This window comes from Eschrichtius robustus, chromosome 5 (genome assembly GCF_028021215.1).
Source record: "Eschrichtius robustus isolate mEscRob2 chromosome 5, mEscRob2.pri, whole genome shotgun sequence".
Lineage (NCBI taxonomy): Eukaryota > Metazoa > Chordata > Mammalia > Artiodactyla > Eschrichtiidae > Eschrichtius > Eschrichtius robustus.
Window position 1 is genome coordinate 36,548,996 of NC_090828.1, and position 72,089 is coordinate 36,621,084.

The 72,089-nt window shown below is 36.4% G+C and overlaps 1 non-coding gene across 1 annotated transcript; it reads right to left on the bottom strand.

Annotated features, from left to right (window-relative positions):
* Positions 1-46,060: 46,060 nt before the first annotated feature.
* On the bottom strand, positions 46,061-46,164 carry LOC137765580 (U6 spliceosomal RNA). Its single transcript, XR_011074226.1, has one exon. It is a non-coding gene; the product is annotated as a U6 spliceosomal RNA (small nuclear RNA).
* Between the last annotated feature and the right edge of the window lie 25,925 nt (positions 46,165-72,089).

The window sequence follows — 72,089 nt, forward strand, 5'->3', positions numbered from 1 at the left end:
TTGCATGTGATAGTCCCTATATAGACTTTATTCTCTTGTTTTCCCAATGGCTAACTAGAGGAAAAGTGAAAAAGATATACTACTTGAATTTATATCATTTTTAAAGACACAACTGCACAGTTGATGAGTAAAAGGTGCAAAAATATAGCCTCAATTTTTAAATATGCAATAAAAGAAGACAGAGTGGCAGAGACAGAAAGAAGGAAGAAAGGGGAAAAAAAAAGACAAAAGAAACAGGGAGAGCGAGAAAGAAAGGAAGAAAAATGTTGAGAGTGAATACTTCATTAAATTCTTATGTTCATTTTCCCATCCTTCACAGAAAACCCTTCTTTGTTTTCAAAAGAGCTTTGTGTTCAAACAGTGCTTTGAGAGTTGTGAAAAGGAATAAGAAATCATCATATCATGTTTTTTTCATAATTTATTACAGACATCTCTTATGATCTTTGCTTTGGTAACACTAGGCTTCATGAGCTCAGTACTACAGTAGAAGGCCAAATGAGAAAAATTAGGTAATAAGAGCTAATGTGCAGCAACAAGGATGCACCTAGAGATTATCATACTAAGTGAAGTAAGCCAGACAGAGAAAGACAAATGTCATCTGATATCGCTTATGTGTGGAATCTAAACAAATAAAACAAATAAACTTATTTACAAAACAGAAATAGACTCATAGACATAGAAACAAACTTATGGTTACCAAAGGAGAAGGGGGAGAGGGATAATTTAGGAGTTTGGGATTAAAATATACACACTACTATATATAAAATAGATAACCAGCAAGGACCTACTGTATAGCACAGGGAACTATACTCAATATTTTGTAATAACTTATAATGAAAGTATAAAAAAAGAACATGTATATTTATATATGTATAACTGAATCACTTTGCTGTACACCTGAAATTAACACATTGTAAATCAATTATATTTCAATAAAAAAATTTTTAAAAAGCTAATGTATACAGTACTTTCTATTTGCCAGACCCTATTCTATGTACTTCTTTTATATTAACTTGTTTAACAGGTATAATGATATAGGCAAGCTTCATTAACAAAAGAAAAAAAAATCAAATACAACACATATATGCTTCCAAAAAAAAAGCAAAAAAGAATGTGAGGAGTACTTAGGACAGCTCCTTATACATCTGATGAACTTCAATGACATTGACAGCTAGAAGGTAACTGTACACAAGGATGCTATAGAAGAACTGAAGGCAAAGTAGTATGAAATGAATTCAAGTGTTTCCAAGCACATTCCAGCAATCTGTTACTAGCATCTCTGACCATAGGTCCCAAGGTAAATGCTGTCTGGCACACTGGACCCCATTGTAAACTCACTCAAATTGTTCACTATATATTTCTACCTCAATGATTCAACAAAGGAATGGATACATTTTTGGAAATATTAAAAGTAAAAGTGTGGTGACCCTCAGAGCAGAGAGTAACTCCTCTCACCTTCTCTTCCTCCTGAACCCCAATACTACATACCATGGCAATTTATTAAGGGTTAAATCCTAGTTATGATACTTCTTCTAATACAAAGGCTTGTGAATAAATCCTACGTCATGTATCTATATGTAGCTATAAAACAAAGCTACAGGTGGGTAAAAATTAAACTGATCAGAGAAAGATTCCATTGTCCTGGATAGTAGGAGTAAGACGGACTGAGGAAGCACTTTGGGCCTTCTTGTAAGCAGTCAAGAAAGGAAATCCATCACAACTTGGGGTTTTCACTTCTCTTTTAATGCAAAGGACAGTAGCACATATTCTCTCTTCAGTAGAGTTAGAGAGGGACATTGAGGGGAGGGGGGAGAGGCATGGAGAGACATTGGCTCTCAAAAGGCGTTTGAAAGGTACCCATGCTAGAGTATGGGGGGAGGGAACATGTGTGCATTGAGAGGCAGATGACAGACAGCACATTGCAGACAGGCTGATTGAAGGGAGGTAGAGAAGAACTAGAAACAGGTCAAAAGCCGGCAGCGCAGCTAGAGGTCCTCTTATCTCTGCTCTCTGGCTTTTTGCTTTCAGTCAGCTGGCAATCTGATTCAGGATTTAAAGAAATGCTGAAAGCCATTTTCCAGGTGTCAATATTCCAGCCATCCTAGAGCGCACTGAGCGCTTAGACAAACATTTCAATTATAAGGCTCTACCTCTAATTTAGAACTGCTTTTTACATATAAAATATGAATTTCTAAGCCAAATTAAAAAAAAAGAGATCCTGCTAAAAAAGCGTATTTGAAAAATTAGCAAATTGTCTCAGAACTCCCACTTTGGGGGTAAAAAGTAATTTCTCACAATTAACATTAATAATGCCTTAGTTGTGAGACCTCAATGCCTGCTCACTTAAAGGAGTCAGACTCTTCCAAATATATAGTCTGTGTGTTACAAATCACAGCTAGAGACTACTTTGCCACCAGTATGTGGGTGGTGGGAGGATGTGGACAAAAAATTCACAATGCCTAATGATTTATTAATGAGTTTCATCTTCTTTTTGGAATGTGGACCACTAATTGCACGTGTGTCTAATTACTCCCCGGTGGATGGAAAGTTTTCAGCTATCAGCTCAAGAGAGACACACTTCATTATTTGCAAAAGGGAAACTTTACAAGTGACACCCCTTTAGCCGTTCTCAAGCCTCCACAGTTGCAGTCTTGCTGGCAAGCAAAGGTTGTCCTTCAGGCTTTCCATCTAGGCCCACTAACTTAGATGAGCAATTCAAAGCAGGGTTGGTTTGTTTGCTTTGTTGTTTTAGAATCTAAGAGCTACTCAGTTTTCTGCTAATGATGATGTATCATTACTTTGCTGGGTAAAAGGGTCCAGAAGAGTCCATTGCTGTATTATCATCATCCCAGAGGAGAAGGAAAACAAAACAAAACCAACCCCACCCCCCGAATTTCTAATTAATTAATTAAAGAATTTATTCATGCAATAAATGTGGAATTAATGAAGGACTGGCTAATTTCAACATTTAAATTTTGTAAGGATCCCCAAGAAGTAATCTCTTCCTCAGACAGGGCCATGCTTTACTGTCTGTGTCAATGGTTACGGACCTCCAAAAGAGGTACTTTAAAAATATGTATATGTATAACTGATTCACTTTGTTATAAAGCAGAAACTAACACACCATTGTAAAGCAATTATACTCCAATAAAGATGTTAAAAAAAAAATACTCGCTCAAAAAACTTACACCAGCTCTTTCTTGATATTTTAAATATCATAACAAACTCCATATCAGGTGCTTCAACCTCCTTCATTTCTCTTCCCTAATTATCTTCATTTTTTCATTACTCTCTAGTGGAATCATTACTTCTACTGTACATTTTTACTTGCCTGTTTACCCAACTTTCAAACCATTCCTCTGGATTGTAGCAAGCCGCCCTCAGCCCCCGCTTACGCCGCCGCCGCCTACGCAGCCCTCGCTTCCGCCGCCCCCGCTTCCTTACTATTTAAGCTACTTTTACGTGCCAGGCATTGCTCTAGGTACTGGGGATATAGTATTGAATAAGTCAAGGCTCTTGCCTTGGGTGTTTAGATTCTATTGTGTGGAGCTTATAGCTTCCTGCTTTTCACCAAAATGGTTTATTGTCTTCAAAATTCTGGTAGCCTTATTCCCACTGAGGTCTTTCAGGATCAAGTCCGAACAGTGGACTACTGGATGGCAGAAGTCGTTTATTGTTGTATCCAGTATGGAAAAAAATTATCGCAACGTGGTAAGTGCTCTATAAATGTTTGTACGAGGAATGAATGATTCTATCCAATCCAGCCACTGCCTGAGATTGTGTATGTGGCAGTACCTTATCTCATTTGACCCTCATTATTCTTCTGATGAAGTAAGTGAAACAGTTAAAACCACCAGATGAAGAAACTGGAGCTCAGCATGACTAAATACTTGCCTAAGCTCACACAGCTATTGAGCAAGGAAGCCAGGATTTTAGAAGGCTCCTTTTTCCACATCACATGTCTTATCTTTGTTAATACTTGTTGTTTCCTTCTCGCCAATCAGTGAGTTTCACATTTTATTCATCAGAATCACCTGGGGACTTGTTATAACAGATTTTGGACCCCAATCCTAGGGTTTCTGATTCAGTAGGCCTGGAGTGGGACCTGATACTTTGCATTTTTAACAAGTTCCAAGCTATCTTTGTGCTTCGAAAACCACTATCTTAGGTGTAAACTCTTTTTTTAAAAAATTAATTAATTAACTAATTTATTTTTGGCTGTGTTGGGTCCTCGTTTCTGTGCGAGGGCTTTCTCTAGTTGTGGCAAGCGGGGGCCACTCTTCATCGCGGTGCGCGGGCCTCTCACCGTCGCGGCCTCTCTGGTTGCGGAGCACAGGCTCCAGACGCGCAGGCTCAGTAGTTGTGGCTCACCGGCCCAGCTGCTCCGCGGCATGTGGGATCTTCCCGGACCAGGGCTCGAACCCGTGTCCCCTGCATTGGCAGGCAGATTCTCACCCACTGGGCCACCAGGGAAGCCCCAGGTGTAAACTCTTTAAGAGCAATCATTGTTTTCTCTTTTTTCAGTCAGTTATCCTTGCTCAGTTAGTCACACAACTGCTTTGTTGTGTCACCTTTAACAACTAACTCACTGTCAGGGAGTTCCGTTTTCATCCTGGAACCAAGTCTCCTGTAGTTTAAATGGATTTCACTTGTTTTATGGCAGAGACTCAGAACAGCTGTGTGGGCTCCTCTTATACTTATTTAGTAAGCTTTTTTCAACTTGTTTTTCAACAAGTGTGGTCCAGGAACCACGTACAATAGCATCATCAGGGTGCTTAACAGAAATATCCATTTTTGGGCCCCAATTCAGAACCACTGAGTCAGATTCTATGGGGTTGGGGCCTGTTAACAAGTGCCCGAGCTGAGTTGCTTCCATACCAGAGCTGCAAACCTCTGCATTATAACCGTTTTAAGATTCTCTTTTCACTTGTGTCTCCTGCTAAATGAAAAACTCAGCCTTCTTTAAGTTTCCCTCCTGAAGTTAATTTTCCAGATTGTCTCTGAACCCCCTCCAACTTGTTTGAGGGGATGAATGTTCAGGGGATGAATTTTTGGGCATGTTTTCAAAGAGTTCTGCATGCCGTTCCCATGTGTGGGTTTCTGCCCAGTATTTACAGAGAAGTTTTTTAATAGGCAGTGTTTGGAAAGTGACTACTGAAGATGTGAAATGGACTAGGCAAGGAAAATGAAAAAGTTGCTTTAACTTTCACATAAGACTTCTTTGAATTTTCTGTTTAATCTTCAGCCTGAAACTTGGTTCTTCATAATTATTATCTTGAATGAACCTGATTTTACAAACACTACTTAAAAATATTTAATTTATTTATTCATTTTAGATCTCAAAGTCCTCCAAATTCCCTTTGTTATTGACTGTGATTCATGAATTTTAATTGGAAAAATAACATTGTTTCAGGGAATTCTTTTTCTTTTTTTAGAGTAGACCATTAGACATTAGGCTAAGTCTATGAGTTTGTTTTATTGTTTATCAAGTCAGTGTTTTCAAAAGAGTGGGAATTGCCTACTCAGTTGAGGAAACTGTTTCTTTAAGGTGTCTTGGGAATTCTGAAGTGAATATGGTAACAAGTCTTTAATTGGTCTGGAGTAGCTGATCTAAACAGTTGCTTCCTAGGGTTTAAGGCCTTGAAAGTAAAATTTTTTTGGCTTGTGTCAACAGTAAATATTGAATTCAACTTAGTAGAGGGTTGGTAGAGGCTGGATATGATCCTCTGCCTCCCTCTTCCACATTTAGGACCCTTGTGATTATATTGGACCCACCTGGATAATCCAGGCTTCTCTCCCTGTCTCAGGGTCAGCTGATTAGCAACTTTTAATTTCTTTTGCAACCTTAATTGCCCTGTACCTTGTAATGTAACGTATTCACAGGTTTCAGGTATTGGGATGTGGCCATCTTTAAGGAATCATTATTCTGCCTGCCATAGATCCCATTGGAGAAACAGCTAATAATTACAATTTAAATTCTCAAAGTGTGGTCCCTGGGCTGGGAGTATCAACATCACCTGGGAACTTGTTAGATATGCAGATCTCAGGTTCTACCCCAGACCTACTGAATCAAAAACCCTAGGACTGGGGCCTCCCAATGTGTAGTTTAACAAGGCCCCCAGGTGATTCTGATGCACACCGATGTTTGAGAATCACTGTTTTAAGTACTGTCCTAAAGAACCAGACTAAAAATTCAAGTGGACTCTTTATTTTGACTTAATACTGTCAATTGATTAAGAACTTTACATTTTACTTGGTATTTTTACTCGGAATGTAAGGTTCCAGGAACCCAAAGGATTCAGGAAGTGACTTGGAGCCTCTGAGGATGCATGCATAACATCTTCATCTTCTCCATACCACATTGATCTGACCAGCTTGATTTTTATGACTATTGACTTTTTTTGGGTGGGGAGGGCAATGATGTGTATAATTTCATTTGGAAAAAGTTAACATTGGTAAAATTTTTTCTGAAAACAACTAAGTGCATTGAATATTATTTACAACTTTATGAATTAGATCCGGCAGAGTTACTCCCACACTTTTGCTGTTGGCTTTTGCTGCAGGTCTAGCCGAGTAAGATAAAATGCAGAAGAACCAAGAACCTTTTATTAACATCCTTAGGTAAGGAAAAAATATTCAAGACTGTCCATTCACTTTTAAAACAAAAAATTCTGTCCGCTTTAGCTCATGCAGACTGAGGCTCTGAGGCAGTGTCTGATTTCTCTAAGTCTTAGGACTAGAAAGTGGAGTTAATATGACATTGTACAGCTTATTGAGGAGCCATTAGCTTATCATTTGTGGCATATTGTGGTATCTGAATGAAAAGATGATCCACTTAAAAAAACAAAAAACAGAACAAACCCCAAAATAAACAAAAGGCTTGTTTAACTGCTGTTTGCCTAAAGCTGGCATCGGAGAATTTCCCCAGGGACAGACAGCACCTGAAATTACCAAGTGTAAATACCATGGGAAGGAATAAGCATGAAAGAAGCTTGAAAAATCCATGGTTTTAGTGTTCGCTTCCTACAGTTTTTCATGAGGGCCTGGTTTCCTCTTTAACCTGCAGAACTCTTCAAAGTACTGATAAAAGCCCTAAGGGGACCTCTCTAGGACTCTTACGCCCTTCTCAGATTTCTTCGCTTCCACCAAGATCTCTCCTGTCCACTCCATACCTGCAAGGTGACTCTCTTAAATTTGTCACGTTCTTTTTCTTCTATCATTTTAAGGCCTCTTTGATTTACATAAAGTCTTCAAAGTCTTTCTCAATTAAGAATCCAAAATTTAAAACTATTAATTCAAACATTATGTGACAGACACCTAGCTAAATCCTGGGGTTATAGGGCTGAGTCAAACAGATATAATTCCTGGTCTCACTAAGCTGAAATAAGGCCATATATTTCCCTGTCATCCACTATTGAATTATGCAAATACCATATATATATATATATATATATATATATATATATATATATATATATATATATATACCATATATATATATATATATATATATATATGTGCTTTCTAGCAGTCCAATTGCTTTGACCACTTTGTGTTGTAACCTATTTGTTATTTTCACATTTATCTCTGATGTACACACATTTTCAAAGCTAACATTATATTGGTCTGAAATTATATGCTATTTTAAGGAAGGTTATTTAGATTATATTTCCAACTGCCCTCAGGCTGTTTCCATTTTTATGTGGGCTGCTTCCTCTCCTTTGTTTTCTGAATCTAATTAGGCTTGAGAGGCATCATGAAATAGGTTAGATGGGTTTGGATTTCAATCTTGGTTCTCTCTCTCTCTCATATATGTATTTATGTTTATATTTTTGCTTATTTATGTTTATATTTATAAAATTGGGAAGTTTAATGTAATATTTGTAAGCCTCAGTTTTCTCAGTTAAAATGGGGATTATATATTACCGTGTAAGGTGGTTGTGAAGATAAAAATATGTGTGTAAAGTACATATATATGCAGAGATATATTATACTTTAAAATGGAGAGAGAGAAATTTAAAACCATGACTTACATATAATGTCATAAGTGTTATTCCCCCACATCCCCACCTCCTCCTAATCAATTATTCTTATGAAATATGAACTCTTTTGGTTCCCTTTCTCCTCAGTCCCATCACCATAAGTCATTTGTAAAGATCCCTACATTGACTTTATATTCTTTTTCTCTCTAATCCTTCACCTGTAATTTTTCTAAAGCATTGTTTTTACTATGTTACTCCCTTGTTTCTGTGTATACTGTAAACACTTACTGCCCCTTGCAGTACTCTGTCTGGTGTTCTTCATGCTTTACTTTCATTTTATCCTTGATAAAACTGCGTTGTCATCTCTATCGCAAAATCTGTTCACCCTGGTGATACTTGTTGCTTTTATTTCCCTTGATGTACCATGCTCAGTTTTACCTCCGAGTCTGCTTATATTATTGTGCTTGGATTTTAAATTGTGAGTCCATCTTAATTTTGAAAGAAAATACTTAAAAGTTCACTTACAGGCTGTGTATGCTTAATATGATTTATTAGGTATCTTTGGTTATAAGCTACAGAATTCAAACTAGCTTAGGCCAGAAAGGTATTATTATTTCATGGAATCCAAGTACAATTTGCACAACTAAACTGTGGGAGGACATGGATTCAGCAGTCATAGGAGCAGCTGGAACCAGAGACCAGAAATGCCTCAGGTCTCGCTCCGTTTCTCATCAATGCTTCTCTTGGCCTTCTGGTTTCCACACACTCTCCCTGCAAGCTTAGTTCTTCCACATTTTTGGCCAATCGCCGAAACCTCTTCCAAAGAGGGCGGCTGACTTTCTTTTAAGGACTCTGATCGGTATAGCTAAGGTCAGGTGTCCACTCATGGATTATTTAATTCTGTCCTGGCAGAAGGGTCATATAGAAGTATGGAAGTTCCCATACACACACATACTGTGTGTGCATGTGTATGCGTATGGTGGGGGGTGGCTGGGAGCAGTTCCCAATTGTAGAGAGCAAAGAATGCTAGATGTCAGTACTGTAGATGTATTATTATTAACAAAACCTCTGGGTACTTGGGATGGATTCATTGTACTCTTTTGAGTTTGTCATCATGGAAGGTAATGTTGTCGTCACACAGTCTCCTTTGATGTTAATGAGAGAGATGTTATACTGATCTTGATGGTCCATTGGCATGACTGAAAAAACATTTATTATGCTATTATACCTCTACTGGCAAGTGCTTTATGTGAGTGAGCTTGGGAATATAATTAATTATTATTTATCTTTTAGATGTAACCACCAGTTATATAATATTCATAGTAGTGTCACACAGTTTAAACTTAAGGTTTTACCTGTTCTGAACATATACTTCTGCAGCAAAATGTCATGTGAAATCATCTGTATTCACTATCAGTTATACCTAGGCCACTGCTGAACACCAAATAGCACAACCAATAACACAGTATTTTAATAACTGACAGTATTTTAATAACTAGATCAGCCTTTATTGTAGATAATGTCTTTTGATACACTGAATATTACAAAGAACAGGAATGGTAATTTGGAACCATTCAAATATTTATTCTCCAAAATGGAATCATATTCATTAGATAAAGAAAGTTGATTCTAGTCACATATCGAACTTCCATTTAGCTTTGCAATATCTTTTTCATTTTGATGAGACCCTTGAAATTTAAGAAAATGTTTAAGTTTGCATCTGTCAAAATTAAAAAGGAAACAAAATAAATGTAGGCATCTAATACAGACTTCAGATTTGTAATGATCCTGTGGTTTTCTCTACCTGTAAATTTAATAACTGAAATGAAATGTTAGTACTTAACGGTTGGAATCCTCTATGATTTTGGTTACCTTACTAAATAAGCTGCTGACACAGCGTGAGAGCTTGTAAAAGATAAAAAAGGATCGTCTCTGGTCTGAACTGAGACAACCTCTCCTACTGCTTTGCCTTACATATGTCTTTATGGGGCTAAACATCTGGTAGACCACTTATTTGTGAGTGAGGGCAATTATCCATGGCACAGGTGTGTTATCCTCTGAAAGATCTTATTTCATTCTAATATATAGACATGTCTGCAAATAATTTATGAGGTGCTCTTATTTTATAGCCATTTTCCCCATGGAGAATAATTGCTAAGCTGCTTTTCTTAACTTTTCCTTTTTTTGTAATGAAGGGTTGGACTATGACATCTTTTAGCTAGGATGGTTATTGTAGCATGTATGATGAACATATAAGTGCTAAGTAAGATGCTGGGTTTTCCATGTAAACCTTCGAGGAGATGCTACAATTTCCAAAATAATCTATTTCAAGGTCACATTACCCTTGCAGTCCATAGGTTCCTGGTAGAAGCTCTTGGTTACACTTTCCTTTAGTTTTGGCCAGTCTCTTTTTAACGGCAATACTGGATATAGAGATCTAGTGCTCAGCGTCGTATTCATTCGCTTCTTTTTTAAGTGTGCAGGTTCTATTAGCTTCCCTTTTGTTCTGCTCCATTGTGCATAGCTTGATTCTGTGAACACTTCCTTGAAAGTCAAGGAGCTTGTGATTCTTTGAAATTCAAAAATTATTATTTGCATTTTACATGTTCGCAAATAATTAATATTGTTCATTAACAGACAGGCAGGACTTTGGACTCTTTCCCTAACAGGCAGCACTCTTCTTAAAGGCCATTCTGAGTTACTTGAAATTAGAAACAATGGAATCTTTCCTCTCTACAGAGTCTGTGTTTTTCTATACAGAGTATCTCCAGTAGATATTTATATATTGAGATATTTATAATATAAACAGAAACAGAAATTATGGATCAAAATCGGTGCTTAGTAGCCAGATTACTCTGGACAAATCATTTAATCTTTCAGAATTCAGCAAACTGGTTAAGCATATGGGCTTTGGAAACACAGACCTGGGTTCAAGTCCTGGCTCTGTCCCATCACTCACTATGTGACCTCTCTTAAACATCAGTCTTCTAAATATAAAATGGGGATAAAAATCATGTTAATGTAAGATTTGCCTAAAATGCTTAGCATAGTGCTTTATAGAGGAAAGTATTAAATTATTACTATTTTAAGTGTCTGTGCATATTAACCATTACCATTAGTAAATATGAAATGAGAATAATACCTGCCCTGCCTCTCAAATGGTAACGTCTGTATAAAGTACTACATAAATGTAAGATACTATTTTAATATTTTGTAAGCTATAACTACCCTCTGTAAAAGAATCCTTGCTTTTAGCAGTGCCAAAATTTTGAAAATTCTTTCTTGTTCACTGTTGTATCCATAGCACTTAGTATGGTGCCAGGCACATTATAGTAGTTCCAGAAATTCTTGTTTAATGAAGTTATTGTGTTGCTTACTTTGCCACTTTTTGAAGCTTGAAACAAATTCTCATCTACTGTTCTTCCAGTGAGGTTTTTAAGTTTCACTTTGTTGGAAATCACTGGGAAAAATTTGAGGTTAAATTCTGGGTTTTTCTATTTGAAGATCTGGAGAAACAATGCAATACAATATCTTTAAAGGTGAAACAATAGCAAATCAAAAGGCAGCTTCATTCTTACCTCCTCCAGTTTATCAATTAGTTTTGAGTGGATTTGCCTGGCAAGGGGAATAAAAGTAGAGAGCCTTCTAGGACTGAATAATCAGCTAGAACAGGAGATGTGGCTGAGGCAGGGTTAGGGTAAAGAGTTAAGCTACTTTGTACTAGAAAACATTAAGAAGAAAGACATAACATTTTAAAGACTATCTTTTCTTTTACTTTAACTTCTCTCTCTCAGAAGAGAGGAATAAATAGAGCACTAAAAAAAAGTTATTACAAAAGCAAATGAAAATAGGTGGAGGGGAAAGAGAGAAACCGTTTTTGAATAGCCAAAGAACAATATGATCTTTAATTTGTTGCAGTAAGTTTAAACATGTTGGGTATTTGGTTTCTTATGGACCTAGAATATTCTTCCAAAAAATATGGTCGCCCATCCTCTGCGTAACTTTTTTTCCCCCTACCAAACCACACTCATGTCCACTATGATATTTATCTGGGGGACTGAAGAGAGAGTGATACAATGTTCATTTTGGCTTTAATTCCAGGCAATGTTTTTGTTGAATGAAGAGATCCCCGGAAGCCTAGAGATTGTCTAATTTAGATTAAATAATGATATTGATTAAGTAATCCAGTGGTTCTCAACCTGAGTTGGGCATCATAATTGAGAAACTTCTTAAAAATAGATTCCTCTTCAGACTCCTTTATTCAGTAAGTTGAGGAGTTGAGGGTGGAAGAGGCTGGGGGCGGGCCTTGTATTTTGAAAAGGTTCTAATGCAGGAGATTTTGATTATGGAAACCACTGAGCTTGTTCAACATAGCTTTTTTTTTTTTTTTTACAAAGGAGGAATTTTGAACCAAGAGAAGGGAAACGATTTCTCTTAAGAATGTGCTGTCCAGCTGTTGAAGAGTTGCCAATGCTCTAAGATAAGGGTTAGGAAAATGCACAGCATAGAGGTCAGTTGAAGAGATTCTGCCTCCTACCAAAGTCCAGAGACACTAGCAGATAATGAGTAAATCCTCAAAACTGAAATTTTTCTCTCTTCATTCAGATTCCCAGCCATTTGTTCCCACACAGCATGTGACAGCATTGCTGGACTAGGTAGGAGCTCAAGCATAGTGAAAAAGAAATTAATGCCTCACCTGCTGGAAACAAATGCAAGAAATGGTGAGACTCTCATGCCTCCTTATGTAACCTGTGTTCTTATTAGTTAGGGTTTTGAGTGCAAACCTAAATATTAGTTATCTGCCTCCCATTAATTATTGTCACACAGATTTAAAGGGTCAGAGACTTGGAAGTTAATGCCTCATTCAGTGTGGGAAAAGTAACACTATGCACTTTGGCTGCTGTTTTTCTTTCTGGCTGACTGCAGACCAATTGTTTCTGCCCCATCTCAGCTGGCTGGCAAAATGCTGATTTGCATAGAGCAGCAATTTCGTGTGGGAAGGAGCAGCACCAAGCTCACTCTTGATTTCAGGTGAGACTGTGGATCTCAGAACTTATACCCAAAGTATCGATCACGTTTTATGCTCGCTCGTTTTCTGTGTGGAAGACATCTCTGGGTGTCCCTTTACTACGACTATTCTGGATTTCTCTTATGGCAAACAATTTTCTTTCCTGCAAACTAATTACAGAAGTCCGAAGTATTTGTGTTGTTTTATTTAGAGGCAAGTGATGCAGCATGGGGTTAGGGGATAAAAAAAACAAAACAAAACACCTAGGCTCTAGTGTTAGCTAGCGGTGAGTTTTGAGCATATTGATTAAGCTTTCAGTGTCTCGGATTCATCATAGAATGAGAATAATAATAGCTACTTGGCTTATCACATAGATTAATGGGGGATTTTGAAGGTGAAATGGTAAAGCAAGCAATTATAATTTGTTGTACTAAAAACTCTGTACTCAATCTTGATCATCCCCATCATTGATTGCTGTTCTCAATAAGGATTGAATTTTGCTATGGATTCCTCAGGGAAATGATACTTCTTCTATGCAACACATTAAAATCAAGTTCAAAGTGAAGCATACACTTGAAAGAGTTGAGGAGTCAGTTCTTAACAGGTGGTAAGATCTTATGAAGATACCACCAAACACGTGGACAGATCAGCAGGAAAGCATCATCTGGAAGTCAGATGGAACAGTGTCTGGATATGCTCACCTGGCAGTGGGCAGGTGGAGAAGCAGCAGGAGAGCAACACCGTTGGCTCCAATGCTTGACATTAATCACATTCCTATGGAAATGCTGTAACTTTTACAGCACACTCGTGGAAGAAAACTGTCAAATTCTATTGGATGTTCACTTACACTTTATTTAAGGATAAAACAAACAAACAAGTTAAACCACCAAATGGTTTTGTCCCAGCAACATCCTGAAACAGAATGGAAGTAATATTAAGTTTATTACGGTAGCCAAACCTTGAGAATTAATTCTTTAATGTTTTGAGGGCATAGGCTTCTCTTTTGTGGTAAGAAAGAGTTTTTGCTAGAAAAATACTAGCTAGTATGCAGCCTATCTCTTTCTTTAAATGCCCCTCTTAGTTGCAGACAGGAGTTTAATTTCCCTCTGGAAGCGCTGGAGGGTGTTGCTTCTAGCCAACAGGATTTTACTTCTTTGCCTGTTGAGGGAGCAGAGTGGTAACCATGAATAGAATGGCAGAATAATTTGCTCAGGCAATGCCATTCCATAGCTTGCTCCTACACCTTTTGGTTCACACTTTTCCATAAAGGAAAGGTAGATTCTGTTGATTATGGAGGTTGGCTGGATACATGTTTAGTAAAAGTTTATTAATGAATAAAGGAATGAATAGTATTTCTATTGCCTGCTTACTAATGCACCCACTGGCTTTAGACTTCAATCCCAATATTCATAACTTTTTGTTAGTGAATGACAAGTCTTTAGCAGGTGGTCCTAGGTTTGCTTTGCAGTTCAGTGACATCACCAAGGATGTGAGCTTCTTCAATCCTACTTGCTTTGTCATACTCAGTAAGTTGATAGTATCTCCCTCTCAAGATGAATTATTGCAGCTCCAAGCATAATTTTAAAGCAGGAAACAGGGTTGGAGGAAGGGAGGCTTTTCTTATCATGGAAGAAAATTGTTCCCAGAAGTCTCCCAAGCTACTTTGACTTAAATCTCATTGACTGCGATGAGATTACCTGTCTGTCTCACGAATCGTTGGCAAAGGGGAATGGGATTCTTATGGTTGCCTTACATTGTCACGATTCATACTGGGGTTAGGCAAATTCTCTCTCCCACAAAAATAAAAGGGGGGTGGTTATTCAAAATGAGGATGTAGGAAATAGCTACCATCACTGTCTGCCATGTTTCTAGATGGCAGAATCTACGTCATATTGTCTAGTTGTTCCTAAGCATCTACCATAGTGCTTAGTCAATAGTAGAGCTTCAAGAAATTAAGTAAATGGTAAATGGATGGATCCAGAGAGCCAATCAATAAAAAATGAGTCCAATAAGATGTTGTATTTATTGCACAACTAACATATTCCAGGTAAGTAATATATATAATTTCTAATTCTTATAGCCATTCTATAAGGTGGGTTTTAAGTTCTCCATTTTATATAGAGAGAAACTAAGACAGAGAGCTTGAATAATTTGCCTAAGGGGCAAGTCTATGTGGTTCTAAAATCCAGTGTTCTTCCATAATATCATAGTGTCTATCTTGGGACATAGTTTTTGGTTTTTGGCCTGCTGATATAATAACTTTATCTCCAGGACTAGAGAATCTCTGATAGAAACTGAAGTCTTTAGCTTACATCTTCTCTTAGCACCCATATCTGTAAATTTATCAAACTGAATGGGAAGGTAGTAGGCAAAAGTGAAATATAGGTAACGTACCAGTTTCTAATGAGTACTTTTCTTCCTGACCTTTCAACACGTTCAACTTAGCTGCTTAGATGAAAAACAAGCTATCTTAGTTAGGAGAGAGAATATATAGAATAAGACTTCTTATTCCTGGTCAATAGAGACACAGGTAATTTGGATTTGGTAATTTGAGACTTCATGAGAAAACAACTCAGTTCTTACCTAGACCACTGCAAGGGCTGTCTAACTGGTGCCATATATCCACTTGGGTCTTTCTCCAAATGGCAGCCTGAGTGATTTTTCAATCACTTTGCCACTCACCAGCTTAAAAGTTTCACTGGCTTCTTATTGAACTTAGAATTAAGACTAATGTAAGTTTAATGCTGTGATGTTCCATTAGAAATGGCCTTCTTTCTACCCCTCCATCCTCACCTTGTGCCACTCCTCCTTCCTTTTTGCCTTCCAACCACTTTGGTCTCATTTTATTCCCCACACTCACCAGACTTCCTCCTACCAAAGAGATTTCACACACTGATCCCTGACTGGAAAGCTCTTCCCTGATGCCAGGTTAACTTACACTCAGCCTTCATGGCTCAAGTGTCAATTCCCTGACAGCCAACCCCTCCACCCCCTAGCCCAAGGTCAGGCTTCTTTATCCTGTGTTCTCTTTGAATCCTGTTTCCTTTCTTTTCTAGCAGTTATCTCACTTTGTGATTACACACTGATTTACATAGCTATTGGACTGATGTTTGCGTCTCCTCACAATGCAGTAAGGGTGAAGAGCATGGATGATGAAGCCAAATGACCTGTGTTCCAAGTGCAGTTCTAGCACTTAACTAGCTGTGTGACATTGAACAAGTTATACTTTCCATGCCTCAGTTTCCTTAACTGTAAGACGGGGACTATAATATCTACTTCTCATAGGGTAGTGAGGATTTAATAGCTTAATACATATATAAAGTACTTAGTGCCTACTATATTTTAAGTACTATTTAACATGATTAGCTCTGTAAGAACAGGACCTTGTCTGCTGAGCTCACCATTGTAACCTTACTATATAACCTCACCAGAAAGCACAGTGCTTGCATATAGTAAATGAACAGCAACCATTTGTTAGGTGAATGGATGAAGATAGGAACAGCTACTTAAACACAAATATCACTTTGTTTCTTTCAGTCGTCCTTACAGCCTTTCCATAGGACATAATAAAGAAGACATGGTTGACTTTTGTAGCTTGGGAACGCCAGACCTTAATATCCATCCAGGCTATTTGGAACCCTAATTAAATCTTTAAGTTTTGCCTTGATACTGAAGGATATTGGTGCTTGAATTGGGGTAGGCTTCCAATCCATGTGGACAGGGTTATCTCTGAACTCCCTTATAGCTCTAAAATAGGGCCCAATTTACTTCTCTATAGTTTAACAGACTTGTCAATTACATTTGACTTTCCTTTCTTTTCTTTTCTTCACTTTCTTTTCTCCTGTTGGACAGCCCCCAAATTTGCACGGTATAATTGGTTGGCCTTCAGAAATTTACCGAATTTTCTGGCAGGACTGTTGATGAAGCAAGATAGATATTTTCAGTATTTTCATTCACTTCCTCTTTGACTTTATTCTTTTCCTCTACAATATGTATGGTCTCTGCCCACGGACCCTTTGAACACCTGTATAAAGGAGATGGGTCACTAATGTCATCGGTTTGCCTATCCGTCAGCAGGTGGAATGGATTGGGCTATTGGTTCATCTGTTGACTTGTTCATTCATTCTTTTATTTTATCCATATGGAATCCTCTATAAGTAGGAATCCTGAGCTGAAGATCATGAACACTATTACAACAGCTGAGATAGGAAAGGCTGTTGATTGAACCTTGATAGGATAAGATTCAGGGAGCCAGGTGGTCAGGTAGGAGGGCAGGGTAGGAAAGAAAAAAATGAGACTGAGAAGAAATGGGCCAGTGAAAGAGTAAACTAAAAAGAATACAAGTAAACCCTTTAGAAACATCCTCTAAAAATGTTAGCCAGTACAGACAAGCTTTTCTTTTACTGGCAATAACGCATCTGAAATGCATTATTCAGGGAAGACAATATTACCGAAGTCAACATGTATGGTGATAACTTTGCCTTGTTTCAGAAGGAGAAAAAATAGTGATGTGGAAGGGCTTCAAGTAAATGAAAATGAATCCAGTTCATAATCAAGTAAAAATGTTATGGGTCCAGAGCCAGAGAATATTCTTATAGTGGGCTTTTTTCAGCACCCTAAATTTAACCAGATGGAATGCTTTTTAAAGCACCACCCTATTCAAACTTTGGAAGTGAAGAATTTGTCTTTTAATGGTAAATTTGCATTCCATCAGAAGATGGAACACATCATCCTCAGCTTACTTTATTACCCAGAAATAAATTATAATTTAATTTATTTTACTTTATGGTCTATGATGAATACCTAGATTTCAGAAAATTTATTTCAGACATGATCCAGTAGAGGTATACAAACAACATGGGTTGAGCATATTAAAAACGCGAACTCCATTCCTGGTATACTGAAAGCCATGTAACCACAAATTCTTGTTGGTTTTAATATGAATATCCTATTTCACAAACCCCAAATAGTGAGGTTAGAGAGAGAATACTACCCTGAATATGGAAAAATTAATGTAGCTGAATTATTAGTAAGGGAGGATCTCGTTGCTGAAATGCAAATGGGTCAACAGCAAGTTAACACAATTCAACAGGGAAGCATGGGGTCTGTCAAAAATTCTTGGTTTGAAAATAGTCCCATATGCTACTGAAATAGCATCTTGATTTTCTGATAGCTACGACAAGGGGAAGCTATAGTGGTGGAATTAGTGCCTGTGTTGCTCTGATTTTTATACAATGGGCTATGCTTTTATTAGTTTAGCAGGTTGATTTAGACATCTGTTGGTACTAAGAATGAAGACGCAATTTTAAGTCAATAAATATTTATTGAATGTCAAATATGTGTTAAGGACTGCGATAGGCCCTGGGAATGTGAGAGGCGATAGATACAAAGGCAGCTAAGACACTTGCTTATTCTTGTGGGATCAACAAACCCAGTGAAGGATCCATACATGGAAACAAGTAGTCTTATTGTGATTCAGGCTTTTCTTGAGATTTGCACACAATGCAAGGGGGCTCAGAAGGCAGCCACTGCCGCTTCTGGGTGAGTGAGGGAAAGTTAGTTGGAGAAGATTACATTTGAACTGGGCCTTTGCAAGTGACTAGGACGTTGCTGTGCCAAGAAGGAGGCAGAATGTGCAGGCAGAAGAGTATTTCCAAAGGCCAGGAGGTTTGATAAGTCATCTGGGAATGGCAAGTGAGCTGATATGGCTGGATCAGAGTCTGTGAGAGGGATAACATTATTACTTTTGAGCCTCAGGACAATCCTGGGAGGTGGATGGACATTATGATATTCAGTTCACAGATGAGGAAGCTGAGGCACAGAGAGGTTGAGTGACTTACCCGACATCACCCAGCTGAGGACCATTTCACAGCTTCAGTTTCATAACCTTGAGAAGTAGTTTTATAGATGGAGCACAACTGAACTTGTTCAATGATATTAAAGTGCTAATGTGGGAGAACATATGATGTCTTAATAAAAATAATGCTAAACAGGGTAAACCCTCAGATACTTGAGAGTGAATTATTCATTACACATAAGCCTGTCTTATGCCACCCAGCACATTTTTGCTTGCCTACTTCGTCAGATAATGATCTTTCTTGGAATGTGTTGAGGTGAGAGACTTCTGAGATTTCCTTGAGATGTAAGTGATCCACTTAAATTCATTTGAATGGTCTACTATAGTGTATTGTTGCACCTTAAAAGGAAATTTAGCCTCTGTGATGGAAGAAAGAGAGAGAGATGGGTAGGGGTTCCTGGTCTGGGGGCATGAAAGATAATTCCTTACAGTTAAGAGGAGAGGAGGAAGGAAGGTTTAGTGTGTGGAAAAAAATAAAAGATAGAGTTTTGATTTATCATCTAGGACATGGAGTCAGAAAATAAAACCTGGGGAAATATAGTCAAAGGAATATGAATTATAATGAACTCTTAAGTGGCTTAATGGAGTCAGGGCAGGAGAGGGGACAAAAAGGAAAAAGCATTAGGAGAATTGGCCTTATTATGTGGTTATTGTAGGAAGAAAGAAATACATGTGGGGAAAGCTGGCCTGTTTAGGAAGAAGAGAGACAAGCAGGCTCAATTCCTGAGATTGTTCACACTAGATTCAAATGGTGTTATTGACCCTTGGAAATCAACATGATAGTCAAATTGTGCTCTGCTACCAATGAGGCCTCCATATTTAGACTATGGAAAATTTAATGAGCTCATATTATGTATCAAAATTATTTAAGCATTCTAAAGTCAGATTGACAAGCTTTTTAGGTTATCTAGTGTTTTGAATTATTTCATTTCATTCTATTTTTATTGATATTTGACAGTTGACTTTGCAATAAATTCCTCTACTGGATAATTAATCAGTTGGATACTTTATTTTTCCACAAAAAAAATATAATCACTAACCTACAGTAGTAGAACTAATGAGAAAATTCAAAAATACTTTAGAAAAGACATAAAATTTTTTGGTGTGTTTCTGGGTCATTAGAAGAGATTTATTAAATAGCAATAACAAACATACTATACTTATATCTAGAAATAAGATATTTAGAAACAATTTACTAGTAAGATTCACATTTATATTATATAGTTATAAAGCACTATCCCAAGAATTATAATTCCATCAAGTTTCTACTTGACATATTGTATAATCAGTAAAATAAGAGCAATACAACAAAAGAGAAAAATTCAATTATTTTAGAAAACAAAAAATTCTTGCTGTGTTTCTGGAGTACTTCAGTAAACTTGTCAGTAGTAAAACATGCGTTAATTATACCACTTACAAACAGAATAAAATGGAAGCAATTAACTTTTAAGATTCATTTAAAAATAATCTACAGTTGTAAAATATTATCTTATAGACTAATGTCTTCCATTTGAGCCATTGTATTATCACTTAATTGCTATTAGCAATAAAACTAGAAGAGTAAAAAGAAAGAAAAATTACTTTAGCAGAGACAACAAAGCATTCTCCCTATGGCTCTGGATTTTCAGAAGTAGACACACTGGAGGGTGGGATCAACTCAAATGGTGATCCACAGTCTGTTTATAGATTGTGTGGCAGAAGACCAAATTCAATAGTTGCTGTAGAGACATTTCCTGTTGGTAGAGAATGTGCTAGCAAGAGAAGTCCCTTGGTGGAGATGATTCCTTAGAGGTTCCTCCTCAGGTATCTCAGAAATTTCCCCCTGGGATCCCTCTGATGGGAGGGTGAGGTGGTGAGGTGGAGGCCTCTGGGCCAGCACTTGTGTGTGTGTGTGTGTGTGTGTGGGGAGGGGCGGAGGGACAGTTGAATCTAAAGACAGTCATAGTATCTGCCAGTGTGAGGAGCTTTAGGAGAAATTGCTACAACAGGGCAAAATTGGCCAGATGGAAGGATCTTGCTTCTGTTGTCCTGACCCTGAGGAGATGGTATCTGGTCCAAACCTGGCACTGGATCCTGGATCTTATAACATCCTGATGTTCCTCCTTCCTCAGGGACCTGGTCGTCCAGAGGATTCCTTGGTAGTCCTCACCAGCCTAATGCCCCAACTGAAACATCAGGCACAGTAAGGGTACTTTTTTGAGGCATTTAAATTCTTCAGTGATTTTTTAATCTCATGCATGCATTTTTTTTCATCGTTAACAAGGTTTCTGTAAGACAGGAAAGCTGGATTTGATAACAGCAAGTGATTCTTTTGATTTTTCTGAATTTTGTAAGTGTCCAGCTCTTTATAAACGTGACTGATTATTTCATCTTCTTTGAAAATATTCTATTTTTTCAGGGTAAATTCTTTCTAAATTACTTAGTGAAAATTCATTTTCTCAAGGCAGTTCAGGAAGGAATTGACATTTCTGCTCTCCTTTTCTATCTGATTGTGGCTAACCTTTCTCAGTTTGATGACTTTTGATGTGATCATTAACTGCATTGTTGATTTTATTTTATTCAATTAATTGAATGTAAATTTGAATGCTGTTTTTTCCCCAAAAGTTCTTAAATAAGAGTTTAATTCAGTTGCATCAATCAGTTTCTTCAAAACTCCTTTGGATTGATATTCTAGGTGGTCTCCACTTTCTAATGCATTCATTGTATCCAATTCCAAGTGCTCACTTTTAATGGCAGCCTTCTCCAAGAATAGCAGCCCAATCTTTCATCCCATAATGTTCACCCCGAAGCTTGATCTGACTTTTGTTACCATTTTGATTTTTTTTGGTGTCACTTTGGGCTTTTCTAATATATTTTTTCCTTTTGATAAGTTTGTTTGCTCTTTTTCAGTCTTCAGTTTCTTGTGAAACTGGCTTTGTGCTTCCCTGAAGTTGAGAATGTTCATCTAAAGTATCTTTTAGTGATGTATGAAGTTGTTCTTCATTCTTGTCATTTATTTTGAAGGCAGTTTTGGTTGTAGTTACTTGAAATTGAATGTGTTTTGATGTAACTCCTAAAGTCTGGAATCTTCCTTGTAATGTCATCCATTAGATTAACTAATTACAAGTATTCAGGTTTAATCTCTTTGAAAATCAATTAAGCCTAAGTAAAAATTCAGAGCTTCTCAGGTCTTTAATAGTGACCTCCAGTTATTGTATTTCTGGTAATTTGTTCTCAAGTCTGACTTGCATTAAAGTGGACTCAAGATCTCCAAATTCTTTTTTAAGAAAGCTAAGGTTTTCAAAAACTTGATTTTTTTCACCAGAAAAGGCAGTTCTCTGTTGCTAGTTTATTGTTTCTACTTAAGTAACAAGTTTTAACAGTAATAATAATAATGAAACTATGATTCTGTATACCACCATTTTTCATAGAAATCTGTGGGTACCTGGGTCTGGTTTCTGATCCCCTAACAGTGCTGCTGTCACCTGGCACAGCATCTTCAGGATCATTGCAACACAACATCATGGCCATTAGTGGAGACTTCATGGTTCACAAGGCCACTCTGAGCTGCCTCACATTTGGCAAAACTGTTCTGGTCACAGCAGATTGCAGAGAACACTGGTGAGTATTCCACCCAAAACCAAGCCAGTACCTGACGTATAGGGAATACAGAAAATACTGGTTAGTGATCTCCTTTTCTTGAGTAACTTTTTTCATCCGGTGGCCTTGAAGATCTTGTCCTGCTCACCCTATCCTGCGCATACGATATGAGGCAGAGAAAATGGATAGAGCTCTTCTCACAGTGGCAGTTGGGCCACTTGAGCTCCTTCTGAAAACTAAACAACATACTTCAAAATAACTATGGGCCAAAGAAGAAATCACAGGATAAATTAGAAGATATTTCTAACTAAATGATAATGAAAGTACAACATAGCAAAATGCATGGGTTTCAGAGAAAAGAATGCCTACAGGGAAATAAATAACACTTAAAGCTTATATAGAAAGGAGCAAAGGTTTAAAGTCAACACTTTAAGTTTCCATCTCAAAAATAAAGAGGAGCAGATTAACATAGAATTGGAATATAGAATAATAGTAGACAAAGTTAACAAAGCCAAAAGTTGGTTCTTTAAAAAGATTAATCAAATTTAATAACTCTCTGGCAAGGAATGATCAATTAAGAAAACACAGAAACTACAAATTTTCAATATCAGGAACAAATAGCAAATATTACTGTAGATCTAATAGATAATAGAACAATGAGTAAGAAATATTATGAACAATTTTATGCCAATAAATTTGACAACTTAGATATAATGGACACATTTCTTGAACATCAACTTATCAAAATTGACTTAAGAAGAAATAGAATATCTGAATAGCATTGAATCTCTTAAAGAAACTGAATTCATTATCCAAACCTTCCCCCACCAAAGAAAAATCTAGATCTAGCTATTTTCACTAAACATTGAAAGAACAAATAAGGTCACTCTTTATTAATTGTATCAGAAAATAGAGGAGGAAGAAATATATCCCAGTTCATTTTATGAGATCAGTATAACACAAAGACATAAGAAAATAAAATTACAGAGAAATGTCACTTATGAAATCCTTATAAAAATACTAGCAAATTGAGTCTAGTAACATAAGAATTATAATGCAAGATGACCAAATGGAACTTATTCCCAGAATACAAAGTTATTCTAACATTCAAAAGCCAGTAAAATTAATGGAAGGATAAAAAAAAAAAATCATCATTAGAGAGGCAGAGAAAGCATTTGTCAAAATTCAACACCCAGGGGGCTTCCCTGGTGGCGCAGTGGTTGAGAATCTGCCTGCCAGTGCAGGGGACACGGGTTCGAGCCCTGGTCTGGGAGGATCCCGCATGCCACGGAGCAACTAGGCCCGTGAGCCACAACTACTGAGCCTGCGCGTCTGGAGCCTGTGCTCCGCAACAGGAGAGGCCGCGATAGTGAGAGGCCTGCACACCGCGATGAAGAGTGGCCCCTGCTTGCCACAACTGGAGAAAGCCCTCTTACAGAAACGAAGACCCAACACAGTCAAAAATAAATAAATAAATAAAGAATTAAAAAAAAAAATTCAACACCCGGGGACTTCCCTGGTGGCGCAGTGGATGGGGCTCCACGCTCCCAATGTAGGGGGCCCGAGTTCAGTCCCTGGTCGGGGAACTGGATCCCACGTGCATGCCGCAACTACGGAGCCCGCCTGCCGCAACTGGGACCCGGCGCAACCAAATAAATAAATATTAAAAAAAAAAATTCAACACCTGTTTGTTGATATAACCTCTCAATGAACTAGAAATAGAAGGGAACTACCTCAATCAGTTAAAATCTTATTTAATGGTGAAATGATGAATGCTTTCCCCTTAAGATTAGAAACAAGGCAAGGGTGCCTCTTATCACTTTTATCCAACATTATATGCCCAAACTAGTATACTAAGACAAAAAAAGGGTCATGAAGACTGGAAAGGAAGAAATAAAGCTATATTTTCAGATGACATGAAAATTCATGTAGAATTCAAATTACTATTAAAAATGTGAAGTTAGAAAACTTACAGGGACAAGGTCAATATACAAAAATAAGTATATTTTTATACTAGCAGCAAACAATTGATAAACAAATTTACAGAACTCAAAGCTGTTCATAATGCCTCCATAAGAAAAACAACAATTTAGGATTAAATTTAACAGGAGATGTATAAGACTTCTGCACTTGAAATGGAAAATTATTGCTGAGAGAAATTAAAGAAGACCTAAAGAAAGACAGAGGTATGCTATTTTCATGAATTTCAAAATTGAAGAATGTTAAGACGTCACCTCTCCTCAACTGATTTTTAGATTCAATGCAATTCCAATAAAGATTCCAACAGACGATTCCTTTTAGAAATTGGTACTTGACTATAAAATAGGTATGAATAAACAATGGATTTAGAGTAGCTGAACAATTTTGGAAAAGAACCAAGTATGAGGACTTATAGTTTGAATTCAAGACTTACTGTAAATCCACAGTAATCAAGAGAGTGTGGTATTCATGTAAGAGTGTGCAAAGACGTCAGTGGAACAAAACAGATTCCATAATTAGACCTACACTTCAATGGTTCATTAGTTTTTAAAATAGTTGCCAAAGGTATTCAATGGGAAAAGGAAATTTTCTTTTAGCAAAAGATTCTGGAATAACTGCATACGCACATGGAAATGCACATGGAAAAAATGAACTTTGCCTTCTATCTCATACAATCCAAAAAATTCAAGGTGAATCATGGACGCAAATATAAAAACTAAAACAATAAACTTTTTGGAGGAAAAATTAGGAGAATATCTTTGTGACTTAGGAAAGGTGAAGGGCTTTTTAGACAGGTCACAGAAAACATTAACTATAAAAGAAAAACACCAGTAAATGAACTTCAACTTCTGAAGTTCTTCTGAAGTTCTGAACTTTGACTTCTTAAAACACCTCCTTATGAAAATGAAGAGAAGTTATGTGTTAGAAGAAAAGTCTCAATATATATGTCTGAGAATATATATATATTCTGGAATATATAATGAATTCATACAAATCGATAAGAAAAACATGAAATAAAAAACCAGTAGGAGACTTGAATAGGTACTTTGCAAAAGAATATGTACAAATGATCTATAAGTAAGGTACTCAACGTCATTAGTCACCAGAGAAATGCAAATTAAAACCACAACGAGATATCATTTCACATCGATTAATTTTGTAACTAAAATTAAAAAGATTAAATTATCCAAATGTTATTTAGAATGTGAAACAACTGGTACTCCCATACATTGCTGGTGGGACTGTAGAATGGTTTAACAGCTTTAGATAACTGGAAATTTTAAAATAAATAGATAGACTAGCCATCCTAGGAATTTATCCAAGAGAAATGAATAAACATGTCCACAGAAAGACTTGCACAAGACTATCCATAGCAGTTGTATTCGTTATAGCTCCCAAATAGAAAACTGCAAAGGTATGATCCCGAAGAATGGGTAGGTAACTTTCTATATATTTCATACAATGTATGAGATATTTCATACAATGAAATGCTAATTAGCAATAAAAAAGGAACGAGCTACTGTTTCATGCAACAACATGGATAAATCTCAAAAGCCTTATGTTGACTTAAAGAAGCCAGACACAAGAGTATATTTATATGATTCAGTGTCTATGAAACTCAAGAATAGGCAAAACTAATCTGTAATAGAAGATATCAGCACAGTGGGTAACTAGAGGGGTGGGATGGTTGAATATGAATCGAGTAGAGATTTCTGGGGTAAAGAAAACGGTCTATAACTTGATTGTTGTGGTAATATAGGTTTTTACATTTTCTTCAGTTCTCACTGAATTGTACATTTCTACATTTCGCTTACTAAAAAAAAGTGCAAAACTGGACAGGGATTACCTTTGAGTGAAATCAAAGCATTCTAAAACCATGTAACTGCTTCTGAATGCTAACTTGCTTCTTAAGGATCCTTTGATGTCTTGGGAAGAGCAATTGAGAATATATTAACAGAGCTTGAGCACTCTTACTTTCAGTAAATGGGATTGTTCACAACTTTTAATTGCTCTTCTCCTGCCTTCAAGGCATCTCCTGCTGCTACTTACAACCAAGATTTAAAGAGGAGTTATTGTGTGGGAAAGAGTCTCAAATTCCCCCAAATTAAGGTCCTATGGGAGTGGGCGGTAGAGGAAGCAGTAGCAGGGTAGAAATGGGAGCAAATATGGTATTCAGCTAAAGGGAGAAAAACAACCTGTCTGAATAAACAGAGATTTTGCTTAGCATTGAAACAGATTGTAATGTCCATATATGGAGCATGAGTGAACCAAGGAATTAGAAACAGGGAGATACTCACCAGCAAGTAAACAATGTTAACTATAAGCATCCTTCATGACCCTCTGACATTTGATAGATGATAGATGCTATCAAAATATCTGATATTTGTCTACCTAATACATTGCTTTACCGGTGGGTTTGTTTGTTTGTGTATTTATTTATTTAGTGAGGCTCCAGGTGAAGTAAGCTTTTCTGTTTTTAAAATGTCAACTATTCCACATATTGTATGATTGCATTTATATGAAACATCCAAAATAGATAAAACTATAGAGACAGAAAACATTCGTGGTTGCCTTGGTTTGGGGAGTTATAGGGGTTATAGCTAAGGGGTACAGTGTGTCTTTTTTGGGGGTGATGAAAATGTTCTAAAATTGATTGTGGTGATGGTTTGACAACTCTGAATATACTAAACACTATTGAATTGTACATTTTAAATGGGTGAATTACTTGATATGCAGAATTATACCTCAATAAAGCTGTTAAAAAATATCAGCTTTAGTCAGCAATTAATTTTAATTGCTGTTAAAACACTTTCAGCAGTTAAAAATATTTGCCTTTGATAACCTGAGTCACATCACCAGAAAGGATCACTGATAGACTCCTAGATTATCTCATCCCCTGAGGGATTCAGGGAAAGGGAGAATAGCCAGGCTTTAAGTTGCTTTTCCTTCAGCCCGAAAAGGCTTTTGCTGCCCTGCCCCACTGTAGTTTTACATTTCTCCCAGGTGTCTTCTTGGAGCTTCCAGGATTGCACTAGAAATGAGCTGAGGTCCCCGAGTAAAGGTGGCCATCATGTACTGGAAGTAAGAGGACTTGTGCTTGAAATCCTTCTGGCAGTTTTAAATTGTGCTGATGTAAGAAAGTGAACTGCATACTTGTAACCCCTTTTATATCCATATTCTAAAACACGGGGATGAAAACATACATAGTGTAGCCCACAGAGGGACAATGACTTATTACATTTTATGTCTTATCAATCAATAGTCAGAGCACCTGGGAGATAGAAGGTGTTCAGTAAGTAGTTGAAGGCTCCTGTGCTTTGAAAACATAAATTGCCATTAAAAATGTAACATTAATTAGTCTGTGAAGACAGTAATTGTTTTGTAACTCTTTATACTGGTCACAGTGCCATTTAAATGTCAAGTGTGGGAGCCAAGAAGTATAGTAGAAAGATCACAGGTTTGGGAATTAGACATGCCTGGGTTTAAATCCCCTCTGCCCCAACTCTATCAAATTACTTAATGCTTTAAGCCTCTATTTCTTCATAAAATGGAGAGGTTGAAACTCATAGAGTTGTTATGAAATCTAAATCAAAGAAGATAAACTGTCTAGCAAAATCTCTGGCATATTTAAAGTATACATTAAAGGACTTCCCTGGTGGTGCAGTGGTTAAGAATCCACTTGCCAGTGCAGGGGACACGGGTTCGAGCCCTGGTCCAGGAAGATCCCACATGCTGCGGAGCAACTAAGCCCGTGCGCCACAGCTACTGAGCCTGTGCTCTAGAGCCCGCAAGCCACAACTACTGAAGCCCACAAGCCACAACTACGGAAACCTGTGCGCCTAGAGCCCGTGCTCCGCAACAAGAGAAGCCACCGCAATGAGAAGCCTGCGCACCACAACAAAGAGCAGCCCCCACCCACTGCAACTAGAGAAAGCCCCTGTGCAGCAACGAAGACCCAATGCAGCAAAAAATAAATAAATAAATAAATAAATTTATATAAAAAAGTGTGCCCCCATTCTGAAACTGCTCATAATTAAAAATAATTAAAAAAACTAAAGTATACATTAAATGATGGTCCTTTCCTGTATTTAATGGTTGAAAAAAATCACTATCCTATTCAAATATAGATATGAATTATTTCCAAATCAAGTATTGAATTAAGTTGTGTATTATCTATGGAAGTGTTATGATAAAATTATTGCTAAAAACATTCTGGGGACTTCCCTGGTGGTCCAGTGGTTAAGACTTCGCCTTCCAATGCAGGGGGTGCAGGTTCGGGGAGCTAAGATCCCATATGCCTCAGGGCCAAAAAACCAAAACATAAAACAGAAGTGATATTATGACAAATTCAATAAAGACTTCAAAAATGGTCCACATTAAAAGGAAATCTTTAAAAAAAAAAAAACAAAAAAACCAAAACCATTCTGGATCAATGTTCACTGCAGCACTATTTATAATAACCAGGACATGGAAGCAACCTAAGTGTCCATTGACAGATGAATGGATAAAGAAGACGTGGCACATACATACAATGGAATATTACTCAGCCATAAAAAGAAACGAAATTGAGTTATTTGTGGTAAGGTGGATGGACCTAGAGTCTGTCATACAGAGTGAAGTAAGTCAGAAAAAGGAAGACAAATACCATATGCTAACACATATATATGGAATCTAAAAAAAAAAAAAGTTCTGATGAACCTGGGGCAGGACAGAAATAAAGACACAGAAGTAGAGAATGGACTTGAGGACATGGGGTGGGGGAAGGGTAAGCTGGGGCGAAGTGAAAGAGTAGCATTGACATATATACACTACCAAATGTAAAACAGATAGCTAGTGGGAAGTAGCTGCATCCCACAGGGAGATCAGCTTGGTGATTTGTGACCACCTAGAGGGGTGGGATAGGGAGGGTGGGAGGGAGACGCAAGAGGGAGGGGATACGGGGATATATGTATACATATAACTGATTCACTTTGTTATACAGCAGAAACTAACACAACATTGTAAAGCAATTATAGTCCAATAAAGATGTTAAAAAAAAATTCTGGGTGAATCATTTTAAATGAAAAATGCAGTGATAAAAATTCTAGAAAAATATACATAATTTAATGAAGGCATACAGAAGATCTTTCTAAGCAGGACATGAAAACAAAGATGCAAAGTGGAATATTTGATAAATTAAAATACCTAGAATTTAAATTTGTACATGGAAAAACCATAGTAAACAATATTGAAAGACTACAAACATGGGAAAATATGGAAAATATGGGAAAATATCAATAAAGAATCGATCAACTAAATTAAAAACGGATAAAAGACGTAGGCATCCAACAGAAGAATTATAAAAAGCTAATAACCATGTGAAAAAAATCATTTACTAATAATTTAAAAATATCAGTTTAAATTTGAGATTCATTTTTTACCTGTATATTTTGCAAAGATTTAAAACAGTGCTGTCTGGAACATACACCAAAATAGACTATATTCTAGGTCACTGAACAAATGTTAACAAATTTACCAGCATCGAAATTGTGTTTTTTTCTGATCAAAATAGAATTAAATAAGAAATCAATAATAGAAAGTAACAAAAATTTTCAAACACTTGGGAACTAAAACAACCCATTGCTAAATAATCCAGAAATCAAAGAGCAAGTCCCAAGGGAAATTTTAAAAAAATGCATCAATTGAATGAAAATGAAAATACAACATACCAAAATTCGTGGGACTCAGCTAAATTTCACTCTGTACCTAGAGTGAACTTTATAGCATTAAATGCATGCATTAGAAAAGATGAAAAGTCTCACATCAACAGTCTAAGTTCCCCCCTCAAGAACCCAGAAAAAGAAGCAAAATAAACCCAAAATAGAAGGAAGGAAATATTATAATATGTATAAGCAGAAATCAGTGGAGTTGAAATCAGAAAAATAATAGAGAAAATTAATAAAACAAGAACTTGTTCTTTAAAATGATCAGTAAAATTGACCAACTCTGAGAAAGATTGGCAAAGAAAAAAAAAGAAACAGATTACTAATATCAGGAATGGAAAAGGTAGTAACACTATAATACCCTGCAGACATAAAAAGGATAATAAGAGAATACTACAAATTATTCTCTCTATATAAACTTGACAACTTAGATATAATGTACCAATTCCTTGAGAAACAAATCATTACAACTCGCCCAATAAGGAACGAATAATCTGAATAGATCTATAGCTATAAGGAAAATTGATTTTGTAACTTAAAGACTCCCCCAAAAGATGTTTCCAGACCCAGATGGTTACATTGGAGAATTCCACCAAACATTCAAAAATATTTAACACTGATTTTACACAATCTCATCCGAAAAAATAAAAGGGAATACTTCCCATCTCATTTTATGAGGACAGAATTACTCTGATACCAAAACCAAGTAAAGACAATGCAAAAAAACAAAACAAAACAAAACAAAAAAACTACAGACCAATGTCTCTCATGAACTTAGGCACAAAAATCCTTAACAAAATATTAGCGAACTGAATCAACAGTATATACAAAGAATTATACAACATGATGACCAAATAGGATTTATTCTAGTTGTGCAGGGGGGGTGATTTAATATTTGAAAATCAGTCAATGTAATCCATCTTGTTAACAGCTAATGATGACAAATCATATGATCATATCAGCTGATGCAAAAGAAAACACTTGACAAGATCCTACACCCCGTGATGATAAAAGCTTTCAGTAAGTTAGTACTAAAGAGGAATTACCTCAGCTTGTTAAAGAACACTGCTACACTACAAAAAACTTACAGCTAACATTCTACTTAATGGTGAAGCACCTTGTGTTTGCCATCTAAGATGAGAACAAGGCAAGAAGTCTGCTCTTATCACTTTTATTTAACATACTTTTAGAAGTGCTTTATTTGTAATAGCTCAAAATTTTGAACGACTAAGATAGGGCAATAAAGTAGTATGTTCATTCTGTGGAATACTGTGTAGCAATAAAAAGGGGAAAAAAACAATGTGACAACTTAGATGGATTCCGGCTATAAATGCTGAATTTAAAAAAGTTCTTAAAATGTTGCATACTATATAATTCCATTTATGTAACATTCTTGAAATCACACAATTATAGAGATGGAAAACAGATTAGTGGTTTCCAGAGATTAAAGAGGGGGTTGGGAGGAGGAGGGAAATAGATGTGGCTGTAAAAGGGCAACATGAAGAATCCTTGTGGTAATAGAAATGCTCTGTATCTTGACTATCACTGTCAATATCCTAGTTGTGATATTATACTGTAGCTTTATGTTACCATTGGGGAAAACTGGATAAGGGGTATAGGGAGTCTCTCTGTATTTTTTTTATTAAGACGTGAGTCTATTAAAATAAAAAGTCTAATTTAAAAAACTATAAACAATAATGTTATGAAAAAATGGGCATTCTCATATACTTTTCTTTTTGGATAAAAGATTGGTTCAACATTTTAAAGGAACGTATTTTTTAAATTGCATATCTTAACTAGGAATTCTACTTTTAGGACTTCATCTTAAAGAAATCCCTTCATAAAATGCTTATTTTAGAATTTAATGCACGTAATGGTATAAATTATATGTATACGTATATATATTCAATATGTAGTTCATCAGTAGGGTACAGGTAAAACTAATGGTATAAATTATATCTATCTATATATATATATATATCTATATATATATATATATATATATATATATATATATAGTTCATCATTAGGGAGTAGGGAACAGGTAAAACTAGAGTATGTTCATATAAATGAATATTCAGAGATGACCAGAGAAATAATCATGATGTATTATCAAGTGAAAAAATCAAGTTTAAAGCAACAGTTTCCATTCTTGTGAAACAATATATATGCTTATACAAGTGTAGGAAAAAAACAGAACGAATAGAGATGAAGTTGTAAACAGTTCACTATTGCCCCCACCCTGGAGTGAGGTGAGAGTACAAGAAATTATCACTGTATATTTTATGTATTCCTGCATGGCTCTCCTTTTTCATTAGATACATTTCTAATTATGACATAAGCAATAAGTATCCGCATAGGATTTTTACATTTAAAGAGGCACCTTTTTATATGCACAATCTCATTTAGTAATCAAACAGCCAATCAAGAAGACTGTGTCCTTTTGAAAGCCTATAGAGTAGGAGGAAACTCCTACCCACTCCTTCAGCAGGTGTCCTTCAACTGCTGCATTACTCAGTTCAACCTCGAATGGCTTACACTGCATTCAGGATGTGTTGCATGCCACTAAATTTTCTTCAATATGCGTCTTGTATATACCCAAGGAGTTCCTGTGATACTGAAGGCAGGGCCATATTGAGTTTCTTTTTTTGTCTTCCCAGTGATGGGAGATGCAGTCCTCAGCTCAAAATGAGCCTTAAGCAGTTCATTATCTGGCTTAACATCATCTTCTAAATTAGCATCTAATTGCCACTCATCAAGTATACAGTATTCTTTTAGATTGCCTAATAATGAAAGTAAGAGAGGAGAATCACAAAAGGCCCTCAAATTGATAAAGGTTGATACGGAATTCTTGCGCCCTGAAACTGAGAGCCACTTTTCTCTGGAAGTGTAATGACATGGCTTAAACCAGCTAACATCTCATTACTAACATGTTTTTCATTTAAAGATAAAACACTGTTTTGCCAGGAGCCACTTCTATACTACATCTTCCACTCATGTTGAGTTTACTGGGCTGCTGTTAAAGGGGGAATTTGACTTTGTTGACAAGTTGTCTGACCCTGAAACTGTAAAAGTTCAACTATCTTGCTGTCAGTTCGACCTCTCATTAAAACTTTTGGCTCCTGCCTGCTTCTGGTTATGTTAACCATGGGGTGGGTTTTTCTGTGCAGTTAAAGGATCAAGACCAAAGTTTTGAAATCTGATCAACAGTCGGAGTCCTGTTTATGATCTCTTACCACAAATGATCTGTTAGGCTGTCTCCTATTAATCATCGCTTGAAAAGGAGGAGGGAGTCACTTTGCCTTATCTTTTGTGCATAGAAATGTTCCCCTTCATTTAACCTTACTGGAGGAGACTATAATAATTGTTTCTCTTGCTGATGGGTGGCCACTGTATTACTGTTTGCTCCTTCATTCAAGTTGATGGGTGACATTTATAGTGTGAGCATTCCATCCTTCTGGTGGTTGAGGGGTTGAGGACTCGGGGGGAAGAGGTAAAGCTAAGGAGGCAAAAGCTACCTCCAGGATGAGATTCCGAAGTAAGCTGAAAGGGTTCCCATCCTAGCAACCCTCAAAAAATACATAGAAACACATCTGTCCCTTATTTTTTCAGCTTGCTTTATGGTGAGTCATTCAAGTTCTTAAAACCATACAATTACACATGCTAACAGCAGGGTAAAAGAGTAGATAATAAACCTGGCAAGGGTAATTTAACCAAACCATGCGTATCAGTGGTTTATACCAATAAGGGAGATATAAGAATTCTTTTCAAGACACACACACAATTCTCTCCATGTATATATATACACACACACACACACACACACATATGTATATATGTATATATATATATAAACAAAATATAATTATACAAACATATACATATAAACACCTATGCACATTCGCATGTATACACACATATACAGACATATATGTACACACATAATATCTCTAGTACGTTCAGAGGATAGAGTATAGGGGGTGTTCCATCGGAGAAATGCAGTGTAAAATAAATGTGGTTATAGGATTAAAACAACAAACAAAATTCACTCCTGTATGCTATGTTATCATACTCCTGCAATTTGGCAAAGAAAAGTCCCTTCTGAGAGAATTATCATGAAAAAAATTTAACAGTTTAAGAACTAAAGAAAAATTGAATGTATATAAATCATTGATTTCTTTAAGGAAATGAGTAGGGCACACAACCTAACAATGCATGCATAGTTTGTGCTGACACTATTGTATTTGTTAAACTCCCACTGTGTGTGTGTGTATGTATATACACATATACATATATACACATATATATATATGTATGTGTGTGTATACATACACTTAATGTTGTCCTGAAGTCATTTGAAAAAAAAATCTGGAGAGTAATCCCTCATGGAACATTTTTAATATGCTGTAAAGAAATGAAGAAATACAACTAGTTATAGATAAGACATCCCTCAAGGAAAGGAATCTACCAGGTCACTGGGTCTCAGGTAATCTCTTTAATATATTTGATATAGCTTTATAGATGTTAGTAGGAGTGCCTTAGTGGCTCAGGGAAAGACTCTAGTTACCTAAAGTTACCCAGAAGAGTGACCCTTAGACCTTAATATTTATTCTTACAAAATAGTTGTGTAAGTAGTTTTTGCTTAAATCATGATTTACCAACCACAGAATGAAAAAGTAAAGTTATTGATTTTTTCAATGCTTATAATTATTTTAGTATTTTATAAATGTTTATTTAAAAAGTATATTTTTGAAAATAGTTGATAAAATGTTGGGAAGACCTTTATTTACTCCATGAAATTTGCATTACCTCTACTTAATAGCTCATCAGATCTTTAGCTTCTCTATCTCACTTTCTTAGCCAGTATAATAAAAGGAAGTGTTAAATGGGTTTCTTACCTGGGATTATTTTAAGCATAGTTAACAGGCCCATAAGAGATATCTATATATCTATATCCATGTCTCACATACATATGTACACAGCGCACTTCTTTTTAGTAATCTTAAAAGATAATTTAGGGACTTCCCTGGTGGTGCAGTGGTTAAGAATCTGCCTGCCAATGCAGGGGACATGGGTTTGAGCCCTGCTCCAGGAAGATCCCACATGCCACGGAGCAACTAAGCCCATGCACCACAACTACTGAGCCTGTGCTCTAGAGCTCACGAGCCACAACTACTGAGCCCGGGCGCCACAACTACTGAAACCCACGTGCCTAGAGCCCCTGCTGCGCAACAAGAGAAGCCACCACAATGAGAAGGCTGCATACCACAATGAAGAGTAGCCCTGCTCACTACAACTAGAGAAGGCCCGCACGTGGCAACGAAGACCCAATGCAACCAAAAATAAAATAAATAAATTTATTTTAAAAAAAAGAGAAGGATAATTTAATTCAGGACCTGAAGTTGCCATTTGTCTCTAATGTAAAACAATCTGTTAATCAGTATTATATGTTGTCATGATGTAATTAATAGCTTTTATGCGTTTGACTGCATATGTACGTATGATATTGGTACTAAGGGTATTTCAAGGTGCATTTTTTGCACCTGAATACGAAAGCCATCCTAGTTTTAGTAGCACAATTTGAATTAGTGTTTTTACTCATTTTCCCAATTAAGAGTACTTTGAATGTTATGTGTGTATGTGTTCTGAGAAAAGAATTTATGCATGAATCTGAATTCAGGGCACATTAAAAATATATCCACCCTAGAGCATTTTTACCTTAAATGTATTTCACTTTGTACATATGACATAATTTCAACAACTTCTTCATGTAGTGCATTTAAGTAGTAGTTTTCCTTTGAAATACAAAGTGAGTAAAATTTCTTTTTGTTCATGTTTTATATACTTAAAATTGAGATTTAGAGATTATTATATTTTAAAAAAATATTTGTTTACTTATTTTGTCTGCCCCAGGTCTTAGTTGTGGCACGTGGGATCTTTATTGTGGCATACGGGCTTCTTAGTTGCAGCATGCAGACTCTTAGTTGCAGCATGCATGAGGGATCCAGTTCCCCAACCAGGGATCGAACCCTGGCCCCCTGCATTGGGAGTGCGGCGTCTTACACACTGGACCAACAGGGAAGTCCCTAGAGATTATTTTAAAAAATGTTTTCTATAAGAATTTTCATGACATGAAAATTTAGGAATGTCAAGTGATATATACTTTTTATTATTGTGAATTTCTTGACTTAAGTTATTAATGAATGAAGGAGAGTTACAAACAGAACTCCTTTGAGTGATTTGACAGTCACCCTCTGTTTTCCTTAGAGCCCATTATAAGATGTATCTGATTTTTTAGTCTTTGCTCTTGTAGTGTATGATATCTTGGGGTGTTTGAGTCAAGTAACTCACTTAACAGGATTGCTAAAAAAAAAACTTGCATCAAATGGTTTATAAATCCAAAGCAATAGTAATGTAACAATCACAGGATGTTAGTGGCATCCCACAGTAAGTATTTATTCTCATACTCATGGGTCAGCTGGGGTGGCTCTGCTTTAGTCTTGGGTCTATGAGACAGCTGGGGTAGCTCTGCTCCATGTATCTAATTTGGGAACCCAGAAGCCCTTGATACGTGGGGCAAGTTTTTCTCAGGGTAGATGCTGAAAGGGAGCTAAGAGAATGCATGCCTCCTAAGGGCTGGAGTACTGTCACTTCTACCCGTGTTCCCTTGGCCAAAGCAAGTCATGCAGCTAAACCTAGCATCAATGGAGTAGGGAAAATAATTTGCCTAATAGTGGGTAGAGAGTGAATGTTTGCGAAACTATAATCTACTACAGATTTTAAGTATTTTTGGATCTCTTCGTCATAATTTGAGAATTTATACTTTTTCCTATTCACTGAATTTTCATTAGGACTAGCTTTGGAATCCCTGGCTCTTCATAAATGGTCTGTCTTTAAAGTAGTGATCTTGGGTTGCAGTTTCGTGGAAGAGTATGTGCCATTTTCTCATGGAATTCTTGGCCAGAAGACCATATGTTTTATGGTATTTGTTACCTATTCACGGTCCTGCTCTTAAGATGCACATATGTCACAAACTATTTCACAGACATCACACCCAACATCTATGGATCCCTTTTAATATTTATGTTTACAACTTTAAAAAATAGAATTTTGATTGATTTGAAATGACTTTCATAGCAAAATTACTTAATCTTTTCTTGATTAAAGATATTCATTTTCTATTGCTATGTAAAAATTACTACAAATTTAGCTGTATAAAATAATATATATTTATTCTTAGTTTCCGTGGGTCAGGAGTGCAGGCATATCTTAACTGGATCTTCCACACAGGTGTGAGACCCTGCAAACAAGGTATCAGCCAGACCGTGATCCTTTCGGAAGCTTGGCATTCTCTTCTACTTGCATGTAGTGTTAGCAGCGTTCAGTTTCTTGCAGTTGTAGGACTGAGATGCCTATCGTCTTGCTCACTGGGGGCTGCTCTCCGCCCCCAGAGGCACCCGAAGTCCCTTGCCACTGCGTCATCACAGGCCTCCTCACAATATAGCAACTTACTTCTTCAAAACCAGCAGAAGAATCTCTCACTTCAGTCTGCTGAACTGGAGTTTTATGTAATGTAATGTAATCACAGAAGTGACTACCCATCACCTTTGCCATGTAATGTAACCTCACTAGGGGAATGACTATTTCACCACTTTTGCCACTTTCTGTTAGACAGAAGAAATCAGTAGGTCCCTTTCCCACTCAAAGAGAGGGGCTTATACAAAGGTTTGGGTCACTGGGGAGTCATCTTAGAATTCTGCCTACCTCACATCATAATCTATCAAATAAAGGCCACAAATCTAGCACTTGGAAGAATCATAGTTATCTCCAGAAATTCCAGCTTCTTTTGCCCAGGAGCTATCATTCGAGACATTGAAAGCAGTAGGTGATTAGTGGCTACAAGGCTAATCTAAATTCCTGAGGACTAACGTTCCTCAAAAATATTGGAGGAATCTTAATCTGAACCTAAGAAATATTATCAGTGGTGTGATGGGCATAGAAGTGGGTAGCTACTTCTTCAAAAAAATAGAAAAAAAAAAAAAAAAAGAATAAAACAACTAACAGTAACACCTAGGTTTTAAAATCATGCCTAGCTTGTGTTTGACAATCCTTCTGATAGCCCAAATACTATAAATTTAGTTGACGATAACAGAACAGATGGAAAAAACATATGGCTTGTAGGTAGTGTGTGGTGGTTGATATTTGCGGTACATTAGGGGAATTTATTTTATTTTGTGTCTTTCCTTGTGTAACTTTATGATACTTTATCAAGTAAATTTTATAAAACCTTTTTTTTTTTGACTTACCTATGTTATAGCTATTAAACTCTCTTTGTGACTTGAACATTACATTAGAAAAAGATTAGTTTCATAATTATTTCACAGCAGGCATTTAGATACACTGGCAGGAAGACTATTTCATTCAGGAAAGCATATCTGTAGCAATTTGGTTATCATGTAGAGTCCTTGGATAGAGATTACACAGGTAAAAGAGGCAAAAATTTAAGGAGATTAATTCAGTGAAGGACTATTGAAGAAGGTCAGATTAACTGGCATTTAGATTAGACATTTATCTAAAATACCAACAAAATCCTACAGGTCTTCACTTAACACTAGTTTCTATAACTCCACGTTTTCTAAGGAAAACTTAATCAACAAATCAGTGTGTACTGACAATGCTACTTTTTGATCCTGTTATAAGAAGAAAATTTTAATGTACAGAAAATAGCATAAACACAGTTGTTTAAATATGATACTCAATTTGATTTTTTAGGCTAGACAGCAGCCCTAGAAACCCTGTATCTTGAGGTTTATCTGAATTGAAGTGCAACTTTCTGATGTTTGCCTATTAGTAATCTTGTGATTTCTAAAAAACATAATCTAAGAATTTATATTTTTTAAGGGCTTTTCAAAGGACAGGATGAGAAAAGAATATCTCTCTTTAGAGGGAGTAGGGATAAAGGTAGACTTGGGCAATTCAATATAAGTAAGTATGTGTGAAAATTCCTATTGCTTTTGGCTATTTAATAGCATGTCTACACTAATGAGGCCATAGTAAAATAAAAATTGAACTCTTGGCAATATTTCTTCTCTAGGATTCATTCAGTTTCTTGACATAACTCTTTTTCCTTTGCCTTACCTCTTACATCAATATATTGACCATGTATTCCTGGTTATCTTAGTAAATATGAAGCACTTTCCTTTAATCTCATCTATATTACCTTTGTTAAGTAGCTGAATATATGGGTGCTTCCTGTTTTCTTGCTTTTGAATGCTCTGATATACACACACACACAAACCACTAGAGTAGAATGAAAAGAGATGTTCTAGACTATCTCCTTTTCCAATAAAGTATCCATTTATTGTGTATACTCCTCTTGCCCCGGAACACAAACATGTGAAATAATGTATTTAGGCAATTTTTTTTTTTTTTTTTTCTCTAGGAGTTAAGCCAGCATTTTATTTATTAATTTATTTTTGGCTGTGTTGGGTCTTCGTTTCTGTGCGAGGGCTTTCTCTAGTTGCGGCAAGCGGGGGCCACTCTTCATCGCGGTGCGCGGGCCTTTCACCATCGCGGCCTCTCTTGTTGCGGGGCACAGGCTCCAGAGGCGCAGGCTCAGTAGTTGTGGCTCACGGGCCTAGTTGCTCCGCGGCATGTGGGATCTTCCCAGACCAGGGCGCGAACCCGCGTCCCCTGCATTGGCAGGCAGACTCTCAACCACTGCGCCACCAGGGAAGCCCCTAGGCAAATTTTAAACTTCCAATAAAAATATAGTCAGGTTTAAGTAGTCAGTAGTGTTCATTTTGAAATATTATTAAAAGAACCAAACATATTTTCATCTTCTTTAAATTCTATAATTTTACAATAGCATATTTAATCATATTCACAAGTAAGTGGTAATATATTGCTAATTGTAAGACCAGTTGATTTTTTTTTTTTAATCAAATAAAGATGGCACAAAATTTAAGTAGAGTAACTTGAGAATCACAAAGTGATTTTGGCTCAAAACTCAACATTAGTCTGTATTTTGTAAATGTTAACTTCTCCCCCAGAGGTTAAATTTTATCTTAAATTTTATGTTCCAACATATCTTAAGGGATTTCACTGTGGCTTCAAACCAAGGTAAATTAATAGTGTATTGTTTTGAAAAGAAGTTCCATAATCTCCCTATTCCAGTGTTTAATTCTTGTTTTCCAAGATGTTCTTTATCTTTAGTCTGATCTAGTTTCCTTTCCATTTCCTCCTGTTCAGTAAAGAGAAATGGGTTAATAATCTAGCAAATAATTTTTCAGTCACTCCTAGGCTTATGAAAATGTGCCTTAAGTCCAGTTTCTTTACCTCCTTAATCTATTCATAAAATAGTCTCATTATAAGTGATATTCCAAATGGATCAAATACATGAGTACTAGTCCTCGTTGATGCATACATACAGTGATCCTCACAAAGCCTTGTTGAGAGGAATGCCTAAATTTACTTATTCATGAAGTTTTCATTATCTTAAGCTTTTTCTTTGGGAAACATAATGCTACCAAGTATCTGTATTTGCTGAGCTCAGCCACTTCCTTCCCCACCTGTTCCATTGTTGCCAAGATGAAATCACTTTCCTAAAACAAGCTGGATTTTCTGTGAGTGCATTGACAACATACTGTGCCACTCTATTTGCTCTTAGAATATAAACTACAAAGGATGTGTGGTCAGATTTGTACTTTGTGCTAAGATCATCTGAAATGAATCTTTTTCTCTTTGTGCTTATGTCACAAATCTGGTAGAATTAGGTTCGTTCATTTCAAATTGTTTCTGATATTTGGAGATTGCTTTTTAATTTTTTAACTTATGTTTTTTGATATATAAATCATTTGTATGAGTCCAAAGTCAAGACTGTAACAAAGTATATTCATAAAAGTCACACTTTTTCTAAAAATCCCTGCCACACCTTACACTCTAAAGGTTACAGTTTTTGTTAATTTTTGGTTTATGCTGCCAGTGTTTCTTTTTTTTTCTTTGCAAATGTAATTAAATATGTATGTATGCATATCTTTTTATCTATCCCTACCCATATATATGTGTATGGATATACATGCATATATTATTAATATATATACACACATACACATGTTTTATGTATATATATATATATATATATATTTTTTTTTTTTTCAATTCCCGTTTATTTTTGGCTCTTGGGGCAATGTCATCTTTTCAATATGAGAAAAAGCAGCAAGTTCAACACAATAGAAATCTGAAGTGTAGAATAGGACAAAACCAAGGGTAGGGGGGGAAGGCAGTAGCAAAAGTAAGAGATGAGGTGTTGCCAAAAGATGGAGGGTGTCCTGTCCCCTCTCTGGGGAATGACATTTAGGTGGTAGCACATAGCTTTCCATATAGGTACAGAAGGGCTGATAGTCATTTTTTTCTGTAAGAAAAGACGGGGCTGGGGAGGGGCTTTCTGGAGGCTTAGAGACTAGTCTCTCTTGCTCCTCTTGACCCCCTTTTCTGACCAGGGGAAAGGAAGGCATCCAGGCTATTGAAGTCCTAGTTTCCAGGTATCTCTCTGCTCCTCTCTCAGCTTCTGAGGAGGTGTTAACAGTATTATCTTCATTTTCAGTCTCCCTCCAAGCTCTGTCCTGAGCTATTTCCTTTGTAAGGTTCTGGCTATGTGTATGTTTAATATATATGTGTGTATATATATTTATGTATATTCATTATTTCTATGTCTTGACCTTTTTCACTTTGCAATATAGCCTAAAAATCACCACTATTAGTATATGGCCCTCTTTATTATTCCTCTGTGGAGCTATACAATATTCCATTGTGATGATGTACCATAGTTTATTCAACTTGCTTCTATCAATGGATATTAAGGTAGTTTCCAATATTTTGCTATTTTAGATAATATTGCAATAAATACTGTAAATACTGTAAATACCATAGCTTTGCTTATTTTTATTTATTTATTATTTTTTTAAATTAATTAATTAATTTATTTATTTATTTTTGGCTGTGTTGGGTCTTCGTTTCTGTGCGAGGGCTTTCTCTAGTTGCGGTGAGTGGGGGCCACTCTTCATCGCGGTGCGCGGGCCTCTCACTGTCGCGGCCTCTCTTGTTGCAGAGCGCAGGCTCCAGACGCGCAGGCTCAGTAGTTGTGGCTCACGGGCCCAGTTGCTCCGTGGCATGTGGGATCTTCCCAGGCCAGGGCTCGAACCCGTGTCCCCTGCATCGGCAGGCAGATTCTCAACCACTGCGCCACCAGGGAAGCCCAACTTTGCTTATTTTTGAAGTCCACAAACTCTAGGATACTTTCCTCTGAGTAAATCCATTGATTTTTTTTTTTTAAAGCAGTAAGACTAATCACTGATTCCCTTCATGAATATTTGGGATTATTATATTTACATATAAATTTTTATGTACCTTGCATTTTGCATCTTTCCTACATATCACAAGTGTCTTGAGGTCATAAATAGCATCTGGTTTTATATATATATAAATATTTTTAATTTACAGGTATATGTATTGGGTATGGTATAGTGTGATTTGTGGGTTGTGATCATTCTTATCTACAAGCTTTCTTCTACTATTCATGTTTATGAATCAATATGTGTGTTGACCTAGAGTTTCTTTTCCTTGTTAATTTAGAGAATGTTTATGAAATGCCTGCGGTATGTAGGTCTGTGCAGGATGTAAAACTGAAAGAGCCCTCCATGGAGCTTATGCTATATCTGTGATTAGCCTTGTGACTTGAGGTTAAGCCAACTTAACTTTTTGGATCTCAGTGTTTTTATCTGAAAAATGGGAACTATTATCCTATTTTGATTGTTTAGTGGGATTCCTGAAAGAAGCCACTGCAGCGATGAATGTGAAATAGTTGGCTAAAATATAAAGAGCTACAAAATATATAAAATAGTTATTGTCATTTTAGTACTGTATGTTCTCAGATGCTTTGCCATTATCTTCCCCAATAGACTTAGCTGTTTGAGAAACATCAGTACAGTTATTGTTTGTTTTATATTTCCTCAAAGCAGCTGGTATAGAGGGACTAGACACTGAATTTATGGAACATTTTATTTTACTGAGCTAATGTATTTTGTACCAGGGGTCTCAAACTCTAATTCCTACAGGGGCTACATGAAGGACATAAACTGGATCATGGTAGGAACTGGTGAGAAATTATGGCCAAACTGGAGAGTAAATTCTTTACCTAAAGACATTCAAATTCGAGTTTAAAAACAGTACTGTGTGAAGTAAACAGTTAAAGGCCATATTCAGCAGTCTTTATGCCTGTTTGTGAGCTGTGGTTTATATGAATGTTACATTTGGGAGGGAAACCTTATTTCTTTGCTTCATTCATATCCTGGATGACCTTAAAGATGTGGGATATTGACAAACAGAGCCAAATCATTACAATAATTATCAGTAAACCTGAAAATAATAATAAAAATACTTGTGATGTGGGCCTGTGAGACTATAGTAAAAATATAATAAGATGCAGCTTTATAGTGTTAAGTTTATTGTAGACATGCTTTCTGTTACCTTCTGTGCTATGTTATATATTCCCTGTTCATGAGGACTCATGGGCCAAATATTACTGTGCTTCTTCTCATGACATATTTTGCTTTTAACTTGTAGATACTATGTATCATACCATTGATTATATTTCTTTTTTTGCATGGTTCCCAGAATGTTCAGAGCCAAATTTGTCACTGACTTCCAGAAAACCATACTAGATCTCCTGTCAAATATTAGATTCTAATTTCATTTTTAACTTTGTCTTTTAACTCCTCCTTCTTTTCCCTTTTTCCTGACTTACTCTTCCTTATTCTATTTTGCTTTATATATCTTTGTAAGCTACTTCAAAAGCTTTTTGGGAAAAGGTGAGGTGTAAATGACAGAAGTCCCAAAGCATGTACATTTGGAGATAAGAGACTAATAGCTCCCGTGTTGTTATTTACAAAGAAATTGTGCATACAGCTGGTGGAACATTACTTTTTATAAGCAGACTCTTAACAATGAAAAATGTGTTTTTCTATACTTTGCTATCCAGTTAGCTTTTCTCAATTTTCCCTACAACATTTTTGAAAGAAAAAAATAGTTCTTTTACAGGATTGGGATGGTCCTTATTGCTATTTCTCAACTATTTCTGGCTCTTTGCTTTCAGAAACATGTTAGGATTGTGTGTCTTGGTATCTGTTTGATGGGACCATATGTTTAGCTCTAGCCAGTGAGTTGCGAATAGAAAAGACTAGAGCATGCCACTTCTGGTCCAGATCATTGAGTTGACCTTGTGAGACCCTTCAGCACACCCTTTCCCTTAAGCATGTTGATTGGCAATGTTTGAGATGATGGCTAATCTATCTGCCAGGGTCCCTGAGTGGTGAGCACTATTAAGTAGTATTTAGCCACTGAGAGTTTAGAGTACTTTGCTACCAAAACACGATCTAGACTATCCTGAGAGATTCAAAGACAATCCATAGCAAAGCAAAGATTAGGACCATGGATTGTTTATCAATTATGCTTGCTCCTTGCTGGGTAATGAAGATATAAGCAAGGTTACAAGAATAGGTCAAATATGAACAGATTTCAGAATTTGCCATGGAATTCAAAGGACAAGAATAAAATCATTCAGAGTGAGAAATATTATCTTTCAGAAAGAAAAATCTCTGTTTTTACCTGAACATTTCCACTGCTCAGCTTTGCTTACATTAAAACCAAGAACAAAAACCGCTCTCTGTGACAACCTGAGTATCTAGATAATATGTTTATACACTTTTCATCAATCCTGTGTTTGTGAAGCTTCCTACAGCTAGGGGTGAATGAGAGTCTAGAGGGAAACAATGAATGGATTTAGGCCTCATTTGCCTTGACTCTACAGGCAATTTTTACATTTTCAGAGACTCAAGGGTGTTATTTGGAGAAATTACTCAGGAATAAAGATATCCCACCAGGCAAAACAAGACTTCATGTTTTTGAGACTCCTCTTTCTTCAGTTTCCAGTTTGCAGGTGGGACTGGGGGTGTGAAAGGGAGTTAAAATGCCTAGGTGATATCTGTTACTTAGAGCAGCAAGCACCCCTCCCCCGCCCCAAGCTCAGCAGCCAGTGAACTTTTGAAGGAGACAGATTGCCCACGTGTCTTTTTTTTTTTTTTTTAAATAAATTTATTTACTTATTTTATTTATTTTTGGCTGTGTTGGGTCTTCGTTTCTGTGCGAGGGCTTTCTCTAGTTGCGGCGAGCGGGGGCCTCTCACTGTCGCGGCCTCTCGTTGCGGAGCACAGGCTCCAGACGCGCAGGCTCAGTAATTGTGGCTCACGGGCCCAGTCGCTCCGTGGCATGTGGGATCTTCCCGGGCCAGGGCTCGAACCCGTGTCCCCTGCGTTGGCAGGCAGATTCTCAACCCCTGCGCCACCAGGGAAGCCCCCTCCCCCGCCACGTGTCTTTTTGTTGTTGTTGTTAGTAAAATATCTTGGAGAAAAGCATCAAAGAGGGGGGTGTATCCTCCTCTGAAGGAATGCTTTTCATCAGGTACCTCTGTATTTCCTGGGGCACAGGACTGGAGTGCTGTTTGCAGAAATGTAATGTTGGAAATATGACTCGGTTTTGATTTTAAGAAAAAAGTGCTCCTATCTATTACAGACAATGGTGTGACCAAGTAAACTGAGATCAGAGATACAGACAGCTATGTGCATCGAGGCACAAGCGAGCTAGGTCTCCAGAACCAAAACATGCTCGTTAACCTTCAGAAACCCTGAAATTTTTTTCCAGTTTTACTGAGAAATACTTGACAATAAACTGTATAAGTTTAAGGTGTATAGCATGATAGTTTGATTTACATGTATTGTGAAATGATTGCCACAATGAGTTAACATCCATTATTTCATATAGATACAATAAAAAGGAAAGAAAAAAAACCACTTCTCCTTGTGATGAGAACTCTTAGGATCTGCTCTCTTAACAACCTAAAAATATGAAAGGCTCCACGAATTTGTGTGTCCTCCTTGCTCAGGGGCCATGCTAATCTTTGTATTGTTCCAATTTTAGTATATGTGCTGCCGAAGCAAGCACTACTCTGACATCTTGACAGGGCCTTTAGTGTGGACTAAAAGAGAAGAAAGGTAGGAAATCTAATGTAATTGAATTTTTTTTTTTTATTCCTTAGAAGCTACATATTCCTATATACTAAGTTTTCATTCCTAATGTTGAAATTGATATCCGTCTTCCTACTTGCAGCTTTAAAACATTTAACATTGCAAGCAAAATCCAGAACTCTCTTTATAGTTGTTTGCAAAAGAAATTAATTCATATTTTCTACTGTTTGACTATAAGTGATACATTAATTTAATCCTGTCTGTATACATTAAGCCCACGTATTGTGTAGTATTTCTTGTGAACTATAAATTTCACTAAACAAAGACATAAAAGAGTGCTCCTTGTAATACTGCTTATTGTAGCAAAATATTACTAGCCATGTACATGTATAAAAATAAGAATTGGTTTAGGGCTTCCCTGGTGGCGCAGTGGTTGAGAATCTGCCTGCCAATGCAGGGGACACGGGTTCGAGCCCTGGTCTGGGAAGATCCCACATGCCGCGGAGCGACTGGGCCCGTGAGCCACAATTACTGAGCCTGCGCGTCTGGAGCCTGTGCTCCGCAACAAGAGAGGCCGCGACAGTGAGAGGCCCGCGCACCGCCATGAAGAGTGGCCCCCGCTCGCCGCAACTAGAGAAAGCCCTCGCACAGAAACGAAGACCCAACACAGCCATAAATAAATAAATAAATAAAATATTAAAAGAATTGGTTTAATAATTTTCTGATTAGCTATAGAAAGCAACATTATGTGCTCAGTAAAGTTACATATCTCAGAAGGAATCTATATTTCTCTGAAGAAAATAGGCTTAAAAAAATTAAGTGAAAAATCAGGTTATAAAATATAATTCAATTTCTTATAAATAATAATTATCCACACATCTGTGTGTATGTGTGTATATATAGAAAAAGAACTCTGTGTTACTTTTTAATACTATTTTCCCCTCAATGATTATGCGTTACATTTAGTTGAATGTGAAAAGTAAGATTAAAAAGATAAATTGAGGGGTTTTTTTTTTTAGCCCAGACCTCCCCTTTGAGCACCATATTAATTTATATGTTTTTGATATCTTCACTTGTATGTCTTACAGGCATCTCAAAGTTAAGATGGCCCATGCCACAGACAGAAAATCTACCCCTCTCCCAGTGCCTCCACCTTAGTAAACGACAACTCCACTCCTTCCAGGTAAGTCAACGAAGGGTCAACTTTGCATCTTTCACATCCACAGCCCACCTCTACCCGCCATCCAGTTTGTAACCAAGTTCTGTTTCCAACACAGATTCCCAAACAGATTGTGAAGACATCTGTGTCTCTCCATCTGAAATGAAATCACCTCAGTCCAAAGTTCCCACCATCTCTTGCCTGGTCCACTGTAACATCTTTGTGCCCTCACGATCATGTCTCCGGAGTAGTCAGGGTTAGTCTTTGACACATCATGGCTTCTTAGTACCAGGACAAGCTCAATATCCCATTATGATTTACAGAGGCCTGGTGATCTGTCCCTGCCCTTACCCCAGCCTCGTTGGGTACCTTGTTCTTTTTTGTTCCCAATTCTCTGGCCACTCTAATCTACTCGCTCTCCTCGGAGCACTTCTCACCAGCAATTGCTCACCTTAGGTCATTTGCATAGGCTTTGCTTTATTCTTGGAATGCTTTTATCCACTTTTCATGTTTAATTCAGATCCATTTTTTAGATAAAACTCCTCTTTTTCTTTATCACAGTATGAGTACTTGAATTGTTATGTGTTTGTTGTCTATTACTCCCACTAGAATGAATGCTTCTTGAGGGCAGGGATTTAATTGTTGCTAGCTGCTCTATCCCTAATGCTTAGCACAATTCCTTGGCTCAATACTAAGGATCTTTTGAACAAATCACTACATGGATAGATGTATAAATTGTGCCATTTCATTATTAAAATATTCAAAAATTGGCTATTATTTGGCTATGACATAGTTGACTTCTTCTAAATTTCTTTTTCTGTTTTTGGCCAAATAAGTAGTTAGAAATAAAGTAATATTTTCTTCACTTTTTTATTCTATAGAAAAGTGATAAAGTAATATTATATTCAGATTGACAGCAAAAATTAATAGGAATTTTAATAAAAGTATATTGTTAGCAACCCACAACCTTTGAAATAAGAAGCATACTGGGCTACATGGTATTTCATTGTGATCCATAGGAATTTAAAGGTATTAAACTACCTGCAGGCATGCTCCCTATTATTTTTGAAAGTAATAGGAACATATGGAGAATTACGAGTTAAAATTAAATTTGCTACAGACCTCACACAAAACCTATTCTCTAGTTCAGGAAAATTGGAATTAAATTTTTATCATGGTATATACATCAGATGTGAGCAAAATTATATTAGTTATTTAAAAAAATAAATGGGGTTATATATAATATAATTTGAATTATATAAATGAATGTTGAGGTTATTATGATCCATTTGATAGCCATAGAGAATACTGAGAACTTTACATAGAAATTCAACTGCCAACAAATTTAAAGCACATTCTTATAAATTTGCAAGTTCTAATGGCATAGAATTTAAGTCTATATTTCACTGGATATCACACCAGCTAGTTTTAACATTCCTTATATTTCTATTAATAGACTTTTAGAATATGTGTGAATACGTTATAGACATCATCTAGATATTACTTTTAACTGTCAATCCTAAGCAAATTATTGCATAAGATGACATCTTTTTAAAACTCAGTTTACCTTGTTGGAAACCTATTTGCACATCAAAGCATCATGGTATTTGGAGTTAAAAAACCTCAGTAGCTATTATTTATGTTCATAAAAACATAAGCTTTATTTATCATTTTTAATAATAAATACAACTAGTGAGGTCACCAAAGATAGCATAAATGAGTGATATATTAACTAAATGTAAATACATTAATTCAGACTATATGTATGTGTACATATATGTGAAAATTCTTATCTACTACCTTTGGATATATACCATAAAAAAGTTATGATTTTGCTATATGTACAACTTTATTTTTTCTCTAATTTTTTAAAACTTTTTTATTGAATAAAAGAGTCTTTAAATTATATAGTGCTTTGCAATTTTCAAAAGTTTCATGCACATGATTTTTTTTTTTTTTTTTGGCTGCATTGGGTCTTCGTCTGTTAGTCTGCTTCTTTTTTTGTTTTATTCACTAGTTTGTTATATGTTTTAGACTCTACATATGAAATAAGTCAGACAGAAAATGATGAATACCGTGTGATATCACTTATACATGACTTTAGATCATGCCATTTTCTTACAGCATAATAGCAAAGCTATTTTCCCACATAATTTAATTTTCATGCTATATTTGTTTCATTATTTATATCAGCATTTTATTTGAAGATTTATGAAGACATTGAGGGTGAGTCCCACCTTTTCTCTATTTTTTTTTTTTTAATTTATTTATTTATGGCTGTGTTGGGTCTTCGTTTCTGTGCGAGGGCTTTCTCTAGTTGCGGCGAGCGGGGGCCACTCTTCATCGCGGTGCGTGGGCCTCTCACTGTCGCGGCCTCTCTTGTTGTGGAGCACAGGCTCCAGACGCGCAGGCTCAGTAATTGTGGCTCACGGGCCCAGTTGCTCCGTGGCATGTGGGATCTTCCCGGACCAGGGCTCGAACCCGTGTCCCCTGCATTGGCAGGCAGACTCTCAACCACTGCACCACCAGGGAAGCCCCCCACCTTTTCTCTTAAAAGTGATTCTGCAGTGAATATCCTTGAGACTTTCTAATCTGTTATGTACAGCAGTTGTTTCCTAAGCTTTGGCATGAGTTAGAATCACCTGTTGGACTTGGTAAACCATGGATTGCTTATTTCCATCCTCAAAGCTTCTGGTCAGGTAGGTTTGAGGTAGGGCCCTGAGAATCTGCTTGTGCTGGTGCTGCTGATCTGGGGACCACAGTTTGAGGACCACTGATACGGTATATTTTTAGAAGTAATGTTATAGGGTTAATGAATATGCATGTTTTTTAAAGGTCTTGGCACATGTTGCCAAATTGTTTTCCAGAAAGACTGTATCAAATTGCATTCCTACCAGTAATCCTCGTCATCATGGAGTATTTTAATTTAAAATCTCTTGTCATTTTGAGACATGAAAAATGTTATCTCCATTGAAGCATTTTGTATAATAATAAAACATTGGAAACATTTCCATCAAAAGGAAAATAGATAAGTAAACATGGATATAGCCACACAAGGAAACTTAATTTAGCAGTTTAAATGAATGAATTGAATCTACGTGTTTTCACATGGAAAAATAGCAAACCATAAACTTGAGTGAAAAAAATTTAAAACTTTAAAACATGCAAACAATACTGATTGCTTAATAAATGCATACAAGAAGTAAATATATGGAAAGCACACATATATGTAGTAAGGGTATGAAAAAACGTGTAGCTATGGTAATGTACCAAACTCAAGACAGTTGTTACTTCTGGGGCAGGAGGAGAGGGGAATGGAATCTGAGGTGATATTCAATGTGTTTCCATTGCATCTGTGGTATATCTTTCAAAAAATATTTAAAGCTAATATGACAACATACTAAGATTTAAAAAACTGGTTGGATATTTATTGTCTTATTTAGTATTAAAGAGAAAAAGTGGGATCAAACTGATTTTATGTGCATTTCTTTAATCAGTAGTGAGGCTGAATATTTTCTAAGACTATTGGCTATCTTTTCTCTCCTTTTTTTTTTTACATCTTTATTGGAGTATAATTGCTTTACAATGTTGTGTTAGTTTCTGCTGCATAACAGCTTCAGGTTCTGCTGAAGTGAATCAGCTATATGTATACATATATCCCCATATCCCCTCCCTCTTGCGTCTCCCTCCCACCGTCCCTATCCCACGCCTCTAGGTGGTCACAAGCACCGAGCTAATCTCCCTGTGGTATGCAGCTGCTTCCCACTAGCTATCTATTTTACATTTGGTAGTGTATATATGTCAGTGCTACTCTCTCACTTCATCCCAGCTTACCCTCCCCCAACCCCATGTCCTCAAGTCCACTCTCTGTGTCTGCATCTTTATTCCTGTCCTGCCCCTTGGTTCATCAGAACCATTTTTTTTAAGATTCCATATATATGTGTTAGCATACGGTATTTGTTTTTCTCTTTCTGACTTACTTCACTCTGTATGACAGACTCTAGGTCCACCCACCTCACTACAAATAACTCAGTTTTGTTTCTTTTTATGGCTGAGTAATATTCCATTGTATATATGTGCCACATATACAAGCAGCTCATGCAGCTCAATATCAAAAAAACAAACAACCCCATCCAAAAATGGGTGGAAGACATAAATAGACATTTCTCCAAAGAAGATATACAGATTGCCAGCCAACACATGAAAGGATGCTCAACATCACTAATCATTAAGAGAAGTGCAAATCAAAGTTACAGTGAGGTATCACCTCACACCGGTCAGAATGGCCATCATCAAAAAATCTACAAACAATAAATGCTGGAGAGAGTGTGGAGAAAAGAGAACCCTCTTGCACTCTTGGTGGGAATGTAAATTGATACAGCCACTATGGAGAACAGTATGGAAGTTCCTTCAAAAACTAAACATAGAACTACCATATGACCCAGCAATCCCACTACTGGGCATATACCCTGAAAAAACCATAATTCAAAAAGAGACATGTACCACAATGTTCATTGCAACACTATTTACAATAGCCAGGACATGGAAGCAACCTAAGTGTCCATCGACAGATGAATGGATAAAGAAGATGTGGCACATATATACAATGGAATATTACTCAATCATAAAAAGAAACGAAATTGAGTTTTTTCTCTGCTTTTTTATTTCTCATATGCACATGGATTTTCATAGAAAAATGAATTTGGAATCTTTAGTAGTAGAACTCATTTGCACTTAGCTGTTGTATGTGTTTCAATTTATAAACAAAACTGGGTACATCCATATCTTTTTGTTAAAGTGTCTCTCAATTGAAAAAGACCTATGAGATTTTTTAACAGAAAAAGTCTATTAAAATACTCTACAATGCACTAACAGTTAAAAACAATATATAAATACATTTAGCTATTTATCGAATGTTTACACTAAGCAGAAATTGAGACAAATCACAACCATGGCACACTTAATGACTCCCTATAGTATGCTGAATAATGTCCACTCAAAAGAGAGCATGTCCTAATACCTGGAACCTGTAAATATTACTTTATAAGGAAAAAAGATCTTTGCAGATGGGATTTAATTAAAGATCTCAACATGGAGAGATTATCCTAGATTATGTGGGTGGGTCATAAATTCATTCCCAAGTGTCTTTATATGAGAGGAGCCAAGAGAGATTTCATCTGCACAGAGGAGGATGAAGCAATGTGATCATGGAGGCAGAGGTTGGAATGATGTAGCAACAAGTCAAGGAATGCCGGCAGCCACCAGAAACTAGAATGGATTCTTCCTTAGAGCTGCTGGAGGAAACACAGCCCTGTGACACCTTGATTTTGGTTCAATGATAATGGTTTAGGGCTCTGTCCTCTAGAACTATGAGAAAATAAATTTCTGTTTTTTTAAGCCACTAAGCTTGTGGTAATTTGTTGACAGTAACTATAGAAAACAACACTTTCCATTCCAGAAATTTCACTTTGCTAATATCCTAAAATATTTCATTTTTCAAGAATCTTAAAAACTGTCTCAAAAGGTCATTCTTTTTTTAGTTAAGTATTTTTTGTTAAAACAAGAGGTATACAGAAAAATGACCAAATCTTTTTCAATTGCCCTTTAAAGCATAAAAGACACAATCTTTTATCATTTCGAAGTGAATTGTTTTGAAACTATCCATGGGATTCGCTGTAAAAATGCTTTTAAAAGGGAGAAAGTGTGACTCTTTCACGTCACCTCCAAATGACTTCCTAACCTTCCTAGTTTTTCTGAAACAATTTAATCTAATAGGTATTCCTATGGCCCAGATTATAGAAAACGCTGAAAAATGAAGAGGTTTATAACATAGGCAAATAAACTATAATGATTTTTTTAAAAATTCACAACTTATTAAAGGGAGAAATGATTAAAGACAAATGAAATTGATGATTATGGATTTAGACAAGCATGTGACCAAGTTTGTTTATTTCATTATTAATCAGAAAGTGATATATGATGACCTTAAAAATATTATCCTTTTGTAAAATAATATTCTAGAGGATCTGTATTTGGCCTTGACTTTGCAAGCATCTTAGACTCAATTGACGTGTTTCATTTACTTTTCTGTAAAACTTTTTACTTTAAAATAATTATATATTCATAGGAATGTGCAAAGAAATTTATAGGGAAATCCAGGGCACCCTTCACCCAGCCTGCCCCAATGTTAATATTTTGTATAACTGGAGTACAATATCAAACTCAGGAAATTAACATTTGTTCAATCCATTGAGGTTATTCAGATTTTACCAGTTATACATGTACTCATGTGTGCATATGTATATATATCTGTGTTTGAATAGCTCTGACAATTTTATCACATGTAGCTTTGTATAACCACAATCACAATACTTAACTGAACCAACACTCATGCTACCCTCATCAAGAGGATGAGCTTGACTCACCCTCTCCTCCCTTTTCCTTAATCCACATTAACTACTAAGTTCTCCATGTCTACATTTGTGTTATTTCATGAATGTTATATAAATGGAATCATACAGTATGCATATTTATGACATTGGCTTCTTTTACTCCACTTAATTTCCTTGAGATGCATCCAAGTTGTTGCATTTGTCAATAGTTTATTCCTTTTTATTGTTGATTGGTAATCCATGGTATGGATATACCACAGTTTGTTTAACCATTCATCATTGAAGGCCATTTGGATAGTTTCCAGTTTTTAGCTATTATTAAAGCTGCTATGAACATTTGCATAGAAGTTTCTGCATGAAAATGAGTTTTCATTTCTCTGGGACATGTACCCAAGATTGTAATTGCTGGGTGATACGGTAAGTTCCATTGTTAATTTCAGAAAGAACTGCAAAACTGTTTTCCAGAGTAACTGTATCATTATACATTCCCACCAGCAATGTATGCGTGATCTGGTTTCTCCACACTCTAGTCAGTATATGGTTTTATCACAATTTTTATTTTAGCCATTCTGATAGGTATAAAGTGACATCTCACTGTAGTTTTAATTTGCATTTTCCTAATGACTAATAATGCTGCAATCTTTTCATGTGCTTATTTGCACGTCATCTGTATATCCTTTTTGCAAAATGTCTTGCATGTCTTTTATACACTTTCTAACTGAATTGTTTATTTTTGAATTTTGAGAGTTCTTTATATATTTTAGATACTCGTTCTTTATTGGATATGTGATTCGAAAATATTTTCTCCCAGTTTGTAATTTATTTTTCATCCTCTTAACTAAGTCTTTCACAGAGCAAAAGGTTTTTAATTTGAATGAAGTCTGATTCATCAACTTTTCTTCTTTTGGATCGTGCTTTTAGAGTCAAGTTGGGGAACTCTGCTTATTAGTTCTAGGCCCTGAATGTTTTCTCTTTTTTTTGAGATCTTTTGTAGTTTAATGTTTTACACTGAGTTAATTTTTGTACAAAGTGTGAGATTTAGGTTGAGGTTCATATATTTGCCTATGTATGTCCAATTGATCCAGCACTATTTATTGAAAAGGCTATCCCTTCTTCATTGTACTGATTTTGCACCTTTGACAAAAATTAATTGGGCATATTTACATGGATCTATTTATGAGTTTTTCATCCTGTTCTGTTGATATATGTGTTTATCACTCCACCATTACCAACCTGTCTTGATTACTATAACTAGATTGTAAGTCTTGACATTGGGAGAAGGAATTCCTCCCTCTTTATTCTTCTTTTCAAAATTGTTCTGGCTATTCTAGAGCCTTCGAATTTCCATAAATATTTTAGAATAAGCTTGTCTATGTTTATAAAAACCTTGCTGAGATTTAGATAGTGATTTCGTTAAACCTATATATCAGTTTAGGGAGAATTGATATTTTTATTATGTTGAGTCTTCTAATCTGTGAACATGATGTTTCTAAGTCTTCCTTTATTTCTTTCATTAGTCTTTTATAACTTTTGGTATACAGATTCTATACATGTTTTGTTAGATTTATACCTAATTTTTAAATTTTCTTTGGAGCATTTGTAAATGATATTGCATTTTTGACTTTGGTTTCTGTGAACTTTCTGAACTCAGTTATTAGTTCCAGGACATTTTTGAGGTTTTCTTTCTCCCTCCCTTCCTTCCTCCCTTTCTCCCTCCCTCCCTCCCTCCCTCCCTCCCTCCCTCCCTCCCTTCCTTCCTTCCTTCCTTCCTTCCTTCCTTCCTTCCTTCCTTCCTTCCTTCCTTCCTTCCTTCCTTCCTTTCTCCCTGTGTAGACAATCATGGTATCTGCAAATATAGATAGTTTTTTCTTTTCTGTTTGATACAGGACATTTTATTGCAATGGCTAGAACTTTCAGCAATTTGCTGAATAATAAAGGTGAGAACGAATATTTTTTCTTGTTCCCAATATTAGAGAAAGAACATTGTCTTTCACCCTTAAATATGATGTGAGCTATAGGTTTTCTTGTAAATGCTTTTCATGAGGTTTAAGAATTGCCCCTCTCCCCCACTTTTAATTGAAGTGCAGTTGACTTACTATATTATATTAGTTTCAGGTGTACAACATAATGATTTGGTATTTAATAGATTTATATATTATAAAATATTGGCTGTATAGGAGGTGCTCCTTTATTCTTAGGGTACTGACTTTATTCTTTGGATTCTTATCATTAATGGGTGTTAAATTTTGTCAAATGCTTTATCTGCATCAATTGATTTGCTCATGTGATTTTTTTCCTCTAGTAGTTGATATGATGTCTTGCATTTATTGAGTTTCAAATATTGAACCAGTTTTTAATAACTCATGTAAACTCCACTTGGTTACGGTGTATAGTTCTTTTTATATGTTGCTTGATTCAGTTTGCTAATTTTCTGTTGAGGATTTTTGCATTTAAATTTGAGAGATACTGCTCTGTCATTTTTGTTTTCTTCATCTGGTTTTTGTATCAGGATAATACTGGCCTCGTAAAATGAGTCTGGAAGTGTTCCTTCTTTTTCCTAATTTTATGGAAGAGATTGTGTAAAATTGGAGTTAATTCTTCTTTGAATATTCGGTAAGAATCTCCAGTGAAACCATCTGGGCTTGAAGATACCATTTCTGTGTGCGTGTGTGAGCTTTTTAATTATGAATTTAATTTATTTAACAGTTATGGAGCTCTTCAGGTTACTTATTTCATCTTGACTGAGATATGATAATTTGTAGTTTTTGAGGAATTTGTCCATTTCTTCTAAGTTGTTAAATTTATGAGACCAAAGTTGTAGTATTCCCTTGTTATTCCTTTGTGCTACAGGATCTCTTGTGATAATCCCCTATTTAATTTGACATTGGAGATTTGTGTTTTATCTCTTTTTATCCTTGTCAATCTTGCTAGAGAATTATCAGTTTTATTGAGTTCTTTTGAAGGCTGGGATTTGCTTTATTAAATTTCTTTATTATTTTCCTGATTTCAATTTTATTGATTTCTGTTCTTACATTTATTATTTATTTTTCTACTTTCTTTGGATTTATTTTGATTTTCTTTTTCTTATTCAGATAGAAACTTAAATTATTGATTGGAAACATTTCTTTGTCTTTAAGCATTTAGCACTGCAAACTTACCTCTCAGTACTGCTTTAAGTATATCCTAAAATTTACATGCTGTATTTTCACTTTCATTTAAATCTACATATTTTTATGGCTGTTTCTTCTTTGACCAATGGATTAATTAAACATGTATTCTTAGTTGCAAGCCCTTGAAGATTTTCCTTCTGTTATTAAGTTAGGTTGAATCCATTATAGTCAGAGAAATACTCTGTAGGATATCAGTTCTTTAAATATGTTAACATTTGTTTTTGATGAAGGATATCTTGGTGAATGTTGCATGAGCACTTGCAAATAATGTGTACTCTACAATTATTAGGTAGAGAGTTCCGTATATGTCAATTAGACCCTGTGGTTGATATGTTCAGTTCTATATTTTTGCAGATTTTCTGGTATCAATTATCAGTAACCAAGCGGCATTCACTAACTTTTTTTAAAAAGTCTTTATTTATTTATTTATTTATTTATTTTTAACATCTTTATTGGAGTATATTTGCTTTACAATGGTGTGTTAGTCTCTGCTGTATACCAAAGCGAATCAGCTATACATTTACATACATCCCCATATCTCCTCCCTCCTCCCTTGCATCTCCCTCCTACACTCCATATCCCACCCCTCTAGGTGGACACAAAGCAACAAGCTGATCTCCCTGTGCTATGCGACTGATTCCAACTAGCTATCTGTTTTACAGCTGGTAGTGTATATATGTCCATGCCGCTCTCTCACTTCATCCCAGCTTACCCTTCCCCCTACCCGTGTCCTCAAGTCCATTCTCTATGTCTGCGTCTCTATTCCTGTCCTGCCCCTAGGTTCTTCAGAACCATTTTTTTTTTTTTAGATTCCATGTATATGTGTGAGCATACGGTATTTGTTTTTCTCTTTCTTACTTCCTTCACTCTGCATGACAGTCTCTCTAGGTCCATCCGCTTCACTACAAATAACTCAATTTTGTTTCTTTTTATGGCTGAGTAATATTCCATTGTATATATGTGCCACATCTTCTTTATCCATTCGTCTGTCGGTGGGCATTTAGGTTGCTCCCACAACCTAGCTATTGTAAAGAGTGCTGCAACGAACATTGGGGTGCATGTGTCTTTCTGATTTATGGTTTTCTCTGGGTATATGCCCAGTAGTGGGATTGCTGGGTCATATGGTAATTCTATTTTTAGTTCTTTAAGGAACCTCCAAACTGTTCTCCATAGTGGCTGTATCAATTTACATTCCCACCAACAGTGCAAGAGGGTTCCCTTTTCTCCACACTCTCTCTAGCATTTATTGATTGTAGATTTCTTGATGATGACCATTCTGACCGGTGTGAGGTAATACCTCATTGTAGTTTTGATTTGCATTTCTCTAATGATTAGTGATGTTGAGCATCCTTTCATGTGTTTGTTGGCAATCTGTATATCTTCTTTGGAGAAATGTCTATTTAGGTATTCTGGCAATTTTTGGATTAGGTTGTCTGTTTTTTTGATATTGAGCTGCATGAGCTGCTTGTATATTTTGGAGATGAATCCTTTGTTAGCTGCTTTGTTTGCAAATATTTTCTCCCATTCTGAGGGTTGTCTTTTCATCTTGTTTATGGTTTCCTTTGCTGTGCAAAAGGTTTTAAGTTTCATTAGGTCCCATTTGCTTACTTTTGTTTTTATTTCCATTACTCTAGGAGGTGGATCAAAAAAGATCTTGCAGTGATTTATGTCAAAGAGTGTTCTTCCTATGTTTTCCTCTAAGAGTTTTATAGTGCCTGGTCTTACATTTAGGTCTCGAATCCATTTTGAGTTTATTTTTGTGTATGGTGTTAGGGAGTGTTCTAATTTCATTCTTTTACATGTAGCTGTCCAGTTTTCCCAGCACCACTTATTGAAGAGGCTGTCTTTTCTCCATTTTATATTCTTGCCTCCTTTATCAAAAATAAGGTGACCATAGGTGGGTGGGTTTATCTCTGGGCTTTCTATCCTGTTCCATTGAGCTATTTTTCTGTTTTTATGCCAGTACCATATTGTCTTGATTACTGTAGCTTTGTAGTGTAGTCTGAAGTCAGGGAGTCTGATTCCTCCAGCTCCGTTTTTTCCCCTCAAGACTGCTTTGGCTATTCGGGGTCTTTTGTGTCTCCATACAAATTTTAAGATCTTTTTGTTCTAGTTCTGTAAAAAATGCCATTGGTAATTTGATAGGGATTTCATTGAATCTGTAGATTGCTTTGGGTAGTATAGTCATTTCACAATGTTGATTCTTCCAATCCAAGAACATGGTATATCTCTCCATCTGTTGGTATCATCTTTAATTTCTTTCATCAGTGTCTTATAGTTTTCTGCATGCAGGCCTTTTGTCTCCTTAGGTAGGTTTATTCTTAGGTTTTTTATTCTTTTTGTTGCAATGGTAAATGGGAGTGTTCCCTTAATTTCTTTTTCAGATTTTTCATTATTAGTGTATAGGAATGCAAGAGATTTCTGTGCATTAATTTTGTATCCTGCTACTTTACGAAATTCATTGCTTAGCTCTAGTAGTTTTCTGGTGGCATCTTTAGGATTCTCATCTGCAAACAGTGACAGCTTTACTTCCTTTCCGATTTGGATTCCTTTTATTTCTTTTTCTTCTCTGATTGCTCTGGCTAAAACTGCCAAAACTATGTTGAATAATAGTGGTGAGAGTGGGCAACCTTGTCTTGTTCCTGATCTTAGTGGAAATGGTTTCAGTTTTTCACCATTCAGAATGATGTAGGCTGTGGGTTTGTCATATATGGCCTTTATTATGTTGAGGTAAGTTCCCTCTATGCCTACTTTCTGGAGGGTTTTTATCATAAATGAGTGTTGAATTTCATCGAAAGCTTTTTCTGCATCTATTGAGATGATAATGTGGTTTTTCTCCTTCAAACTGTTAATATGGTTCATCACATTGATTTGCGTACGTTGAGGAATTCTTACATTCCTGGGATAAACCCCACTTGATCATGGTGCATGATCCTTTTAATGTGCTGTTGGATTCTGTTTGCTACTATTTTGTTGAGGATCTTTGCATCTATGTTCATCAGTGATATTGGCCTGTAGTTTTCTTTTTTTATAGCATCTTTGTCTGGTTTTGGTATCAGGGTGATGGTGGCCTTGTAGAATGAATTTGGGACTCTTCCTCCCTCTGTTATAGTGTGGAAGAGTTTGAGAAGGACAGGTGTTAGCTCTTCTCTAAATGTTTGATAGAATTCGCCTGTGAAGCCATCTGGTTCTGGGCTTTTGTTTATTTGAAGATTTTTAATCACAGTTTCAATTTCAGTGCTTGTGGTTGGTCTGTTTATATTTTGTATTTCTTCCTGGTTCAGTCCCAGAGGGTTGTGCATTTCTAAGAATTTGTCCATTTCTTCCAGGTTCCGTTTTATTGGCACAGAGTTGCTTGTAGTAATCTCACATGATCCTTTGTATTTCTGCAGTGTCAGTTGTTACTTCTCTTTTTTCATTTCTAATTCTATTGATTTGAGTCTTCTCCCTTTTTTTCTTGATGAGTCTGGCTAATGGGTTATCAATTTTGTTTCTCTTCTCAAAGAACCAGCTTTTAGTTTTATTGATCTTTGCTATTGTTTCCTTCAGTTCATTTTCATTTATATCTGATCTGATCTTTATGATTTCTTTCCTTCTGCTAACCTTGGGGTTTTTTTGTTCTTCTTTCTCGAATTGCTTTAGGTGTAAGGTTAGATTGTTTGTTTGAGATATTTCTTGTTTCTTGAGGTAGGATTGTATTGCTATTAACTTCTCTTGTAGAACTGCTTTGGCTGCATCCCAAAGGTTTGGGTTGTCGTGTTTTCATTGTCATTTGTTTCTAGGTATATTTTGATTTCCTCTTTGATTTCCTCAGTGATTGCTTGGTGATTTAGTAGTGTATTGTTTAGCCTCCATGTGTTTTTTTTTTTTTTTTTTTTACAGATTTTTTTCCTGTAATTGATATCTAATCTCATAGCGTTATGGTTGGAAAAGATACTTGATACAACTTCAATTTTCTTAAATTTACCGAGGATTGATTTGTGACCCAAGATATGATCTATCCTGAAGAATGTTCCATGAGCACTTGAGAAGAAAGTGTATTCTGTAGTTTTTGGGTGGAATGTCCTATAAATATCAATTAAGTCCATCTTGTTTAATGTATCATTTAAAGCTGGTGTTTCCTTATTTATTTTCATTTTGGATGATCTGTCCTTTGGTGAAAGTGGGGTGTTAAAGTCCCCTACTATTATTGTGTTACTGTTGATTTCCCCTCTTATGGCTGTTAGCATTTGCCTTATGTATTGAGGTGCTCCTATGTTGGGGTGCATAAATATTTACAATTGTTATATCTTCTTGTTGGATTGATCCCTTGATCATTATGTAGTGTCCTTCTTTGTCTCCTGTAATAGTCTTTATTTTAAAGTCTGTTATGTCTGATATGAGAATTGCTACTCCAGCTTTTTTTGGATTTCCATTTGCATGGAATATCTTTTTCCATCCCCTCACTTTCAGTCTGTATGTGTCCCTAGGTCTGAAGTGGGTCTCTTGTAGACAGCATATGTATGGGTATTGTTTTTGTATACGTTCAGCTAGTCTATGTCATTTTTCAGAGCATTTAATCCATTTACATTTAAGGTAATTATCGATATGTATGTTCCTTTTACCATTTTCTTAATTGTTTTGGGTTTGTTATTGTGGCTCTTATTCTCTTGTGTTTCCTGCCTAGAGAAGTTCCTCTAAGGTTTGTTGTAGAGGTTGTTTGGTGGTGCTGAATTCTATTAGCTTTTGCCTGTCTGTAAAGTTTTAATTTCTCCATCAAATCTGAATGAGATCGTTACTGGTTGTTGTAATCTTGTTTGTAGGTTTTTCCCTTTCATCACTTTAAATATGTCCTGCCACTCCCTGCTGGTCTGCAGAGTTTCTGCTGAAAGATCAGCTCTTAACCTTACAGGGATTCCCTTGTATGTTAATTGTTGCTTTTCCCTTGCTGCTGTTAATATTTTTCTTTGTATTTATTTTTTGATAGTTTGATTAATATGTGTCTTGGTGCGTTTCTCCTTGGATTTATCCTTTATGGAGCTCTCTGCGCTTCCTCTTCTTGACTGAGTATTTCGTCTCCCATATTAGGGAAGTTTTCTACTATAATCTCTTCAAATATTTTTTCAGTCCCTTTCTTTTTCTCTTCTTCTTCTGGGACTCCTATAATTCGAATGTTGGTGTGTTTAATGTTTTCCCAGAGGTCTCTGAGATTGTCCTCAATTCTTGTCATTCTCTTTTTCTTTATTCTGCTCTGCAGTAGTTATTTCCACTATTTTGTCTTCCAGGTCACTTATCTGTTCTTCTGCCTCATTTATTCTGCTATTGATTCCTTATAGAGATTTTTAAATTTCATTTATTGTGTTGTTCATCATTGTTCCTTTGCTGTTTAGTTCTTCTAAGTCCTTTATAGGCATTTCTTGTATTTTCTCCATTCTATTTCCAAGATTTTGGATTATCTTTACTATCATTATTCTGAATTCTTTTTCAGGTAGACTGCCTATTTCCTCTTCATTTGTTAGGTCTGGTGGGTTTTTGCCTTTCTCCTTCATGTGCTCTGCGTTTCTCTGTCTTCTCATTTTGCTTAACTTACTGTGTTTGGGGTCTCTCTTTCACAGGCTGGAGGTTTGTAGTTCCCATTTTTTTTGGTGTCTGCTCTCAGTGGCTAAGGTTCGTTCAATGGCTTGTGTAGGCTTCCTGGTGGAGGGGACTGCTGCCTGTGTTCTGGTGAATGAGACTGGATCTTGTCTTTCTGGTGGGTAGGACCACATCCAGTGGTGTGTTTTGGGGTGTCTGTTAACTTATTATGACTGTAGGCAGCCTCTCTGCTAATGAGTGTATTTGTGTTCCTGTCTTGCTAGTTGTTTGGCATAGGGTGTCCAGCACTGTAGCTTGCTGGTCGTTGAGTGGAGCTGGGTCTTAGCATTGAGATGGACATCTCTGGGAGAGCTTTCTCCATTTAATATTATGTGGAGCCGGAGGTCGCTCATGGACCAATGTTCTGAACTTGGTTCTTCCACCTCAGGGTCTCAGGCCTGACACCTGGCCAGAGCACCAAGATCCTGTCAGCCACATGGCTCAGAAGGAAAGGGAGAAAAGAAAGATAGATAGAAAGAAAGAAAGAAGCAATGAAATAAAATAAAGTTATTAAAATAGAAAAAAATTGTCAAAAATAAAAAAATTAAAAAGTAATAAAAGAAAAGAGAGAAAGAAAGAAGAGAGCAACCAACCAAAAAGCAAATCCACCAATGATAACAAGCGCTAGAAACTATACTAAAAAAAAAAAAAACCAAAAAATACAGACAGTGAGAATCCTAGGACAAATGGCAAAAGCAAAGCTATATAGACATAATCACAGAAAGAAGCATACACATACACACTCACAAAAAGAGAAAAAGGAAAAAAAATTATATATATATATACATATAAAATAAAAAAAGGAAGAGAGCAACCAAATCAATAAAGAAATCTACCAATGATAATAAACTCTGAATACTAAACCAAGATAAACATAAAACCAAAAACAGATTAGATGCACAAAGCAAACCCCAAATCTACAGTTGGTCTTGAAGTCCCCTGCCTCAATTTTGGGATGATTCATTGTCTGTTCAGGTATTCCACAGATACAGGGTACATCAAGTTGATTGTGGAGATTTAATCCGCTGCTCCTGAGGCTTCTGGGAGAGATTTCCCTTCCTCTTCTTTGTTCACACAGCTCCTGGGGTTCAGCTTTGGATTTGGCCCTGCCTCCTCAGGTAGTTCGCCTGAGGGCGTCTGTTCTTCACTCAGACAAGACAGGATTAAAGTAGCAGCTGATTAGGGGGCTCTGGCTCACTCAGGCCGGGGGAGGGAGGGGTACGGAATGCGGGGCAAGCCTGCAGCAGCAGAGGCCAGCGTGATGTGGCAACAGCCTGAGGCATGCCATGTGTTCTCCCGGGGAAGTTGTCCCTGGATCACGGGACCCTGGCAGTGGTGGGCCGCACAGGCTTCTGGGAGCAGAGTTGTAGATAGTGACCTGTGCTTGCACACAGGCTTCTTGGTGGCTGCAGCAGCAGCCTTAGCATTTCACGCTTGTCTCTGGTGTCCACGCTGATAGCCGCGTATCATGCCCATCTCTGGAGCATGTTTAGGCGGTGCTCTGTATCCCCTCTCCTCGCGCACCCTGAAACAATGGTCTCTTGCTTCTTAGGCAGTTCCAGACATTTTGTGGACGCCCTCCAGCTAGCTGTGGCACACTAGCCCCCTACAGGCTGTCTTCACGCAGCCAACCCCAGTCCTCTCCCTGGGATCTGACCTCCGAAGCCCGAGCCTCAGCTCCCAGCCCCCACCCACCCCAGCAGGTGAACAGACAACCCTCTCAGGCTGCTAAGTGCTGGTCGGCACCGATCCTCTGTGCAGGAATCTCTCCGCTTTGCCCTCTGCACCCCTATTGCTGTGCTCTCCTCCATTGCTCCAAAGCTTCGCCCCCACCCACCCCCTATCTCCACCAGTAAGGGGGCTTCCTAGTGTGTGGAAACTTTTCCTCCTTCACAGCTCCCTTCCAGAGGTGCAGTTCCCGTCCCTATTCTTTTGTCTCTGTTTTTTCTTTTGCCCTAGGTGGGGAGGTACGTGGGGAGTTTTTTGCCTTTTGGGAAGTCTGAGGTCTTCTGCCAGCGTTCAGTAGGTGTTCTGTAGGAGTCGTTCCACATGTAGATGTAGTTTTGATATTTTTGTGGGGAGTACGGTGATCTCCACGTCTTACTCCTCTGCCATCTTGAAGGTGCCCCCCTATTCACTAACTTTTAAAGTAAGTTTATCATTCTGACCTTCCTCATAGAGGTATGGTAAATCATCAGTAAAAATCATTTAAAAAATTCTTTCAATTAAAAAGTTTATATAAAATAGTTACATTAAAAGTCACCTTTAAATCATTTAACTTTTGAGGATGGAAAAAAATTACATTTTTGTAGCTCTTTATATCTGTTGGCAGTTTGAAAAAAGTGAAATGTTGTTGCAGGCGTTTAACCTGAAATTTTCAGTTCAAAGTCATCAATAAGTTCATTACAATATAAAATGAAAACAGAAAATATGTATAGAAAAATGTTAATTTTATTTATGGATTGTTTATAATGCTATTTCATGCGGAGGAGAACAGCTCCAAATGCCTTGCAGACCCAGGCTTATTAATGATCACTTTATTTGTTGAAATGATAAGAGGTGGGAAGCATTCTCAGTTTCATTTTATTGATAGAATAACTTAGATCCGTGGAATATAAGTGGGCTATTGTTACAATTTAAAAGGAATTGGTAATTCTCACAACTTTCAGTGCTTCTCTACAATTAATTTTTACAAACTAATGGTAGATTACAAACATTAAGAAAATTAAAAATGTGGAACAGAGTAAGGAATTGGAAAACTGAATTATTCAATCTAGTATTTCAGACACTAAATCCTGTTCCATTCCTATGATTACAGTTTAATGCTTTTCAGTACTGTGACTTAATACAAAACTTTAAGAGAAGTTTATTTTTTCTTGAAATGAAAAGTCTTAGGAGTTATGTATACACTGAAAAGTAGCTTGTTGATTTTCTTGTACTGTATTTTTAAGCAAAATATTTTTCCAACTTAAAAGCAAAGAACAACAAAGGCTAAGAAAGGAAACCAAGTAAAAAGGCAGTTACCATGGAATCTTCAACATTAAGCTCAAAAAAGAAAGAGCGGTTTTCAATTCTGTCAAAAGCAAAAAAAAAACATGATAGAGAAACTGTTGCTAAACACATTACTTTATAAATCTGCCATTAGAACTGTAAACACAAGTTTAACAGTGGATTTTGTACTTTTACATCTGCTCTTTGATAAAGTAAGAGAAAAATTAATCCTTTATAGCCCCTAATTTTCTGGTCATGGCTTATTAAAGATATCAACTCAAGCTATTTTAATGCCTATATATTAAGTTGTCCTTGAGAAAAATGTAGTTTTTATTTAAAATAAACCTATCCAAAAATACCTTTACAAGACAAATAATGGTGCCATTCATAATTATAGCAAATATTAGTATTTCAGGAAATATAAACAACCATGTTTTTTAAGGATTTGGGTATAATTTTTTTTAATAATGATGAAGATGAAAATAAATTTATATTACCAGCTTTATGAGCTCAGGAATCTAGGTGAAGATTACAACTGAATATATCCTTTATGTTATCAGCAGTCTTGGTTAACATTTCAACTGTATGTATGAGATTAGCCTTTGAATAATGTCTATTAGAAATTGATAATCATAAGTACACTAATTAATAATGATTGAATTCTACTTCATCTGGTGAATGAATCAAGCCTAATATTATTTGAGTTTATTATAGTTTAGATTTTGAAAGCTCACCACTCTACAACTATGCAACCTTGGCAGAAAGGCAAGTGTGAAAGGCAAAAGTGAGAAGGGTACGAAACCTTGTCACTGGACTGATGATGAAGGCGTAGTTTATGTTTACTTCTGGTTCCAAGTATTTGGGTTGCAGTGTCTTCTGAATTCCATGATTAGAGGGGGCTATAGGAAGAATCAACTGCAAAGTTTAGAGTTTTCAAGACATATTCTTAGCTACAATAGAAGGGAGGGTTCACTTCTTACAAATCCTTGTCTACATTAAAAAATAAATTATTCTCAAGATAACTTGACTTTATCACAGAGGGGAAAACCCTCAAATTTTCAGTATCATATTAAAATGTTTATTATAGTCTTTCTTGAAGTGCCAGAGAGTGAATCAATTGTCTTTATTTTGTTTCTCAGTGACTGAACACTCTGTCTGCTGTGTGCCTTCTGTTTCTTTACTCACATTCTCTCTCTCTGTCTCTGTCTCTCTCTCTGTCATTGTCTTTCCAACAAAACAGAAGCTCATGGTATCTCATGGGTGCTGGGATGGGAATGAGGAAGGAATAAGATTAATTGGATTCCTACTATGCATTAGTCACTGTGAGATTTGATTGACTCCTTCTGGTAACTATAAATACTCCCTTTTACAGATAGGAAACTGAGGCTAAGAGAAGTTTGTTGGGAAGGGATGCAAATGGAACTTACTTCCCTTCCTTCAGTTCTCCAAGTTTTGAGTATGACCACACACAAAGTATATCATCTTAGTTAGAAGTCAGTTCTGTCAAGATGTTACCAATTTAGCTTAGAAAAATTTTGGAGCCCCATTTTCTGTGAAAAACGATGTTTAAAACACACGATATTATATTGTTTTCTTCCATGCAGATGCTAAAATGTATGAAGAGTTCTTGTGTTCCCTAAAGGATCACAAAGTCAAACTCTATATGACGTTGACATTGCAGGTACTGCTGTGGTTTCCCTGAGTTATCGAACCTGCAAATGGAGTGTAATAACTCTGTGCTGGAGAAGAATGCCATCTGTTCATGTTTCACATTCATACAAGGCTCTGAATTTGGGAGCAAATTATGTTCTATGAGTTCTTTTGCAAATAAGTTGCTTGGTACGTGGAATTCCATTCTTCAGTTAAACAACATGAGAAGTGTTTTTTCAGCTCCCTATGTAAGTCAGCACACTATTTAAGTCAGAAAGTAGAAGTACCACAGAACTAAGTGTTCTTTGGAAGAACTGATTTGAACACAGTTTCTAGTAGAAAGTACATGTCTTTTAGTTTGAGAACAAAGGGGAAATTCTGACTCACTGACCAGTCTTCACATTCATTCCATTCCTTCTCTGAGTCAGTCCTTCTAATTTCCATCTCCACCTTCACAGATTCCCCCTGCATGGCTTTATTTTCCACCAAACTGACTGAATCTACATGGCTTCCACTTTGTTGTACCTAGAGTGGGCTGTTCAGGTGGGTGTACCATTTCTGGGTTGGGATTTCAGAAGATGTTGGTGTTGGTATTGACAGAAGAACCTGGTAGAATTCCATGAATAATTATAATTAAAGCCAAGCTTCTTTATTTCACTATCGTAGGATCTCAGGAAGCAAAGAGAGGCTAGCGAGGCAATCAATAATAGATATTAAAACTACTCATTTTTAGGGCTTTCATACATGGAATGGCAAAATAATAGTATTATTTAGGAAATTCTCAATTTATATAAGTGGTGAGTAACATGCTACACTTCTTAAAAGTCAGCTTGCTAAAAAATATATATCATAAAATTTAAATATTATTTTTATGAATGGCTTGACACAGTGATTCTTAATGTGGGTAGTGGGGCATTTGGCAATGTCTGGAGACATTTTCCTTTGTCATGGTTGGGGAAGGGGATGCTGCTGGCATTGAGTGGGTAGAAGCCAGAGATACTGTCCTTCAATGCACAGGAAAATCCCCTATGACAAAGCATTATCCCATCCAAACATCAGTAATGCTAGGGTTGAGAAACCCTGGCCAATGGAAAGCAATATGCTAAATTTTATTTCAAGACCTCAGACCAAATTAGTCTAGTTATAGAACTAATATAAGTGATTTACAGTTTAACTGAAGTAGAAGAGTTGAGTTTGAAAAATGAGTTGCTTACTTTCCATTCTTAGATCCATATTTCTTTTCACAGCTCTCAGAATTGACTACAGATGTAGGAGTATAAAAGCAATACACCAGTTTTAAAAATTGTGTCCCTTTGTGAGAAAAGAGTCTTCTTCACAGGCCTGGACTGTGTTTTTCAAAGCTGTGTCTTAGAATGGTCATTGTAAGCTAGAACACTGCTGCTTTATTGACTGTGAGAGAGAGGTACAAAATTGCGGGGGACAAATTATGCTCCAGAAAGTTTTCCCTAGAGCCATGACTAGCGTGTTCAGCCCCTTTTATCCAAGAGGTCAGGACGTCATTTCTTCGTCAAAAAATATTTGGGATTCTCTACATTTAGGACCAATAAATCAAGTGAAGGGGCTTGATATCTTGGTTGAAGGAACTGGGATAATCTGCTAGAGGAGCACATCCTTGGGGACAAGTAGATGGAGACTTTGCATATGTTAAATACTTAAAAAGAATATGTTTGTTCTCTGATGCCCTACGGGGTAAAATGATCAATAATAGATAGAAACTACAAATTAACACGTTTTATTCAATGTAAAGAAAAATTTCACAAAAATGTTGATTATACTTAACAAATTTTTCCTTTTTTTGACACAACTCCCATCTAGTAAAGTATACAAATCATAATTGTACTGTTCAAATAATTCTTACATACATGTGCATCTGTGAAAACACCACCCAGAAAAAGGTACAGAACATTTCCAAAATCAATACCCTTACTCAAAGGTAGCCGCTATTCTGACTGCTATCACCATAGATGAACTCTGCCTTTGTCTTAAATGTCATATAAAAGGAATCATGCAATATGTAATATTTCTTTCATGTTCTTTTGTTCAACATTATGTCAGTGAGATTTAGCCTTGCTGCTGTGTAGTTTGTTTATATTCGTTGATATGTAATATTTCATTCATCTTTCTACATGTCTTTAAGTGAATGTGAGTTGTACTTGTTTTTTTTTTTTTTAATTAGTCATCCATTTTATACACATCAGTGTATACCTGTCAATCCCAATCTCCCAATTCATCCCACCACCTCCACTCCCTGCCACTTTCCCCCCTTGGTGTCCATATGTTTTTTCTCTACTTCTATGTCTCAATTTCTGCTCTGCAAACGAGTTCATTTGTACCATTTTCTAGGTTCCACATATATGAGTTAATATATGATATTTGTTTTTCTCTTTCTGACTTACTTCACTCTGTATGACAGTCTCTAGATTCATCCACGTCTCTACAAATGACCCAATTTCGTTCCTTTTTATGGCTGAGTAATATTCCATTGTATATATGTACCACATCTTCTTTATCCATTCGTCTGTCGGTGGGCATTTAGGTTGCTCCCACAACCTAGCTATTGTAAAGAGTGCTGCAACGAACATTGGGGTGCATGTGTCTTTCTGATTTATGGTTTTCTCTGGGTATATGCCCAGTAGTGGGATTGCTGGGTCATATGGTAATTCTATTTTTAGTTCTTTAAGGAACCTCCAAACTGTTCTCCATAGTGGCTGTATCAATTTACATTCCCACCAACAGTGCAAGAGGGTTCCCTTTTCTCCACACTCTCTCCAGCATTTGTTGTTTGTAGATTTTCTGATGATGTGCATTCTAACTGGTGTGAGGTGATACCTCATTGTAGTTTTGATTTGCATTTCTCTAATAATTAGTGATGTTGAGCAGCTTTTCATGTGCTTCTTGGCCATCTGTATGTCTTTGTTGGAGAAATGTCTATTTAAGTCTTCTGCCCATTTTTTGGATTGGGTTGTTTGTTTTTTAATATTGAGCTGCATGAGCTGTTTATATATTTTGGAGATTAATTCTTTGTCAGTTGCTTCATTACCAAATATTTTCTCCCATTCTGAGGGTTGTTTTTTCATCTTGTTTATGGTTTCCTTTGCTGAGCAAAAGCTTTTAAGTTTCATTGGATCCCATTTGTTTATTTTTGTTTTTATTTCCATTACTCTAGGAGGTGGATCAAAAAAGATCTTGCTGTGATTTATGTCAAAGAGTGTTCTTCCTATGTTTTCCTCTAAGAGTTTTATGGTGCCCGGTCTTACATTTAGGTCTCGAATCCATTTTGAGTTTATTTTTGTGTATGGTGTTAGGGAGTGTTCTAATTTCATTCTTTTACATGTAGCTGTCCAGTTTTCCCAGCACCACTTATTGAAGAGACTGTCTTTTCTCCATTTTATATCCTTGCTGCCTTTGTCATAGATTAGTTGACCATAGGTGCGTGGGTTTACCTCTGGGCTTTCTATCCCGTTCCATTGATCTATATTTCTGTTTTTGTGCCAGTACCATATTGTCTTGATTACTGTAGCTTTGTAGTATAGTCTGAAGTCAGGGAGTTTGATTCCTCCAGCTCCGTTTTTTTCCCTCAAGACTGCTTTGGCTATTCGGGGTCTTTTGTGTCTCCATACAAATTTTAAGATTTTTTGTTCTAGTTCTGTAAAAAATGCCACTGGAAATTTGATAGGGTTTGCATTGAATCTGTAGATTGCTTTGGGTAGTATAGTCATTTTCACAATATTGATTCTTCCAATCCAAGAACATGGTATATCTCTCCATCTGTTGGTATCATCTTAAATTTCTTTCATCAGTGTCTTATAGTTTTCTGCATATAGGTCTTTTGTCTCCCTAGGTAGGTTTATTCCTAGGTATTTTATTCTTTTTGTTGCATTGGTAAATGTGAGTGTTTTCTTAATTTCTCTTTCAGATTTTTCATCATTACTGTATAGGAATGCAAGAGATTTCTGTGCATTAATTTTGTATCCTGCAACTTTACCAGATTCACTGATTAGCTCTAGTAGTTTTCTAGTGGCGTCTTTAGGATTCTCTATGTATAGTATCATGTCATCTGCAAACAGTGATAGTTTTACTTCTTCCTTTCCAATTTGTATTCCTTTTATTTCTTTTACTTCTCTGATTGCCGTGGCTAGGACTTCCAAAACTATGTTGAATAATAGTGGTGAGAGGGGACATCCTTGTCTTGTTCCTGATCTTCGAGGAAATGCTTTCAGTTTTTCACCATTGAGAATGATGTTTGCTGTGGGTTTGTCATATATGGCCTTTATTATGTTGAGGTAGGTTCCCTCTATGCCCACTTTCTGGAGAGTTTTTTATCATAAATGGTGTTGAATTTTGTCAGGAGCTTTTTCTGCATCTACTGAGATGATCATATGGTTTTTATTCTTCAGTTTGTTAATATGGTGTATCACATTGATTGATTTGCGTATATTGAAAAATCCTTGCATCTCTGGGATAAATCTCACTTGATCATGGTGTATGACCCTTTTAATGTGTTGTTGGATCCTGTTTGCTAGTATTTTGTTGAGGATTTTTGCACCTACATTCATCAGTGATATTGGTCTGTAATTTTCTCTTTTTGTAGTGTCTTTGTCTGGTTTTGGTATCAGGGTGATGGTGGCTTCATAGAATGAGTTTGGGAGTTTTCCTCCCTCTGCAATTTTTTGGAAGAGTTGGAGAAGAATGGGTGTTAGCTCTTCCCTAAATGTTTGATAGAATTTACCCGTGAAGCCATGTGGTCCTGGACTTTTGTTTGTTGGAAGATTTTTAATCACAGTTTCAATTTCATTACTTGTGATTTGTGTGTTCATATTTTCTATTTCTTCCTGGTTCAGTCTTGGGAGGTTATACCTTTCTAAGAATTTGTCCATTTCTTCCAGGTTGTCCATTTCATTGCCAT